The sequence below is a fragment of the Salmo trutta genome, unplaced genomic scaffold, assembly GCF_901001165.1.
Source record: "Salmo trutta unplaced genomic scaffold, fSalTru1.1, whole genome shotgun sequence".
NCBI lineage: Eukaryota > Metazoa > Chordata > Actinopteri > Salmoniformes > Salmonidae > Salmo > Salmo trutta.
In genome coordinates, this window is record NW_021823061.1 from 1 (window position 1) to 59,897 (window position 59,897).

Below are 59,897 nucleotides of genomic sequence, written 5' to 3' on the forward strand. Positions count from 1 at the left end.
GCTTTAAGTCGTTTGCTAACACAGAGTGGAAGAGAAAAGACGACGCCTGAAGAAGAGAGAAGAAGCTAGTGTCGTCATGGCGCTGTGCTGCCAAGAAGGCTGGAGAAGTCCTCAGCAGACACCGGCCTCCACCATAGAGATAGATAGAGGACTCATCTATTTATCTGTGCAATTATAGCATCTGTGACAGCTTCAATGGCGCTGCCCATGCTATCTCCATTCTAAAGTAATCCATTTTCATCTTCACAATTGGCTGATCCCTCCTGATGACCCGGTTGGACATGACTCCGACAGGGTCACCAGGAGGGATCCAGCCAATGAAGTTGGAAGTCACACCCAGTTGACGACATTAAAATGGTGGAAGCCCTCAAGGGCGCTGCCCATACTAATATGGCCTTTTGGCCACAAGAGGCCTCTATCATTCTCTATAGCCTCCACTCAGACCTCAGCTAGTGGCATCAAGGACAGCAGCAGTGGAGCCGCAACAATGACACTTGTTTTCCAGACACTTCGGATGATTTGGCCCATTCTGCTGATTTCAGACATGAACCTATGTGATAAGGGAGCGTCAGATTTTGATACGAGACTGCATTGTTGGTGAGGCTCAGGCTGAGAGGAGAGGACCCTGTGGGCCCTACATTACAGTACGTTGGTGGCTGGTGGGGTTGTGGGGCTGTGTGTCCTCAGGTCTGGTAATGCACACGGTCCCAGGTGGCTGTGAATCCAGAACCCCACACCCCACCCTAACATCACATAATTAATCACACCATAGATATAGAACACTTGATATATTGTCTATGGGAGACATTGTCCCGCATCACCCATTAACTCACTGTTACAGGCCCTGGCGCACACAGGCTAGGCCTAACATGAGCTCTGTAACTCCACACAGGCTAGGCCTAACATGAGCTCTGTAACTCCACACAGGCTAGGCCTAACATGAGCTCTGTAACTCCACACAGGCCTAACATGAGCTTTAAAACTACACAGGCTAGGCCTAACATGAGCTCTGTAACTCCACACAGGCCTAACATGAGCTCTGTAACTCCACACAGGCTAGGCCTAACATGAGCTCTGTAACTCCACACAGGCCTAACATGAGCTTTAAAACTACACAGGCTAGGCCTAACATGAGCTCTGTAACTCCACACAGGCCTAACATGAGCTTTAAAAGTACACAGGCTAGGCCTAACATGAGCTTTAAAAGTACACAGGCTAGGCCTAACATGAGCTTTAAAACTACACAGGCTAGGCCTAACATGAGCTTTAAAACTACACAGGCTAGGCCTAACATGAGCTCTGTAACTCCACACAGGCCTAACATGAGCTTTAAAAGTACACAGGCTAGGCCTAACATGAGCTTTAAAACTACACAGGCTAGGCCTAACATGAGCTTTAAAACTACACAGGCTAGGCCTAACATGAGCTCTGTAACTCCACACAGGCCTAACATGAGCTTTAAAACTACACAGGCTAGGCCTAACATGAGCAGAGTAACTCCACACAGGCTAGGCCTAACATGAGCTTTAAAACTACACAGGCTAGGCCTAACATGAGCTTTAAAACTACACAGGCTAGGCCTAACAGGAGCTTTAAAACTACACAGGCTAGGCCTAACATGAGCTGTAAAACTACACAGGCTAGGCCTAACATGAGCTTTAAAACTACACAGGCTAGGCCTAACATGAGCTTTAAAACTACACTGGCTAGGCCTAACATGAGCTTTAAAACTACACAGGCTAGGCCTAACATGAGCTTTAAAACTACACAGGCTAGGCCTAACAGGAGCTTTAAAACTACACAGGCTAGGCCTAACATGAGCTTTAAAACTACACTGGCTAGGCCTAACATGAGCTTTAAAACTACACAGGCTAGGCCTAACAGGAGCTTTAAAACTACACAGGCTAGGCCTAACATGAGCTGTAAAACTACACAGGCTAGGCCTAACATGAGCTTTAAAACTACACAGGCTAGGCCTAACATGAGCTTTAAAACTACACTGGCTAGGCCTAACATGAGCTTTAAAACTACACAGGCTAGGCCTAACATGAGCTGCGTAACTCCATACGGAGATCCATGTTAGAAGTGGACAAAACGGTTGCCTATTATCTGCCACTAAAAGCAAGATGAGACTTTAATTTAGTTGTGTTGATGTGCGGAAGTGCTGGTTCTTCTCTGTTAAGTTTTAGCCTGGAGAGCAAAGACTTCTGGAGTTCCTTAGATGGCCTTGCACACTACGGAGTATCCCCTGTTTTCAATGTTATTGTCCATCTTTATGGTTAACACGCAAGTCTCTCAACTAAATACTGTGTGCATACCGTTTATTTTTTGTTGTTGTCAGTTTGTGACCGGGTTAAATTGTCTGTCTGCTTTTTGGCACATTTGTACCAGAGCTGCCATCATCTCAGCCCATTATTTGAGGGCCAGCGCTCTTTGCGCAGTGGTCGACCAGTCTTATCCAGGATTAGTGCATTATCCACTTATTTGAGCTGGCTGGTTCAGGCCACCCCTGATAATTGTCCATAAAAACCTGAATGCTTCGTGTTTACTGTCCAGCAGACCTCGACACACACCACACGCACAAGTAGGACTCGGTTCTGTTCTCTCAGTTGGAGACTCAGAACGGATCCTTTTTCTCCACGGCAGGCTGCGAGCAGCCATCTGTTCCCCATGCTGTAGGACACACAGCTCCCTCAGGCAGTGACTTTGGTGATTTTTTCACATGGTGGCAAAACTGTAAATTGGGTAAAATAGCAGTCGTTACAGAGGTCTTGAGAGGTTTTATAGAGAGGGGTGACTTTGGAATTTTTTTGCATTTCAACATCAGGTTCAGAGTGCTCACTGCCTGGTAGCTTCACTCCAAAGAGGACGAAAGTAGAGCAAAGGTTTCATTTTTTTCCCCAGCTATTCTCCAAATTGTCCTGCCTGCGGCAGAGGAGCATGGAGCGGCTGCCAGAACCTATTCTTAAGCGAGTGACTAACTCATCCGCTTTACAACGGCTTTAGAGCCCATTCTACATGCTTATTATCCCATTAACACAGACGCTGCCTGCTAAGTTTGATACAAAAACAACCAAAGGCTACATAATTGTTAAGTAGGAAACAGCAAATTGAAATGAAAACTTCGCTCAATAAATCTTCATAAATTGATACAAGGCCGTAAAGTGTTTTACTGTCTTTCTCTAGAGGAGGAGAGGCGGGGAAACGGTTTCTTCTTTTTGTTCAGAGCGATGTGAACTTGACAGGTATTATGTGAGGAGGAAGGGAAAACGTGAGACCCTGGGAGAGAAAAACCTGTAGCTGTCTGTTTTGGTGAAACCTTGACTGTTGGACAATACGCTTCATTTAATATGGCTTCCATTTTGTAAAACTATTGAAAATAATGTGCTTCATTTCGGGAATGTCTGTCCTGCTAAGTGTGGAGATGAGGATTTGAACTGTGCCTCTGCACCTCTATCTGATGAAAACTACAGGTGGGGTAAGAGAAGAAATAACATGCCACTTTTCAGAATTACAACATTTTTATATTCCTCTAGTGCTTTAGATTACATATACATGATATCATGTTTTGTGTTTGTACATTAGTAACATTTCATCAACATTCCTAAAAATAACATTGCCTGAATTTCAACAACAACATTCATGTTGCACATCGGAAAAACACAGGTAGAAAAATAGTTTAATTGAAGGATGAAATGTAGTTGGATTACAGTTATATACACACACACACACACACACATTCTTGCACTCAACAAACAGGGAATGTGCGATCTCCCTCATTATACCATCACATTGTTATGATAGGTGTCCTGTCAGTGTGCATGGGGAATTTTAATGACAACACTGCTTCTTCCATAGCTGTCATCAAATAAAAATAGAATGTCACCCGCATCAGGTGAGGGAGTCCAACTGGGCTTGAACCGTCTCTAGCTGCAAGGAGACAGAGAATGCCTTGACAATTAGGAGAAAGGCAACATGCCTGCGGGTGTTAAGGAGTCAGTCAGAAAGCAGAACCAACGTGCAGCACTGACCTGGTTGTAGAACTGAAGTAACTCCTGGTGGCTGAACTCCACAACACTTTCTCCACCACACTCTGGAAGACAAGGAAGATTCACCATGAGTCAACCAACATCACGGCCAACAAACACTCCCTCCGCTCTCTATAAAAAAATCAACACTCTCGTTCAATTATTTGTGCACTTCTGTTGAAAGTAAGTACACATACCGTCCAGTAAGTAATTTCCATCACTGCATGTACACTGAACAAAAATATAAAACGCACACATGCAACAATGAAACATTTTACTGAGTTGAAGTTCATATCAGTCAATTTGCTATCATACACGTCAATCCAGAGCATCCTAAACATGCTCTATTGGTGACAAATCTGGTGAGTATGCAGGCCATAGAAGAACTGGGACATTTTAATCTTCCAGGAATTGTGTACAGATCCTTGCGACATGGGGCCGTGCATTATCATCTGAAACATGGGGTGAGGCTGGCGGATGAATGCACGACAATGGGCCTCAGGATCTCGTCACGGTATCTGAACATTCAAATTGCCATCAATAAAATGCAATGTGTTTGTTTTCCGTAGCTTATGCCTGCCCCATACTATAACCCTACCGCCACCATGGGGCACTCTGTTCACAACAACAAACCGCCGCCATACACGTGATCTGCGGTGGTGAGGCTGGTTGGAAGTACTAGCCAAATTCTCTAAAACAATATTGTCCCCAGCACAAGGTGCATCTGCGTAATGATCATGCTGTTTAATTCAGCTTCTTGATATGCCACACATGTCAAGTGGATGGATTGTCTTAGCAAAGGAGAAATGCTCACTAACAGGAATGTAACTTTGCGCACAAATTTGAGAGAAATACGCCTTTGTGCGCATGGATCATTTCTGGATCTTTATTTCAGCTCATGAAACATGGAACCAACACTGTATATGTTGCAACTATAAAAGATAGGAAATATATTGTGAAAAAAATAACAAATAATAAGATACCAAGGAAGTTAATCAAACCAAGACTTTGCTGTGGAGATTATCCCAGTGTTGGGTTGTACACACACACACACACACACACACACACACACACAACATGTATACACACACACACACACAAAGTAGCCGGAGCTGTGGGGCTGAAGACACAATGGGGGATGGAATGTGTCAGAAGCACATTAATGAAAACAGATATTAATTAGACCCAACATTATCATCCATAATTAAGAGAAGGGGAAATGTTGTCTCTCGCCAAAGCCCACTTGGTATGTAGCGAACATGAAAATGTAGGGCACACACACAGACCCCCACCCATCCACCCACACTTGAATTGAGGTTTGACAAGGTAACAGATTTTTGTGCAACCATATTTGCACATTATAAATAGTGACACAAGTCAAATATTATATTGTGGCAAATGAATTGTGGGAATGAACCGGAAAGCAACATCCACAAAAATCCCAAAAGATGACAATGCCAAAGCATATTGGCTTTAGAATTGCCCATTCAATCTTCACCCCTTAATACTTAGATTTGTTGGTTTCCAGAGACCTCAGGATGATGCATAGAGCTGGTTGAACTCTAAAATAGCCAACAAACCTCCTGTGATGGGGAGGTGAACCAGAGGACAGTCCTAAAGGGTGAGGACGTGATCTTCTCCACTGACATGTATCAAGGGGGATCCTAAACATCAATGTGGTCTGTCTGTCTGCCTGCCTGCCTGTCTGTCTGCCTGTCTGAGTCACAGAGGGGTTGGCTGTGTTTGGAGGTGTCAGTGTACATGTCATTGGTGGTGATGGAGAGGGAGGCACGGTTTAAAACCCAGCCCAGTGTTTCAGCACCAAGGCCTGAGTAGGATTTGACAGATCTGGGCTAACACTAAGGGTATACCTCAAGAGCACATGAAACATTGAGGTAGCTAGAACAAGAGGATCAGGAGATACACCACTGCGCTGCATCTCTCTGTTTGCATGGGCTTCCTGACAGAGAATGACAATTCAATTATGTATTGGTGAAGAAATAACCTTTGGGTACAAGGTATGGAAGAGAAACAACCCATTTTGGGAACAAGGTATTGAAGAGAAACAACCCGTTTTGGGTACAATTTATGGAAGATGACAGTTTGAAGTGCTGCCATAGAGGTTGATCTATGATTTGTAAATGAATCATTATGATTTCATGTTATGTCAACTTATCCGATGATATTCAAGCAGCAGGTAGTGTTATTTTATGATACGCCTAATCTCAGCAGGTGAGGAAAGGTTGACATAAAAATGCACTTTTCATGAATTATTTGTTATTGTGCACTAAAAAACATCTGATTTGCAACACTTGTCAAAGCTTTATGGAGCCCTAGTGCTATGGAAAGGAGAATTGCTATTAGTGATAAAAGCACAGAGCGATAATACAAGACTGCTCCTACTTGTGCCACATCACCCTAACCATCCAAACCATTAAACACTGGACCTAAATAAAAAACACCATGTCAGAGATAAAATGTTGATTTAAGCGAAGAAAGAGAAAAAAACACGAAGAATAAAAAACATGGTCAGAGAACACTCGGTAGATACCTAGAGAGAGAACGGGAATGTCAAATCCTTACAAACAGCTAAACTGTAGTTAAATTGACGTATTGATCATGTTTATTTGTCAATACAATCCCATATGTATGTACTGTATCCCGAGTGGCGCAGCGGTCTGAGGCACTGCATCTCAGTGCTAGAGGTGTCACAACAGTCCCTGGTTCGAATCCAGGCTGTATCACATCCGGCAGTGATTGGGAGTCCCATAGGACGGCGCACAGGTTGGCCGGGGTAGGCCGTCATTGTAAATAAGAATTTGTTTTTAACTGACTTGCCTTAGTTAAATAAAAAACTATGCATGTACCCTACTGAATACTTGCTGTATACTTTGGGTGAACGGGACTCATTGGGAACGTACAGACTTCCCTGGAAATCAATATGAACCCCCTAAATAAATATGCAAGACATACACGTTTTGCAGGGTTATGTGGCTTGACAGTTAAATGAGGCCATTTTGAATGCTCTTGCCTTGTAAATTGTTGATGGAAATCTTGACAGAAACAGGAGGCAGAGCTGTTGGGTTTCTGGCATCTCACCCTCAGCTCCCAAAACATTCTTAATTATGAATAAAAACATCCAACTCCTGGGTTAACCGTTGCCATGGACACAGAGCTCTTAAAAAGCCAGCTTGAAGGTGTATGGTGCTGTCTGTTTTGGCACAAAATGTCAGACATCCCTGTGTATTTGCAGAGCTGCTCGGAGGGATATGCTCTTAAACAGAAATGTCAAAAATATACTACTTCATATCATCACCTCCAGCACCATGCTGCTTCTGCAACAGCTAATGGGAATCCTAATAAAATACCAAATACACCCCAACATCAACATATGTGAAAACGCAGCTGTTTCTATGTTTTGTAGTAAAACAGATAGAGAAAGATGAGGGTTTCCAATGACATCGGTCTGCATTGTGTGATTTTAACCAATTTTGAGTAGGCATTGCTTACTAATTGTCTACTAATTGGTTGAGGATGTCATTGGAATCACTTATCTTCCTCAATCTTTTTTTTACTACAAAACATAGAAACATTTTCACATATGTCGATGTTGGGGTGGTGCTGGAGATGACTATGAAATTGTCTTTTTTAAATTTAAATTCCCTTCAAGTATAATTTCTGTCAATCATTTCTCACAGGTGACAGCAAAATGAATGTGAGGGAGAAAGCTGTAATATTTTGTTACCAACACAAGGACATGAAAACTGCTCAATTGTCAATGTAATTTGTCTTTTAATTGAAGGTGAGAAGAAAATAATTTTCATGCTTGCTGGAATGCTTATTGAATAGTCTGATGAGTCGGGAAAACACACACTTGGAGTGGAATTGGTAAAAGCCAACGTGTTGGACGTTTAGGTCATCATGAAATCTATCAAACTTCTTCACTCACGTGTCAACACAACCATTATGTTGCATGACAAACGTAAATGAAAAGTCCAAATCTGACATTCACTCAGATCAATATACAAGTCAACAGTCTTCCTGCCACGTCCCCCTGGAGGGCCTGACTCCTGGGGAAAGGTTTCTGTCTGCTGCCTGTTGGTGTGTGTGCTGCTGCCTGCCTGTCGTGTGCCTGCCTGTCTGCCTGCCTGTTGGTTGTGTGTGTCTGCCTGCCTGGTTGGTGTGTGTGTCTGCCTGCCTGTCGGTGTGTGTGTCTGCCTGCCTGTCGGTGTGCCTGCCTGTCTGCCTGCCTGTTGGTGTGTGTGTCTGCCTGCCTGTTGGTGTGTGTGTCTGCCTGCCTGTCGGTGTGCCTGCCTGCCTGCCTGTCGGTGTGCCTGCCTGTCTGCCCTGCCTGTTGGTGTGTGGTGTCTGCCTGCCTGTCGGTGTGTGTGTCTGCCTGCCTGTCGGTGTGTGTGTCTGCCTGCCTGTCGGTGTGTGTGTGTCTGCCTGTCTGTCGGTGTGTGTGTCTGCCTGCCTGTGGGTGTGTGTGTCTGCCTGCCTGTCGGTGTGTGTCTGCCTGCCTGTCGGTGTGCCTGCCTGTCTGCCTGCCTGTTGGTGTGTGTGTCTGCCTGCCTGTCGGTGTGTGTGTCTGCCTGCCTGTCGGTGTGCCTGCCTGCCTGCCTGTCGGTGTGCCTGCCTGTCTGCCTGCCTGTCTGTGTGCCTGCCTGTCTGCCTGCCTGTTGGTGTGTGTGTCTGCCTGCCTGTCGGTGTGTGTGTCTGCCTGCCTGTCGGTGTGTGTGTCTGCCTGCCTGTCGGTGTGTGTGTCTGCCTGCCTGTCGTGTGTGTGTCTGCCTGCCTGTCGGTGTGTGTGTCTGCCTGCCTGTCGGTGTGTGTGTCTGCCTGCCTGTCGTGTGTGTGTCTGCCTGCCTGTCGGTGTGTGTGTCTGCCTGCCTGTCGGTGTGTGTGTCTGCCTGCCTGTCGGTGTGTCTGCCTGTCTGCCTGCCTGTTGGTGTGTGTGTCTGCCTGTCTGTTGTGTGTGTGTCTGCCTGCCTGTCGGTGTGTGTGTCTGCCTGCCTGTCGGTGTGCCTGCCTGTCTGCCTGCCTGTTGGTGTGTGTGTCTGCCTGCCTGTTGGTGTGTGTGTCTGCCTGCCTGTCGGTGTGCCTGCCTGTCTGCCTGCCTGTCGGTGTGTGTCTGCCTGCCTGTTCTGCCCTGCCTGTACGGTGTGTGCTGCCTGCCTGTCGGTGTGTGGTCTGCCTGCTGTCGTGTGTCTGCCTGCCTGTCGGTTTGGTGTGTCTGCCTGCCTGTCAGTGTGTGTGTCTGCCTGCCTGTCTGCACCTATCTGTGTCTGTCAGTGTCTGTCTGGAGACAGTGGTCAGCCCCGGGAGAGATTACATCCCCTAAATTCCATCACACAATAAACATGCCAGGAGGACAATAGGTCGGATATTTACAACAATTCAATGGGATTTTCAACTGTCATAAATAGATGGAGGGTTTGTGCAAATTCCTGGCTGTGGTCCCCAGCACGCAGTCAGAGATGTGTAGATTACGCCCACTGAGCTGATGGGGCCCCAGGCTGGGGGCCAATGTGCCAATCTGCCACTCAGAGCTCTTCTGATTGGAGTCACCAGAGGCCCAGTCTGGATTCTAATGCCTGGTCTTGGTACAGGGAGAAGTGAGTGACTTCTAGATGTCACAGAGGGACACTGTGGTTTATGACCATTAACTGGAAACCATGGGCTTTCGCAACAATCACAACTGACAAGGTTGTTTTGATATGTCTTCACAGAACAGAAGCATGACGGGGTGAAGCGTTGCTCCTGCCGAGCCTGTGCAGAGGCAGGACTGTGATGTTACGTCTTTCACACCTTTGATCCTGCTGCTGTAGAAGCCCAGGGGCAGAGAGCTGCTTTTTCTTCTAGCTCTGCCTGCATTTCGAAAGCCCACATATAAACAGGCTACCAGAGGCCCACATATAAACAGGCTACCAGAAGCCCACATATAAACAGGCTACCAGAAGCCCACATATAACAGGTTACCAGGGAAGCATCCATCCATTGCAAGATTGGATTGACATTTGTTGAAAGCTAAGTCGAGTCAATCCCCGGATGAATACAAAGATCCAATTAGAGAATAGGAGAGCATATGTCTACATGCTCTGCCAGCCAGACTTGAGCACTGCAGAAAGATAAACAAAAAAAATGACAGAGGATCAGACAGAGGACACATCAGACAGCAGACGATCCTAATGGCAGCACTCCTGAATGGATTGTGTTATCAGACTGTTACAAATGGAAACTCGGGCTTTCTGGAGAATAAGGATGTTTAAATAAAGACCCTTTCTGATGTCAAAACCTGATGCAAGAGACAAGAGGATTTCTCTAGATTAGAATATATGTTCATGACATAGGATATCAAAGAAAACATTCTCTGTGTCTTTTAACACCAGTTTTGACTGACACACCAAGCTCGTACTCGACGATGAGCATATATTTATGAATTGCACAGATATTTGGGATACAAAGGATGTCCTCGGTGGTCAAATGAAAATAACAATGGCAGTTTTGCCTATTGGTTTGTATACTAATGATGTCAGAGGCAGACTCCCTGTTAGTGCTTGATTACAATAAACCACATCCTCTGTGGTGACTTCAATAACAATGAGGCCGTCGCTGTGCTCCAACCACGACATGCAGCGCACACATCCGACTCCTGACCAACCTAATCTGCATTGCTCAACCACAACACAAAACCCTGAATGCTTTGAGAGGTTAATGTTGGTCTGAGGTAGAAGCCTCCGGTGAAATTGTTGGGTCATTTTGTTTAGCAGTTAATGAAATAGAAGAAGTGTCCCCCCTAGCTAATTGACTGACTGTACCCTAGTCTTACTGAACCCCAGCTGACTAAATGTAGCCTAGTCTATCTGGGGCGGAGGGGATTTTCACACGCCTCTCCCACTGCCGTTCAGTACAGTACGCAGCCTGGCGCAATAAAAGAGCACAAAGGCTGGGATTGTCCCCGGCCGCCGCCTAGCCAAAGAGCTGTAATGACAGGCCTTGCCACACAGAGGCCTCTTTCAGAGCAGGCCTCATCTCTGGGCACCAGCTAGGCCTTGCCTTCCCTCCCGGTGCCCCCACCCCCTCTCAACATGGGAATGAGGTCTCCTCCTCTCTGGTTCCCTTGACCTCTGCACAACAGTAATACTCCAGGGGCAATGCAGGTACAACGTTGTGACACTCCCTGTTAATCACTTAGCCGGCTGTTCTGTCAACTCATGCACTGGTTCTTTTTTGGAGAATGGCCTTGACAAGTCATGTTGAACCAATACAACCAAGACGTTTACAAAAGGATGAAACCCAACGCAAGCAGATTTCCTGACTTCAACTCAAACAAACCACCAGATCCTACATCTCTCTCTCATCATCTTAGATCCAAAAGGGGGAGGTTGACGTATCTCCTCGGGTTTAATCTAAAACACATCTAAACATACATTCTCATCAGGCAGTAAGCTTTGCGGTGCTTCTGATGCATCTTAACTTCATGACCAATTTTCTCTCTGGGGGCTGCTGTGGCTGGGTGCTGTTGCTCTCTGTCTGAGCTCATTTCGAAAGGCTGACTTTGGTAACTGCTCTACCACATGAGAAATCAACTGGCCCTTGTAACGACCGAGAGCAGCTCTTTATTTTGTCTGGAAACAAGCATCAGTGTTTTCCTTAAAGCAACGCGGGGAGCTTCCAGTGTTTCAAAGCTGGCAGTGTTTGAGGAGACAGCGCAGATGTCAGAGGAAAGAGTGAGGCCCTCCTGTTTACTCAGACTGACAGGCTGTAATAACACTCAACACTTTGATTCAAAGCAGCGGACAGAGAGGCCTAGCGGCGGACAGAGAGGCCTAACAGAGAGGCCTAACAGAGAGGCCTAACAGAGAGGCCTAGCGGCGGACAGAGAGGCCTAGCGGCGGACAGAGAGGCCTAACAGAGAGGCCTAGCAGCGGACAGAGAGGCCTAGCCAACGAACATTTCATATTTGGTATAGAAGCTGGCATAAATACATGCAAATGAATCAAGTTGTATTTTCTTTGATAAAAGTATTGGGATAAGGCTCCATACAGCACATATATTTCTAGTTTTAATCTGGTTAAAGCATTTCCCTAAATATAACCACAGATGAGAATTATCTTCACTAGACATTATGCACGGCAGGCTCTGACATGCTCATTCGGTGGAAAATATGAATCCAAATTGATTCCTTTTTCAGCCAAGTACATCAACATACATGTTCCACTGCACTAGGCATAGAATATGACATAGAACAGTGCCTACGTACAATCTTGATTCGTTTCAGAACAACAAGTCGAAGTACATGGATCGGACTTCTTCTCTAGTCCAGCAGCTTAATAGTTTATCCACCATGGCCCATTTACCACCATCTGTTACTTTGTCTGAAACATGGACCCACTTGTGAAGTCTCCCCATGCAAGTCATTAGTGTGTTTGTTTATGTTCTGCTTGTGGCCTCAAAGGACAACATACCTTGTTAGGAAAGCTTTAAAAGTGGAAATAAGGCTACATTTCTGCTGTCCCACGACGCAAGTTATTTCCATAATGCAGCACTCACGGAGGGCACGTCGGCCTCATTAAGACACTCGCTAAGGACCAGATTAGCACTGCATTAGCATACAGGAGGGTCCTACAATATAATTACTTTACACTTCACAGTAAAGTGCAGAGACAGAGATGGTTTGGAAAAAATATACTCAGTTTCGGCTCATATAAAAATCTATATATACACACACACACAAAGTTATGTACTCGACATAATGGCACCCTGAAGCTTTGTTATGAAGCGAAACGTCTGAGAGTCCTTCGTTAGCCAAGTCAAAAGCCAAGTCAGGAGCTCTGCCCTGGATATTGTTATAATGACGCATGCTACTGCAGACAGGAAAGATAAACTTCCCCCGTTGTAATTAGTGAGAAGTGAAGGGAAACCAACTTCCAGCAGGGGGAACGGTAAAACAATGTGTCTACAGAGAGCACCACAAGGCCAGGCACCTCCAGCAGTCTCCATACTAGTCATGTGTTGCTCAGAGCTCAGGTCCCTCTGCTCTACATTGAAAATCATCTCCAATGTGAGCTCCCAGGGACAAGACATTATTTGTTTTAAAGGTTGGCCAATTCATTAAAAGCCAGTCCATAGTTTAGTTACTTACTATCAAATCGGATCTCAAAGTAAGTCTTTGAGATCATTTGTTTTGGCTGATTTGTTTGAAGTTGATTCACATTAGGTTTGAATGGTTCTACACTGAACAACATGTAAAGTGTTGGTTCCATGTTTCATGAGCGGAAATAAAATATCCCAAAAAATGTTCCATACAGACAAAAAGCTTATTTCTCTCAAGTTCTGTGCACAATTTGTTACATCCCTGTTAGTGAGCATTTCTTCTTTGCCAAGATAATTCATCCACCTGACAGGTGTGGCATATCAAGAAGCTGATTAAACAGCATGATCATTACACAATGCCACAGATGTCTCAAGTTGAGGCAGGGTGCAATTGCCATGACTGCAGGAATGTCCACCAGAGTTGATGCCAGAGAATTGTTTGTTCATTTCTCTACCATAACGTTGTTTTAGAGAATTTGGCAGTACGTCCAACCGGCCTCACAACCACAGACCATGTGTATGGCGTTGTGTGGGCAAGCAGTTTGCTGATGTCAACGCTGTGAACAGAGTGCCCCATGGCTTTGGTGGGGTTATGGTTTGGGCAGACATAAGCTACGGACAAAGAAACACAATAGCATTTAATCCATGGCAATTTGAACGCACAGCGATACTGTGACAATCCTGATGCTCTGGATCGACATGTATGACAGAGTGTTCCAGTTCCCGCCAATATCGCACAGCCATTGAAGAGGAGTGGGACAAACATTCCATAGGCCACAATCAACATCTTGATCAACTCTATGCGAAGGAGATGTGTCGCTAATGGGGATCCTAATAAATCATATCACGCTGCATGAGGCAAATGTTGGTCACACCAGATACTGACTGGTTTTCTGATCAACGCCCCTACTTTTTTTAAAAGGTATCTGTGACAAACAGATGCATATCTGTATTCCCAGTCATGTGAAATCCCTAGATTACTGCCTAATGAATTCATTTCAATTGACTGATTTACTTATTTAAACTGTAATTCAGTAAAATCTTCGGAATTCTTGCACGTTGCGTTTATATTGCTGTTCAGTATATTATTAGGCACTTCAAAAGAAATGCATTGTGTCACTGTTTTCTGTTGGAATTCACTCTCAAAACATATTTGTTCCTCTGCCATACAACATGTAATGATTAATACAATTATTCACAGATTTAAAAAAAACTAACCTCATTTTGAATTGAAGAAAAAAATTATCAGAAAATTGGGCATAAAAAACTGGAGAGTTATAGTTTTATACACCAAGGGCAAAATTCTAAGATATAATACCGGCAGAAAGTACCCACAAATTTACTTTCAGCAATGTTTCAAAACCCCTCTGGTCACCTTTGAGCCAGCTGCCCCTCTGGTCACCTTTGAGCAAGCCCTTCTTTCATACTCAAGTTGTGACAAAGAGAGAGACAAAGACGTGATAGTGGAGACCTGTGTTCTTGCCAAGATGACAGAATTGCTTGAGTTGTTTTTTTACCCCATTTCTCCATCTCAGGTCAGGCACAGTCACATCAGACTTCTGTCATGCAAACTCTGTAAATATCTCAAATGTTGAGGTCCGATAGTTTCTCTCCAAAACAAAATTATTTCAGGGCGAGAATGGTATTTCAAATTGAAATTCACAGTGCTACCTATATTAAATGGGAAACATTGACTAACTGTTTCTGAGTCTTTTATATAGTTGGACTAAAATACATATATTACACAGCAGACTGACAGATTGGCATCTGACAAACAGAGTTGTGGTGGCTAGTTTTTCACAACAGAGTTAACTTCAGTTTCTGAGCTGTAGGGATAAGGAAGCCCCAGAAGGTGCGGGTGGAATTGTCTCCTTCGGAACGCTTTTACCAGCACAGCTCTGACTAAAAGGATTCTGGGGTTTTTGACGTAATGGTGAGGAAACTGCATGGTTGAAGTAATTGCCAAAGGCAGAGGGCTTTTTTCTCCCCTTACCGTCTTACCGACTCATTCTACTCCACACCAATGTGCCTTTTAAGGGGCTGCAGAGCTGGCTGTCTTATCAACAACTGCCAGGTCCTGCTGAGTGGAAGCCACTGTCAAAACCATCCTGTATCATTCCCTCACCAGCACAATAAAGCCGACACACATTCTGATTACAGGTTTATCATGCCCAACAAAGTCTGCCGTCTACTGGAGGACATTTCTACAGAATTCCAACAGACACTGTGCTTAATTGGTACACTATAAAAAAGGGTATATGAAAGCAGTCTAAGAAGAAACGACCCAAGAAATCGTCACATCTCAATCTAGACAGGAGGCTAAATTAAATGAGATTTTAAACATCCTGGTTGTTATCATTCCGAAAAATGATTAATATAGAGGCAATTATTGGGAGAGAGAGTACATTTATGAAGGTTAATGATGTGATATGGCAGACCTGTGTCCAATATGCGTCACAAAATGTTTGAAACATTAGCTAATCATATATAATACCGCATATCGAATAATCTGAATAACACACTAGAACTCAGGGTTCAAAAAATGAATCTTACATGTATAAAGAAAAAAATGCTCCTTTTTACTGTCACAGCCTCTCATTCATCTATTTTCAATGACTTATTATTTCATACTTTAAAAAAAATGATGAACCCTATAAATCTAGTATGTGCAATGGACGGAATTCATCGGACACTGCCACTGCAAAAACACACACTGTATACAGATTTTTCTATTGTGTTATTGACTGTACGTTTGATTATCCCATGTGTAACTCTGTGTTGTTGTTTTTGTCGCACTGCTTTGCTTTATCTTGGCCAGGTCGCAGTTGTAAATGAGAACTTGTTCTCAACTGGCCTACCTGGTTAAATTTCCTTTTTTTTTTTAAAGCAGGGAAACTCCAGTTAAAGTGCTGCTATTTGATGCATGACTGCATAACAGATCAACAAGACAGGCAGGATTATTCTTTGTCCATTGTTGAAATGCTATCCAGATAAGCATGCAATCAAATACCCATATTATCTTATCACCTGAACCAAGTTGACAATCAATGTAGTAATCACGTTGCTGCCAAGAGATGCTTTTCCATTGCCAAGTAGCACCCCATCACCATGTTTTCCGATTAAAATAGCCTACCATCGTGCAAGGCTTTATATTTGCAAAGCCACAACCAAATGAGAAGGTGAGAGAGGTGTGTGTGTGTGTGGGGGGGGGGGGGGGGGGGGGGGCGGGATAGGGGCCAGAGAGTAGGCGGAACCCAACTCTTGGCCAAAGACCCAGGATAGATCACCTGCAGGATGCAGTACGCCTAGAGCATCCTGTCTGGGGCCACATCCTTGGAAATATCACACGCCTACATAAAGAGAGTGGTTTGATGGTTGTAATAAGCTATTGAATAGAACAACGAAGATGAGACGACCTACAGCATGTTTTGTCTGTAAAATGCACGTTCTGTGTGGAATACAATCGCACAGAAAAATGTACTTAAATCCAAAGAGTTTATGGAGAAGCCAAAGTCCTCATAAAAAAAATTAACAATTAAGATAGCAAATATTTGTCTTGCCTGCTTGCCAGTTGGTAGAAACAATGTTGAAATGAATTCTCAAACACATAGCCTATTTATAAAACCACATGTACAAAAAAAATAAACATTTGCAGTCAACAAATATGTAGCTAGGAGCTGCTTGGCGTGGAGTACAAGTTCTGCTTTATTAATGCAGTATTCTTAACTGTAGGCATTTGAGGATGAGTACATCATTAGTGTGAACAGAAAAAGGTCAGTGTGACTAAGAGTTCATTTTTTAATTGTATTATTTTTATTTATTTAACCTTTATTTAACCAGGTAGGCCAGTTGAGAACAAGTTCTCATTTACAACTGCGACCTGGCCAAGATAAAGCAAAGCAGTGAGACAAAAATAACAGTTACACATGGGATAAACAAAACGTACAGTCAATAACACAAAATAATGACAGAAATTTGACTTTAGAATTATGACTGTAGAGAGCTGCCAGGTAATTTTTAAAATAAATTGTATTTATTTAACTAGGCAAGTCAGTTAAGAACAAATTCTTATTTACAATGACAGCCTACCGTGGAACAGTGGGTTAACTGCCTTGTTCAGGGGCAGAACGACAGAATTTTACCTCGTCAGCTTGGGGATTCGATCGAGCAACCTTTCGGTTACTGGCCCAATGCTCTAACCTCTAGGCTACCTACCGCCCCAAATTTGCTCCTAAAGAATAACTATTTTTAAGTGGTTAAAAGTCTAGGCTGAGGAACGTAGGCATGTCTGTTAGTCTTTCAGGTCAACTGCAGTTCACTTTGCTCTCACCCGTCCACGACGCTTGGCGTTTATCTGAAACCCCAGATGATAAATCGGTTGCTGCTCTTTATGACATTCAGAATGGACCGAGAGGGACCATCAAAACAGATGAACAACATTTGGAGCGGTTTTAAACAGCTCCCTTCAAATTTGGGTTGAAAATTAAAAGAGGGCACAGCACAGCGCCTTGATGAAGCTAGCACATTCCCATGAATGGTCAAAAAAACAAAAAAAAGACAAACGTCTTCAGCTTTGAGCGTGAGCAGTCATGCTTTATCAGCACCTCTGAGCATAAGTCATCCTTTATGAGTCTAGTCCATAACCCCAACTCTAAAGGTCAGGGTCTCAGGGGGGTGCAAGCCTGTCCTGTTTGTCCTACTACAGTATGGGACCTACAATAGGATTACATCCTGTGTCTAATGAAGACAAGGGGTAGTATTCTAGCACTGTATATACCCTCGAATGAATCTTCAGGACAAACACAAACATCATTATGTAATATCATCTTGGCTAGCTAGTTGCTGTTCGGTCTGCAAAACCAGGTGTAAGAACCACTGAGGATGGCTGTTGAATTAAATGTATAGGACTAGCATTTTGAGAGAACAACTTTATTGACACTTAAAATAGGAAGGTAAGATTGTACAAATAAGAGCACAAAATGTGGTTCTGGGTTAAATGTGAGTGTACTGTTATGCCGGAACCACACAGACTTTGCGTGTGAGTAGAGAGCGCCAAGTCACATCGCACTGCGTAGCGTATGCCAACTTAACGGTCACGAGAATTGATAATAAACAGTTGTGTTTGTGATTTTCGCTATGGTGCCCTGGTGAAGTATTGTTGCGCTCCTTTTGACTCACCTTATATATGTCCTACGGGAGCCACCGTACCTGCCTCCTGTTATGTTGGCTCAGGAACATCAGGAGAGTTGTAGCTAATACACTCTAGCACTTAGAACGAGACTAGCTAAATTCTTTATTTCTACATAACATCAATCTCTCTTGAACGGAGTTCCTGGAGTTTCCCAGCCATAGCCTGCCTAGGCTATATGCCCGTGCTCAAAATCAACAAAAGGTAGGCATAAAGTTATTGTTTTCAAATAGGCGTATGTATTATTGGTACTGGCAGCTCACCTTAAACACTTAGATACTTTTTAACTATACATTTCACAATTCCAGATGTCAATGCACAAACAGTTCATTTCCTCACTTTACCAGCATTGCTTCACGTAAACGTGAGAAAAATAGACTCGATGTTCTAATTTGAAACGCATGATGGCTCGTCTTTTCCTCACATTCACCACTGTGCATTCTAATTCCAGCATGTACACGCTCTTTCACGCAAAAAAAAAAACAAAACGCTTTGTTTAATATGGGCTTTACTCGAACCTGGATCTGGAGAAGACAACGACACAGGCAGACTATGGGGCATGCAATCTAGCTCCCCAGGCCCACAACATGTTTGAATGATTCATTAGAATTCACAAAAGAAGGTATTGTTTGACTGTTTTAACTTTCAGGTTAAATCCTATACATAATTTATACCTGACAAAACTGACTGAACTTAAAGAAACGATGTATTCAAGGTATGACAGGCCCCAGCCAGCCAGCAGATAGACAAAATGAATCGAGCTAGTTCTCTTTTATGACAAAGCTAAGGCCTATTGATTCAAATCCCATCTACAGATACGTGTCTGAATCCAGTATACATTTCAGTGCTTGAACAGAGTCATTTCCAAATGCTTTTTCCCCTTAAATACAGCATAAATAGTTGATCAGTCATGTTTATTAAACACTTATTCAATTAATTTTAGAGGTTTTAGAGTTTAAATTAGAAGTGTTTGATACAAAACGCAAGATGTTAATTTGGAGTCACTCTGGATACTTGCGGAGAGATTCTCACCCTCTACTACAACATCTCCACGTCTTTAGCTAAGTAACTAGCGACGCCACAACATTAAAACAAGGTTTCCCCTCTTAACATATGACATCTTTCATAGAGCTTTGTTTCATATCTGCACTATCTAGCTCGCCCGAGATTACATTGGAATTTAGCATTGCTTTGATGAAGCCTTGATGCAATAAAGCCATCTGGTCTCATCATGTGGAGCTTGCTTGATTTCTCTAAACCCCATTTCTGCCGGGCAGATCCGAGCAGATAGACTCCGACAGGGAGTGGGTTCCAAGTTTTGTGTCCACACAGCCTTTATGATCCAACAACCGATAAGAAGTCCAGCTATTAATAGAACAATAATGGAGACATATGGCAGAGGATATGGTCAGGGAACGTAAGTAAATTGCTTACATGTTCTTTCCAACCCATCCCGTGTTTCATTGAAAATGCGCAATGCAGCAGAAAAATGATTGGTTAATGCTTTCAGAAGTTCAGTGCCACTGTAAGCCACATTACTCAGGTTTGATGATGATAAGAGTCGATACACAGGGACCAAGGACCTGGGAGCAGAGATCAGTTTATAGCTATGGATAGACAGAGTATTCCTAATAGGCATTACTACTGTACTGACGTAGGCATGCTTTCATTCATTTAATGTTATACAAAAATACACACGTTTTTAAATCGACCTGACGAGACCTGAAGAGAGACCTGAAAAGAGCTGCAACCGTACTCTTCAAAAAATTGCCAAAATTGTTTATGATATAGCCTAAGAGGATAAAAAACATTTACAGTGCATTCAGAAAGACCCCTCCACACTTTGTCACATTAGTCTTATTTAAAATTATTGATTAAATAAATGTTTTCCTCATCAATCTACCCACAGTATGTCATAATGACAAAGCAAAAACAGTTAAAATAAAAATAAAAAACAGAAATACCTTATTTACATAAGTATTCAGACGCTTGCTATGAGACTCAAAATTGAGCACAGGTGCATCTTGTTTCCATTCATCATCCTTGAGATGTTTTTACAACTTGTAGTCCACCTGTGGTAAATTCAATTGATTGGACATGATTTGGAAAGGACACACCTGTCTTTATAACGATCCCATAGTTGACAGTGCATGTCAGAGCAAAAACCAAGCTATGAGGTCGAAGGAATTGTCCGTACAGCTCCGAGACAGGGTTGTGTCGAGGCACAGATCTGGGGAAGGGTACCAAAAAAAAAATGGCTGCAGCATTAAAAGGTCTCCAAGAACACAGTGGCCTCCGTCATTCTTAAATGGAAGAAGTTAGGAACCACCAAGACTCTTCCTAGAGCTGGCCGCCCGGCCAAACTGAGCATCGGAGGAGAAGGGCCTTGGTCAGGGAGGTGACCAAGAACCCAATTGTCACTCTGACAGAGCTCCAGAAGGACAACCGTCTCTGTAGCACTCCACCAATCTGGCCTTTATGATAAAGTGGCCAGATGGAAGCCACTCCTCAGTAAAAGGAACATGACAGCCCATTTGGAGTTTGCCAAAAGGCACCTAAAGGTCTCTCAGACCATGAGAAGCAAGATTCTCTGGTCTGATGAAAGCAAGATATAAACTCTTTGGCCTGAATGCCAAGCGTCACATCTGGAGGAAACCTGGTACCATCCCTATGGTGAAGCATGGAGGTGGCAGCATCATGCTGTGGGGATGTTTTTCAGGGGCAGGGACTGGGAGACTAGTCAGGATCGAGGGAAATAAGAACGGAGCAAAGTACAGAGAGATCCTTGATGAAAACCTTCTCCAGGGTGCTCAGGACCTCAGACTGGGGCTAAGATTCACCTTCCAACAAGACAACGACCCTAAGCACACAGCCAAGAACACGCAGGAATGGCTTCTCTGAATGTCCTTGAATGGCCCAGCCAGAGCCAAGACTTGAACCCGATCGAATAGCTCTGGAGAGACCTGAAAATAGCTGTGCAGCGACGCTCACCATCCAACCTGACAGAGCTTGAGAGGATCTGCAAAGAATGGGAGAAACTCCCTAAATACAGGTGTACCAAGCTTGTAGCGTCATACCCAAGAAGACTCGAGGCTGTAATCGCTGCCAAAGGTGCTTCAACAAAGCACTGAGCAAAGGGTCTGAATACTTATCTAAATGTGATATCAGTTTATTTTTAACACATTTCCCAAAATTTCTAAAAACCTGTTTTTGCTTAGTCATTATGGGGTATTGTGTGTAGATTGATGAGGGGGGAAAAAACAGATTCATTTTGGAATGAGGCTGTAATGTAACAAAATGTGGAAAGAGTCAAGGGGTGTGAATACTTTCCCCACTGTAGCTTTACCAACCAACATACTGCAGAGCTTCATTTAACAAAGCTTTTCAAGCGCATCTTACGCCCCCAGTCTCAAATTGTTGCTTTGGTGCTGAAAAAGGCTTGTTTTGAGTTAAGGTGGGGATTGATTCAACACTGACGGCACACAGACGTGAAGCAGGAATGGTTTCTGGAGAGTCGGATGCTGTGGGCATCTCTTTTGGCCTGCTGAGCCATTTCCCATGGAGCAATCCGATGGGGAGAGCTGAGAGTGACGTACTAATGCTGCATCTATAATTAATCTGGTTGCTCTAAACAAAGTATTGAGTGTGGGGTTAAAGACCTGAGTGTGGGGTTTGACAACATATCCCATGGGGATCTGCCACAACCACACACACCACTGAATACAACTAAACAAACCCAATTTTACTCCTTTGTATGTACAGTTGAAGTCGGAAGTTTACATACACCTTAGCCAAATACATTTAAACTCAGAATTTTCACAAATACAGACACTTAATCCTAGTCAAAATTCCCTGTCTTAGGTCAGTTAGGATCACCACTTTATTTTAAGAATGTGAAATGTCAGAATAATAGTAGAGTGATTTATTTCAGCTTTTATTCTTTCATCACATTCCCAGTGGGTCAGACATTTACATACACACAATTAGTATTTGGTAGCATTGCCTTTTAAATTGTTTAACTTGGGTCAAACGTTTCTGCTAGCCTTCCACAATCTTCCCACAATAAGTTGGGTGAATTTTGGCCCATTCCTCCTGACAGAGCTGGTGTAACTGAGTCCGGTTTGTAGGCCTCCTTGCTCGCACACGCTTTTTCAGTTTTGCCCACAACTTTTCTATAGGATTGAGGTCAGGGCTTTGTGATGGCCACTCCAATACCTTGACTTTGTTGTCCTTAAGCCATTTTGCCACAACTTTGGAAGTATGCTTTGGGTCATTGTCCATTTGGAAGACCCATTTGCGACAAAGCTATAACTTCCTGAATGATGTCTTGAGATGTTGCTTCAATATATCCACATCATTTTCCTGCCATCTATTTTGTGAAGTGCACCAGTCCCTCCTGCAGCAAAGCACCCCCACAACATGATGTTTCCACCCCCGTGCTTCACGGTTGGGATGGTGTTCTTCGGCTTGCAAGCATCCCCCCTTTTCCTCCAAACATATTGATGGTCATTATGGTCAAACAGTTCTATTTTTGTTTCATCAGACCCGAGGACAGTTCTCCAAAAAGTATGATCTTTGTCCCCATGTGTAGTTGCAAACCGCAGTCTGGCTTTTTTATGGAGGTTTTGGAGCAGTGGCTTCTTCCTTGCTGAGCGGCCTTTCTGGTTATGTCGATATATGACTCGTTTTACTGTGGATATAGATACTTTGTACCTGTTTCCTCCAGCATCTTCACAAGGTCCTTTGCTGTTGTTCTGGGATTGATTTGCACTTTTCGCACCAAAGTACCTTCATCTCTAGGAGACAGAATGCGTCTCCTTCCTGAGCGGTATGACGGCTGCGTGCTATTGTTTGTACAGATGAAAGTGGGAGCTTCAGGCGTTTGGAAATTGCTCCCAAGGATGAACCAGACTTGTGGAGGTCTACCATTTTGGGGGGCGGAGGTCTTGGCGGATTTCTTTGATTTTCTCATGATGTCAAGCAAAGAGGCACTGAGTTTGAAGGTAGGTCTTGAAATACATCCACGGGTACACCTTCAATTGACTCAAATGATGTCAATTAGCCTAACAGAAGCTTCTAAAGCCATGACATAATTTTCTGGAATTTTCCAAGCTGTTTAAAGGCACAGTCAACTTAGTGTATGTAAACTTCTGACCCACTGGAAATGTGATACAGTGAATTATAAGTGAAATAATCTGTCTGTAAACAATTGTTGGAAAAATGACTTGTGTCATGCACAAAGTAGATGTCCTAACCGACCTGCCAAAACTTCAGTTTTTTAACAAGAAATTTGGGGAGAGGTTGAAAAACTAGTTAATGACTCCAACCTAAGTGTATGTAAACATCCGACTTCAACTGTGTATGTATGTATGTATGTATGTATGTATGTATGTATGTATGTATGTATGTATGTATGTATGTATGTATATATATATATACACATACATACATACACACACACACTAGTGCCAGGTAAATACTGAATTAGATCAAAGAAATGTTGGTACACCGGTGGGAATAACCGGTGGGTTATATCCTGCCTGTTTGGCCCTGTCCGGGGGTATCATCGGATGGGGCCACAGTGTCTTCTGATCCCTCCTGTCTCAGTCTCCAGTATTTATGCTGCAGTAGTTTATGTGCCGGGGGGCTAGGGTCAGTCTGTTTCATCTGGAGTATTCTCTTGTCTTATCCGGTGTCCTGTGTGAATTTAAATATGCTCTCTCTAATTCTCTCTCTTTCTTTCTTTCTCTCTCTCTCTCTCTCTCTCGGAGGACCTGAGCCCTAGGACCATGCCTCGGGACTACCTGGCATGATGACTGCTTGCTGTCCCCAGTCCACCTGGCCATGCTGCTGCTCCAGTTTCAACTGTTCTGCCTGCGGCTACGGAACCCTGACCTGTTCACCGGACGTGCTTGTTGCACCCTCGACAACTACAATGATTATTATTATTTGACCATGCTGGTCATTTATGAACATTTTAACATCTTGACCATGTTCTGTTATAATATCCACCCGGCACAGCCAGAAGAGGACTGGCCACCCCTCATAGCCTGGTTCCTCTCTAGGTTTCTTCCTAGGTTTTTGGCCTTTCTAGGGAGTTTTTCCTAGAGAGTTTTTCCTAGCCACCGTGCCTCTTTCACATGCATTGCTTGCTGTTTGGGGTTTTAGGCTGGGTTTCTGTACAGCACTTTGAGATTTCAGCTGATATACGAAGGGCTATATAAATAAATTTGATTTGATTTGATTAATGGCGCAAAACCATGACTTTCTCAGTTAAAACAGTCTTAACACCACCTCCTCTCTGTATGGAACATTCGGCTATCATTAGATCTCAAACACTTTTAGCACGAGTAAGCATCATACAGCGATTAACAAGAAGCATATCACTAATAATGCTCAGGCAAGCAAAGAAGATGCAAGTGATTGTAGAGAGAGAGACAGACAGACAGAGACACACACAGAGAAACACACAGACAGAGACGCAGACAGAGACAGAGACAGAGACGCAGACAGAGACAGAGATGCAGACAGAGGCGGTCTTCTAACCAATGCATGGATTCACATGTCATGACTCATCTTCTGAATGGCCGAAATAGCGCGGCACAAACAGTATTCAACACTTTCCACTCATTCCATTTCAGATCCCTCATTCAGCCTGTTGGGAAGCCACACTGTGGATGGAGGGCTGACTGACACAGAATCTATTGTGGCTGCAGATTGTGAGTGACACATTAATAACATAACACATGAAGCTCGTGTGCTGCAGTGTGATATTCAAAAACACTTACTTTCATCAAATCCTAATTTTCTACAATTCATTTTTTGGAAGTGCAAATTGGAGAATATTGCCACACGGTTGCCACAATGGAATAGGTTAAACCAACACTGACTTATCTTTCTCCGGGGATGTCTCCCAGCCTCGCTACAAGCGGCTCAGGTTGGAAAGCATGGTACAGACAATTTAATTCTGCCAAGATGAACACGCAACAAAACAGGACAAGTATAAGCCATAACAAAACGATTAGAGGGAGCTTTGCCTGCTACGGACTAGGCACTATGCACTTATTGCAGTGCCAAGGGCCAAACCCACAGTCTTTTCAAGAGCAACTCAAGCTTGAAACAATGTGCTCCAATTAAATGACAGAAACAGTGGCATGCCAAGGGCCGGGATACATGGACCCACCATGGCCTCCATTTTGAAATTGTATACATGTAGTAGAATGTATGCTTTGGCTCAGGGAGGAGGGAGAGGCGAGGCTGATGGCTGCTATTCACCACTGTAGGGCCTCTTCTGTGTGGCAACCCTAGTGATTGTCTAGGCAGCCAGCTTGAGCCCTCTGGTATGCAGACACTGCGGCTGTGAGAGCCTTGAGCATTTTTACAGTAGGCTTGTGAGAAACAAGCAACCACCAGGTCAAACGCCTACAGCTGCCTCCCTCTCCAAATCCACTAGGTTTATTCAACTAAATCCAACTCGATGCTGGACATAAATGGTGTGAAATGGTCAACCAACTAACTATCTTTTGTATAAAACCGCGGCATTGTCGTAGTCATCTCTCTTTAGGGGAAAATACAGGACAAAGAAAATAGGCTACATGTAACAGTTCAAGACATAATACTCTGGAAAAACAGCCTGAAAAAAGGCCTTTAATTTCCATGCAATTGTATTCATTATGCAGCCTACCTGGGACATGTGGATCTTTAAGTAGTGCGGTACACACTATGCATGGAAACCTTGTTTTCCTGCATTACATGCAGCACCTTTCAACAGAATCCTCTAAGATGTAAACATTCCAAATGACTATGCTGTAAGAGTGAGACAGTTGAAATAGAAGGAAACAACCTTGTCATTAAAGGGCTGTTGACAGTACCTACCAGTACTGGCAAGGAAAACCATACAGTAATGGCTCCCCTTTCACAACCAGTATGTGTTATTATATACAAAAAGATGTTTTTACAACATCGAATGCAGCACAAAGACAGCTAAATAACTATATACACCCAAGAGAATCCTACAGAGCAAAAAAAGTCCAAGAAAACAGGTGTGGTATATCAATATAAAAATTAGACTAGGTATTTCACCTCACTTCATAATGTCACAGGCTTCGTTGAGATGAAAAGTTCTGATTTTCCTTCCCATTCCACAATCAACAGGGCTTGTTTGAGATCTCAGAATCCACGTAAATGTGTACGAATAGAGAGTCCAGACCACCTTAAACAACACCTTGCATGTAACTGTGTACTAACAGAGAGAGAGTCCGGACCACCTTAAACAACACCTTGCACGTAACTGTGTACTAACAGAGAGAGAGTCCGGACCACCTTAAACAACACCTTGCACGTAACTGTGTACTAACAGAGAGAGAGAGTCCGGACCACCTTAAAACACCTCGAACAAAAACATTGGCTAACAACTAAAAATCACTTCACTATTGCAGAAAGAAAAACAATGTCATCTGGCAATTTACATTTAGCTGAAGAAACTGTTGTACAGGGAAAAACTAGCTCAGATTTGAGAACCAAGATCTGAGACCAAACAAGACAAACAAATGGGAATTAAATGTGTTTGGATGGATTTGCCACCTTCCCCACTCATGTCTGCATCCAACATGTATCGTGGGTGTGCTAAACAGCCACAAATCCTCAAGAAGCACAGAATTGGGGTATAGGAAAGGAGGAAAGGGGGGAATCAATGGTCCCCGCAGCAAATAAAGCTGTGACATCATTGTATGGGTACTATTATGCCACTGGGCTGTACACATCACCAGAGGAATGGATAATCACGGAACAATGGGCACCCTGAATGGGATCCCAAAGGAGAAAAAAAACTAATCACCAAGGAGAAAGGAGCCCAAAAGATGGCCGCACAAAGCATCCTGGGCCATGAAGAGGACGACAAGCCCCAGACAAGGCTTTATTGTGCCATGTGACGGGTGGGAGTTTGAAGGGATTTCAGTCTGGCTGCCACCATTTTGGTTTAAAGCTATCCGATATATTGATCGCCTGACATAAAACCTGTTATTTTACAGTTTTAACTCTAAGACTGCTTGTTAGCTCTGTGTTTTTTGGGGGAAGATTGAAAGTTTGTTTTCAACTTGTTGCGGATCGTCTGTGGCAGAGACATGCGAGGAAGAGGAGCGTGGATGTTTTGAATAGGGATAATCATAGCACCTCTTCATAAGTCAAAATGTAATGTTTAATTGCATTCTTTATCTCTCTAGCTGATAGTAAATGAGGTCACAGCATCACTGGGAGAATTCCAACAAAGAGCTTCCGCTCCTCAGTGGATAAATACATTAGAATCAGAAGTCTTTCAAGTCAGATGCTTTGATACAAAACAAGTAGGTTTGATGAAATATAATTAGTTAGGGCACTCACTGGCTGGGAATAGCATTACAAGGAAATGGCAACCAACAACAGCACACTCATGCATAAGTCAGAATGACAGAACAGGAAAATACAATTCGGCATAATCTATTTATCTATACGAAGTAGGATGCCAGAAAGTGCTAGTCTTAGTGGTAGGGTGCAGGATTAAGAGTTTCGAGGTGGAGATGAAAATGTTGAAGAAGAGAAGGCCACGTTTGGCAAGAACCGTCAATATACTAACACAATTCTAACAGTCATCCTGCTTGGATCGAAGCAACTCCGTAGTAATCATCTTAATACACATTCAACCTATTTAAGCATTAAGGCCAGAGGAGGTGTGGTATATGGCAAATATACCATGGCTAAGGGCTGTTCTTAAGCACGACGCTGTGCGGAGTGCCTGGACACAGCCCTAAGCCGTGGTATATTGGCCATATATCACAAACCCGAGGTGCCTTATTGCTATTATAAATTGGTTATCAACATAATTAGAGCAGTAAAAATACATGTTGGCATACCTGTAGTATACCATGGCTGTCAGCCAAACAGCACTCAGGGCTCGAACCACCCAGTTTATAATATATCTTAGACCTCTCAAATTCAACCTTGAAGCCAGTCACCCCCACGTTGTTCCCCTGTAACCAGGGACTGTTTTAGACGTGGGATACCAAGGTGTGTGCAATTAATTAATCAGGAAGAACAGAAAACCAGCAGGCTCCGGACCTCGTAGGGTAAGAATTGAATACCCGTCCCTGCCTTAGACCATCAGATCAAAGACCTATAAATGAATAACCATTCTATGACTCATACTGAAGGTTACATTAAATTAGCAAACTGGTAGGTTTATTTTAATTAGCTATGTCTACAAACACTATGTATAATGAGCTAATCCCCAAGCTGGCCCATTTATAGCAGTGAGCAATGGAATCCTCTAATGCTGAGGGACAGAGAGATGAGAGAGAGGCCCACAGACTGTTGAAGGATTTTACCATCTCAGACTTCAAGTAACATCTGAGAGACGTTGTTTGTGCGTTTGTGTGTGTGTGTGTTAGGGATATGTAACTCCAGCGGCTCCCTGGCTGGCTTGGATGGAGAGGAGAGGAGACAGGTTTCATACTATACACTACTGGAGGTTTGCTTGCTTCTCCTCTGGGATTGGGCTGATGAAGCAAGACACTGATCAGGTGGGAGTTCTCTAACTCCGATACTTGGCTTCCAAATCAATAATGTACAGCTGTCCTCCTCCTCCTCCCTCTCAGAGATCCAATATCACACTACCTGGAAGGTTATCTGGGTATTATCAAGTCTTCTCCCTTCAAATCAACACTATATACTGAAATGGTTTCAGAGATAGTTGTTATTTTGTTATTACGTGCATGCAGAATAACTTCTGAATTAAATATTTGTTAATGATATTGTGAAACTCTGAAGACAAACAAGATGATCTACAGAAAACACACACACACACACATATTAGAGGTCGGCCGATTAATCGGAATGGCCGATTAATTAGGGCCGATTTCAAGTTTTCATATCGGTAATCGGTATTTCTGGCCACTGATTTGCCGATGTAAAATTTGTATTTATTTTTTAAATAAAAAATAAATAAATGAATATATATATATATATATATATACACATATACACATATACACACACACACACCTTTATTTAACTAGGCAAGTCAGATTAAGAACACATTCTTATTTTCAACGACGGCCTAGGAACGGGGGTTAACTGCCTTGTTTAGGGGGGATTCGGGGATTCATTTTTGCAACCTTCCGGTTACTAGTCCAACGCTCTAACCACCTGCCTTACACTGCACTCCACGAGGAGCCTGCATGGCAGGCTGACTACCTGTTATGCGAGGGCAGCAAGAAGCCAAGGTAAGTTGCTAGCTAGCGTTAAACTTATCTTATAAAAAACTATCAATCTTAACATAATCACTAGTTAACTACACATGGTTGATGATATTACTAGTTTATCTAACGTGTCATGCGTTGCATATAATCGATGCGGTGCCTGTTAATTTCTCATCGAATCACAGCCTACTTCGCCAAACGGGTGATTTAACAAGCGCATTTGCGAAAAAAAAGCACTGTCGTTGCACCAATGTACCTAACCATAAACATCAATGCCTTTCTTTAAAATCAATACACAAGTATATCTTTTTAAACCTGCATATTTAGTTAATATTGCCTGCTAACATGAATTTATGTCACTTCTCTTGCGTTCCGTGCAAGCAGTCAGGGTATATACAGCAGTTTGGGCCGCCTGGCTCATTGCGAACTGTGTGAAGTCCATTTATTCCTAACAAAGACCGTAACTAATTAGCCAGAATTCGACATAATTATGACATAACATTGAAGGTTGTGCAATGTAACAGGAATATTTAGACTTAGGGATGCCACCCGTTAGATAAAATACGGAACGGTTGCGTTTTTCACTGAAATAATAAAACGTTTCGTTTTCGAAATGACCGTTTCCGGATTCGACCATATTAATGACCAAAGGCTCGTATTTCTGTGTGTTATGTTATAGTTAAGTCTATGATTTGATATTTGATAGAGCAGTCTGACTGAGCGATGGTAGGCAGCAGCAGGCTCATAAGCATTCATTCAAACAGCACCTTCGTGCGTTCTGCCAGCAGCTCTTCGCAATTCTTCAAGCATTGCGCTGTTTATGACTTCATGCCTATCAACCCCCGAGATTAGGCTGGTGTAACCCATGTGAAATGGCTAGCTAGTTAGCGGGTGCGCGCTAATAGCGTTTCAAACATCACTCGCTCTGAGACTTGGGAGTGGTTGTTCCCCTTGCTCTACATGGGTAACGCTGCTTCGAGGATGGCTGTTGTCGACGTGTTCCTGGTTCGAGCCCAGGTAGGAGCGAGGAGAGGGACGGAAGCTATACTGTTACACTGGCAATACTAAAGTGCCTATTAGAACATCCAATAGTCAAAGGTATATGAAATACAAATGGTAGAGAGAGAAATAGTCCTATAATAACTACAACCTAAAACGTCTTACCTGGGAATATTGAAGACTCATGTTAAAAGGAACCACCAGCTTTCATATGTTCTCATGTTCTGAGCAAGGAACTTAAACGTTAGCTTTCTTACATGGCACATATTGCACATTTACTTTCTTATCCAACACTTTGTTTTTGCATTATTTAAACCAAATTGAACATGTTTCATTATTTATTTGAGGCTAAATTGATTCTATTGATGTATTATATTAAGTTAAAATAAGTGTTCATTCAGTATTGTTGTAATTGTCATTATTACAAATACTAACTTTTTTTTAATTAAATAAGTGAAAGAAAAAAATAATAAATTGGCCGATTAATCGGTAGCGTCTTTTTTGGTCCACCAATAATCAGTATCGGCGTTGAAAATCAGAATCGGTCGACCTCTAATATACACATATACACACACACACACACACACACACACTTGAACTCCAGTTTAAAGTTGAACCAGAAAACCATTCTCTGTAGACAGCAGATCCTGGGGATGCCAGAAATTGTTGTGGAGCAACAGTGCCCCCTCTTGGGTGTTAGAGGCACAGCCTCTCAGCAGATTGTGATGAACTGTGGCTGCTCCTCCCATTAGCTTGGCTTGCCTCAGGTCTGTAGCTATCTATTCCCAACAGGCCCATGTAAGTGGATTTAAATAAATTGATTGATGTTTTTCTTGCTTGGGAGGAAATATTGAGAGAACATTTTTTTTAATCATCCCACTATAGTGTGTATGAGATAAAGAAAAGCACATATTACTGTGTGAGAGTGAGAGATTATTATTATTATTTTTAAATGTCTTCACATATACAAACAGTTTAGTAATGCCAACGTCCATAGCATACAAGCCAGTGAATTCTATGCGTTACAGCTGGATGAGTCAACAGAGCTGTGCCAGGCTCCTGGTATATGTCCGTTACGTTTATGGGGGGTCAATTAAGGAAGACACCCTTTTCTACAAACCACTGGAAACCAGGACAACATGAGAGGATATTTTTTAAGTACTGGACAGCTTTGTGACATCAAATGGACTTTGGTGGTCAAGATGTGTTGGTATCTGCAAAAGCCATGACAGGGAGACACAGCGGAGTGGTAAGGCGCGTGCAAGCAGTTGCTCCTGACGCAACTTGGGTACACTGCAGCATCCACCGAGAGGCTCTTGCTGCCAAAGGAATGCCTGACAGCTTGAAAGACATTTGGAGACGAGCTTAAAGTTTTTTTTACAGACCAGAATTTTCACTTGTCTGACCGCTTGCATGATGACGAGTTTCTCACACGACTGGCCTATCTGGGTGATGTTTTTTTCTTGCCTGAATGATCTGAATCTAGGATTACAGGGACTCTCCGCAACTATACTCAATGTGTGGGACAAAATTGAGGCTATGACTGACCCTTTCCCTCCTGGACAAAAGGAACACTTACGTGAGAATGCTATTCATTGACTACAGCTCAGCGTTCAACACCATAGTACCCTCAAAGCTCATCACTAAGCTAAGGATCCTGGGATTAAACACCTCCTTCTGCAACTGGATCCTGGACTTCCTGACGGGCCGCCCCCAGGTGGTGAGGGTAGGTAGCAACACATCTGCCACGCTGATCATCAACACTGGAGCTCCCCAAGGGTGCGTGCTCAGTCCCCTCCTGTACTCCCTGTTCACCCACGACTGCATGCCCAGGCACGACTCCAACACCATCATTAAGTTTGCAGACGACAACAGTGGTAGGCCTGATCACCGACAAGACAGCCTATAGGGAGGTCAGAGACCTGGCCGAGTGGTGCCAGAATAACAACCTATCCCTCAACGTAACCAAGACTAAGGAGATGATTGTGGACTACAGGAAAAGGAGGACCGAGCACGCCCACATTCTCATCGACGGGGCTGTAGTGGAGCAGGTTGAGAGCTTCAAGTTCCTTGGTGTCCACATCAACAACAAACTAGAATGGTCCAAACACACCAAGACAGTCGTGAAGAGGGCACGAGAAAGCCTATTCCCCCTCAGGAAACTAAAAAGATCTGGCATGGGTCCTGAGATCCTCAAAAGGTTCTACAGCTGCACCATCGAGAGCATCCTGACTGGTTCCATCACTGCCTGGTACGGCAATTGCTTGGACTCTGACCGCAAGGCACTACAGAGGGTAGTGTGTACAGCCCAGTACATCACTGGGGCTAAGCTGCCTGCCATCCAGGACCTCTACACTAGGCGGTGTCAGAGGAAGGCCCTAAAAATTGTCTGACAATTTTTAGTCATAGACTGTTAAAGACTGTTCTCTCTACTACCGCAAGGCAAGCGGTACCGGAGTGCCAAGTCTAGGACAAAAAGGCATCTCAACAGTTTTTACCCCGAAGCCATGAGACTCCTGAACAGGTAATCAAATGGCTACCCGGACTATCTGCCTTGTGTGCCCCCCCAACCCCCCCCCCCAACCCCTCTTTTTACGCTGCTGCTACTCTCTGTTTATCATATATGCATAGTCGCTTTAACTATACATTCATGTACATACCACCTCAATTGGCCCGACCAACCAGTGCTCCCGCACATTGGCTAACCGGGCTGTCTGAATTGTGTCCCGCCACCCACCAACCCCTCTATTACACTACTGCTACTTTCTGTTCATCATATATGCATAGTCACTTTAACCATATCTACATGTACATACTACCTCAATCAGCCTGACTAACCGGTGTCTGTATGTAGCCTCGCTACTTTTATAGCCTTGCTACTGTATATAGCCTGTCTTTTCACTGCTTTTTTTTTCTTTACTTACCTATTGTTCCCCTAATACCTTTTTTTTACACTATTGGTTAGAGCCTGTAAGTAAGCATTTCACTGTAAGGTCTACTACATCTGTTGTATTCGGCACACGTAACAAAAAAACTTTGATTTGATTAACAAGGAAAACAGGTCTTTTCATCATTGTATGATTTTTTTGTGTGCAAATGAACTCATGCTTACGGACAATGTCAAATGTAATAAAGCGAAGCACCTCAGTGAGTTGGGTGCGCAATTACTTTCCCAAAACGGATGACACAAACAACTGGATTCGTTATCCCTTTCATGCTCTGCCTCCAGTCCACTTACCGATATCTGAACAAGAGAGCCTCATCGAAATTGCAACAAGAAGTTCTGTGAAAATTTTATTTAAATCAGAAGCCTCAGCCAGATTTCTGGATTGGGCTGCGCTCAGAGTATCCTGCCTTGGCAAATCGTGCTGTTAAGACACTGATGCCCTTTGCAACCATGTACCTATGTGAGAGTGGATTCTCAGCCCTCACTAGCATGGAAACTAAATACAGGCACAGACTGTGTGTGGAAAATGATTTAAGACTGAAACTCACTCCAATACAACCCAACATTGCAGAGTTATGAGCGTCCTTTCAAGCACACCCTTCATTAACCTGTGGTGAGTTATTCACAATTTTCGATGAACAAATAAGGTTTTATATGTAAGATGGTTAATTAAAGAGTAAAATGATTGATTATTATTTGTGCCCTGGTCCTATAAGAGCTCTTTGTCACTTCCCACGAGCCTGGTTGTGAAAAAACACACTCATTCTTATGTTTAATAAATGTATCGTATGTGTGTGGCAGGCTTACAATGATGGAAAAAAATAACATTTGAGAGTGCGCTGACCCTGGTGCTAGAGGGGGTACGTAGCTGGAGGTTGAATGTTTGAAGGGGTATGGGACTATAAGAAGTTTGGGAACCACTGCCTAGAGAAAACAAAAAAAACAATACATACCTCGGCCTAAACATCAGCGCCACAGGTAACTTCCACAAAGCTGTGAACGATCTGAGACAAGGTAAGAAGGGCCTTCTATGCCATCAAAAGGAACATAAAATAATACATACCAATTAGGATCTGGTAAAGAAAACTTGAATCAGTTATAGAACCCATTGCACTTCATTGTTGAGGTCTGGGGTCCGCTCACTAACCAAGAATTCACAAAAATGGGACAAACACCAAATTGAGACTCTGCATGCAGAATTCTGCAAAAAAGATCTTTATGTACAACGTAAAACACCAAATAATGCATGCAGAGCAGAATTAGGGCGATACCTGCTAATTATCAAAATCCAGAAAAGAGCTGTTAAATTCTACAACCACCTAAAAGGAAGCGATTCCCAAACCTTCCATAACAAAGCCATCACCTACAGAGAGATGAACCTGGAGAAGAGTCCCTTAAGCAAGCTGGTCCTGGGACTCTGATCACAAACAAACAGACCCCACAGAGCCTCACAATCAGACCCAACCAAATCTTGAGAAAATATCATTCTTTCCAGTGTGTCAAGTAATTAACCAAAAAAATGTGCAAACTAGAATGCCATTTGCCCTAAACAGAGAGTACACAGTGGCAGAATACCTGACCATTGTGACAGACCCAAACTTAAGGAAAGCTTTGACTATGTACAGACTCAGTGAGCATAGCCTTGCTATTGAGAAAGGCCACCGTAGACAGACCTGGCTCTCAAGAAGACAGGGTATGTGCACACTGCCCACAAAATGAGGTTGAAACTGAGCTGCACTTCCTAACCTCCTGACAAATGTATGACCATATTAGAGACACATATTTCCCTCAGATTACACAGATCCACAAAGAATTCGAAAACCCAATTTTGAGAAACTCCTATATCTACTGGGTGAAATACCAGTGTGCCATCACAGTAGCAAGATGTGTGACCTGTTGCAACAAGGGCAACCAGTGAAGAACAAACACCATTGTAAATACAACCCATATTCGTTTATTTATTTTCCCTTTTGTACATCACTCTATATAGACATAATATGACATTTGAAATGTCTTTATTCTTTTGGAACTTCTGAGAGTGTAATGTTTACTTTTCATTTTTGTTTATTTCACTTTCTTTCGTTTATTATCTACTTCACTTGCTTTGGCAATGTTAATATATGTTTCCCATGCCAATAAATCCCTTATATTGATTTTAAGAGTGAGTGTGTGAGAGAGAAGAGAGAGAAGAGAGAGAAGAGAAGAGAGAAGAGAGAAGAGAGAAGAGAGAAGAGAGAAGAGAGGAGAGAGAGAGAGAGAGAGAGAGAGAGAGAGAGAGTGTGTGTGTGTGAGAGAGAGAGAGAGAGAGAGAGAGAGAGAGAGAGAGATATTGTGTGTGTGTGAGAGAGAGAGAGAGAGAGAGAGAGAGTGAGAGAGAGAGAGTGAGAGAGAGAGAGAGAGTGAGAGAGAGTGAGAGTGAGAGAGTGAGAGAACTCTGGGGACAGAATACTAAAAAAACACCAACACCTGATAAACCTGGTGTTACCATAACAACCAACATTTTCTGATGAAAATCTGCAAATGTTGTCCATTGATGGTCATAAATGGTCTACTGACACTGTACAGATACAGACCCCACAGGACTAAAAGGAAAGCTGGCCCTTGAGGCCATCGTTAACAAGCTCCCTGCTGTCTGGTTTCAGGTCTGCTTCATTGTCAAGAGGGACACATGCAGAATTAGCATCCATTTTGGAGATTGAATGGATCCCCTGAGATCTGCTAAGTAAACAGCCCCTCTGTTTTGAGTGGGTAACAAAGGTGTGTGTGTTCAACAGTGTGAAGTAGGCTATTTACCTCAGAATCCTCATTTCTGACACCGAGCTCCAGCACTGCATGTGGATCCTTCAACTTGGCTTGGGTGGACTTAGCCATCTGAAGGTTGAGCTGCCATCCGACATGTTCCAGCTATCAACCATACAGAAACCACGATAAAAACATTTTAAATGGTGTTCGTTGTTGCAGTAACTTCATTGTTGATGCAATATCCCCAGCGGACTTGGCAGTTTCACCCATTAAGGATTCTAGCTTTAAGAAATCTTAAGAAACAATTCTGGCCCGGTTTTTCCCAATAGCGCTGAAATTTAGGCTTACAAGTGTTAACGCTCTATCGTTCAAAATCTTGATTCTATGTTTAGTGGAGATCTTGTATAAAGTGATGTGGAAGGGCAAGAAAGCACCTAACGACCAACTTAGCCGAGGCAGTCGGTAAATAACAAGCCTTTAAGTGCAACTTTAGTAACAATGGTTTTGGGAAACGGCTCTGATTTAAATATGCCCCAACGAAGGTTCTAACGATGATCTTAACCTTAAGATGCTTTTGGGAAACCCGGGCCCTGATCAGTTGGATGGTACAGTGAAAGCACATTTAAAGCAGAGGCCCAATGGGACCGCTAAGTGGCAGAACGCTCCATTAATCTGCTTTAGCAGTGAAATAGATTAGGTGTGGTGAGAGGAGAGATGATGCTAAGTGTTTAATGATGCCGAGTGGCATAATAAACCTGGAGTTCTCTCTGTGTGGTCCCAGGATGTCACAGCACCAAGTGTGATGACACCCACTCCAGCCTCCCAAGGAGGACAATGCTAAAGACTACTTCCTAAATGGCACCCTAATCCCTGATGGTCCCTGTCAAAAGTAGTGCACTATAAGTAGTGTACTATATAGGGAATAAAGTGCCATTTAGGACACCCCCGAAGACTGCTGTCAATAAGATTATCATGACAACATCACAGGCAATAGTTTTTTTTAACCAGGCAAGTCAGTTAAGATCAAATTCTTATTTTCAATGACGGCCTACCAGGGAACAGTGGGTTAACTGCCTTGTTCAGGGGTAGAACATTTGTATAATGTATAATCGTTTATGTTCAAATTATCAGTTGGATCTGGCAGTTTCCTATCCATGCCAGTGTGGCTCGGGACTTTAGCTCAACTGGACTGGCTTAATGCCACAAAGAAAGTGCAAACGTTTTCTGCTTTCATTGTTTAGCCACTAGAGATAGGAAAGCCTAAACATTATGTTTGTACGCAATGCAATAATGCAATTAGCCATTCTACGTACTTGTGCAGTGACGCAATTTGTAACTGGACACAACTACTCAAGATCGCCATTTCTCGTAGCTACAGTAATGGCATTATTTCGTTGAGTACGTACGATATAAATAAAGCTTAAACGCCATAGCAGGGGCAGATTTATTGCACTGCCGTTCACACAGTTTCTCCTCACCTTTTTGGGAGCAAAAATCCTCTGCCTGACCTTCTCCACGACATCTGGGCAAACAGCGGTCCAGGCCTGGCAGAAGGCCTCCGCCTTCTCTGGGGAAAGATGGATCTTCTCCAGCTGCTGCTTCAGGGATGCAGGCTTCACATTATGATAGACAGCCTGCATAGAGATAGACGATCTGTAATAGTGATAGACAGCCTGCATAGAGATAGACAATCTGTAATAGTGATAGACAGCCTGCATAGAGATAGGGGATCTGTAATAGTGATAGACAGCCTGCATAGAGATAGGGGATCTGTAATAGTGATAGACAGCCTGCATAGAGATAGGGGATCTGTAATAGTGATAGACAGCCTGCATAGAGATAGGGGATCTGTAATGGTGATAGACAGCCTGCATAGAGATAGGGGATCTGTAATAGTGATAGACAGCCTGCATAGAGATAGGGGATCTGTAATAGTGATAGACAGCCTGCATAGAGATAGGGGATCTGTAATAGTGATAGACAGCCTGCATAGAGATAGGGATCTGTAATAGTGATAGACAGCCTGCATAGAGATAGGGGATCTGTAATAGTGATAGACAGCCTGCATAGAGATAGGGGATCTGTAATAGTGATAGACAGCCTGCATAGAGATAGGGGATCTGTAATAGTGATAGACAGCCTGCATAGAGATAGGGGATCTGTAATAGTGATAGACAGCCTGCATAGAGATAGGGGATCTGTAATAGTGATAGACAGCCTGCATAGAGATAGGGGATCTGTAATAGTGATAGACAGCCTGCATAGAGATAGGGGATCTGTAATAGTGATAGACAGCCTGCATAGAGATAGGGGATCTGTAATAGTGATAGACAGCCTGCATAGAGATAGGGGATCTGTAATAGTGATAGACAGCCTGCATAGAGATAGGGGATCTGTAATAGTGATAGACAGCCTGCATAGAGATAGGGGATCTGTAATAGTGATAGACAGCCTGCATAGAGATAGGGGATCTGTAATAGGACTCGAGGCACTTTTCTTTTTATTCACCGTCGCTTAATACATGTTTAGACGCTAAATCTTGGTCTACATTTTTTATTTATTTATTTTATTTCATCTTTATTTAACCAGGTAGGCTAGTTGAGAACAAGTTCTCATTTGCAACTGCGACCTGGCCAAGATAAAGCAAAGCAGTTCGACACATACAACAACACAGAGTTACACATGGGATAAACAAAACATACAGTCAATAATACAGTAGAAAAAAGAAAACTCAAAGTCTATATACAGTGTGTGCAAATGAGGTAAGATAAGGGAGTTAAGGAAATAAATAGGCCATGGTGGAAATTACAATAAAGCAATTAAACACTGGAATGATAGAAGATGGACTATCTCTACTGAGCATCCAACCCAGCTTTAATGAGGGAAAAAGGTACATGTACAGTATGTGGCCATACCATTGAGATGTTATACCAATTCTACACATGACACCTCAACTCATATTACTCAGTGGAGAAACCTACCGCCAGGTGAAGTTTCCTGTAGAATTCTGGGTGAATTGCAATGATGAAAGTCAATGCTTCTGTAGTTTGTTAGTAGTCAGCTATTTGGCTGGCAGCTGGCGTTTGTGTGACCACACTGTTATGGAGCGGCAGGTAGCCTAGTGGTTAGAGGTTTGGGCCAGTAACCGAAAGGTTGCTGGATCGAATCCCCGAGCTGACAAGATACAAATCTGTTGTTCTGCCCTGAACAAGGCAGTTAACCCACTGTTCCTAGGCCGTCATTGTAAATAAGAATTTGTTCTTAACTGACTTGCCTAGTTAAATAAAGGTTAAATAAGAAATATAACAAAGCATGTTCTCTTTCAAGCTTAATTATTTTATATTGTGACAATCATCATCACCAATAGCAGCATAGAAAGGTTACAGTGTGCATACTTCGGATACTTGAACACGTCATACATCCTTTTTAAAATTGCTCTGTATGTGACACCTAAAAATTCTCAAATCAGCTTCAAACTGGGCAACAGTACACTACATTCTAGACTGGAAACGGTAAGTTAACTGTGCAACAATGAATTTAATATATTTTATTCTACACTATACAGTGCATTCGGAAAGTATTCAGACCCCTTAACTTTATCCACATTTTGTTACGTTACAGCCTAATTCTATATTAATTAAATCATTTAAATTGACGAGGAAAAAAACAATTTAAATAATCTACACACAATACCCCAAAATGACAGAACTATGATTTTTTTGCAAATGTATTAAACATAAAAAACAGAAATACCTTATTTAAATAAGTATTCAGACCCTTTGCTATAAGACTTGAAATTGAGCTCAGGTGCATCCTGTTTCCATTGATCATCCTTGAGATGTTTCTACAACTTGATGGGAGTCCACCTGTGGTAAATTCAATTGATTTGGAAAGGCACACAAACAGTTAAATAGTATCCGCAAAACACCAGTCTCAACGTCAACAGTGAAGAGGCGACTTCGGGATGCTGGCCTTCTAGGCAGGGTTCCTCTGTCCAGTGTCTGTTCTTTTGCCCATCTTAATCTATTCTTTTTATTGGCCAGTATGGCATTTTCTTTGCAACTCTCCCTAGAAGGCCAGCATCCCAAAGAAAATGCCATATCTCAGACTGGCCAATAAAAAGAAAAGATTAAGATGGGCAAAAGAACACAGACACTGGACAGAGGAACTCTGCCTAGAAGGCCAGCATCCGTAATCGCCTCTTCACTGTTGACGTTGAGACTGGTGTTTTGCGAATACTATTTAATGAAGCTGCCAGTTGAGGACTTGTGAGGCGTCTGTTTCTCAAACTAGACACTCTAATGTACTTGTCCTCTTGCTCAGTTGTGCACCGGGGCCTCCCACTCTTTCTATTCTGGTTAGAACCAGTTTGAGCTGTTCTGTGAAGGGAGTAGTACACTGCGTATGAGATCTTCAGTTTCTTGGCAATTTCTCACATGGAATAGACTACATTTCTCAGAACAAGAATAGACTGACGTGTTTCAGAAGAAAGTTATTTGTTTCTGGCCATTTTGAGCCTGTAATCGAACCCACAAATACTGATGCTCCAGATACTCAACTAGTCTAAATGCCAGTTTTATTGCTTCTTTAATCAGAACAACAGTTTTTAGCTGTGCTAACATAATTAACTTAAAAAAAGGGTTTTCTAATGATCAATTAGCCTTTTAAAATGATAAACTTGGACTAGCTAACAACGTGCCATTGGAACACAGGAGTGATGGTTGTTGATAATGGGCCTCTGTACGCCTATGTAGATATTCCATTAAAAAAAAACCCTGCCGTTTCCAGCTACAATAGTCATTTACAACATTAACAATGTCTAAACTGTATTTCTGATCAATTTCATGTTATGTCAATGGACAAAAAATAAGCTTTTCTTTCAAAAACAAGGACATTTCTAAGTGACCCCAAGCTTGAGTGGCAGTGTAGAGTGCAGCGACGCTCTCCATCCAACGTGACAGAGCTTGAGAGGATCTGCAGAGAAGAATGGGAGAAACTCCCTAAATACAGGTGTGCCAAGCTTGTAGCGTCATACCCAAGAAGACACTAGGCTGTAATCGCTGCCAAAGGTGCTTCAACAAAGTATTGAGTAAAGGGTACTGAATACTTATATAAATGTAATTTCAGTTATTATTTTTAATACATTTGCAAAAACTTCTAAAAAAATGATTTTTGTTTTTGTCATTATGGGGTATTGTGTGTAGATTGATGTGGGAAAAAATGATTTCATCAATTTTAGAATAAGGCTGTAATGTAACAAAATGTGGAAAAAGTGAAGGGGTCTGAATAATTTCTGAATGCACTGTATATACAAAAGTCTATGGACACACCTTCAAATTAGTGGATTGGTTATTTCAGACACACCCATTGCTGACAGGTGTGTAATAAATTAGCATAGGGAGTAGAATGGCACGTACTGAAGAGCTCAGAGACTTTCAACATGGCATCGTCATAGGATGCCACCTTTCCAACAAGTCAGTTTGTCAAATGTCTGCCCTGCTAGAGCTGCCCCGGTCAACTGTAAGTGCTGTTATTGTGAAGTGGAAACTTCTAGTAGCAACAAAGGCTCAGCTGCAAAGTGGTAGTCCACATAAGCTCACAGAACGGGACCACCGAGACGATTCTGTGCTTTCAACTTTGTGGCAACAGGCTGGGGACAGCCTAATCGGCCACGCCGATTAATTGGTCGAATCTCTAATCAGTGCCCGACCTCACTAACGCTCGTGGCTGAATGGAAGCAAGTCCCTGCAGCAATGTTCCAACATCTAGTGGAAAGCCTTCCCAGAAGAGTGGAGGTTGTTATAGCAGCAAGGGGGGGGGGACCAACTCCATTTTAATGCCCATTATTTTGGAATGAGATGTTTGACAAGCAGGTGTGCACATACTTAAGGTAATTTAGTGTAGCTAGAGTTGAGGCGAACATCAAGGCCTACTTACCTGTTCTAGAATGAAGGCAGTTGTATCCAGCACCAGACTGAGATCCTGCTTGTCCAATGACAGCGCACTCTGCAGTTTCTGTTCTTCCTCCTCACTGAACGTGCGCTCTTCCTGAGGGACACAATTAACTTTATCATTCTTTGTAAACACATGTACTGGAAAAATGGATTCAAGCGGGCTGCAGCAATAGCATGACTAAAGCCAGATGTTTGACGGCACTAGAAACACCAGTGCCACTTGCACTATTCTATAAAACCCAAGTGAGGCTTATCATGCATCACAGAGTTTGTGTAGCCTGGGAGCCAGTCGGTTTCTTCTTTCTCACCAACTAAACCGTAATGAATTGTCAGGCTGGACAATGACAGCAATGGATTTAGCAAGAGACGCCACCTGACTTGCTCTCTCGAGACACCTACCTTCAGGTGAAGTTTCTGCAGAATTCGTGAAAGTAGTCTGGAGAATTTATTCAGTTCAATTGTGTTGATGGAAGTTACTGCTTCTTTTATGCTGTGGATTGAATAACAACGTCAGATTGTGTGGAGCACAATTAGCTAACAGGCATGGATGAAACTGCTCTCATGAATGGATGAGTAGGACTAGCCTAAAAATTCCGACCTTAAGAAATTAACGAAAGTCGGATTCTTATGGCTGTAACATGACCTCTATTTCTCATGTAAATATTGCTATAGAGTGAGACCCTTGGGCAATTTCATAAAGATTGACTAGCAAGATGACTTTTCGACTATGTTATTAGCTTGCTAGCTAGCAGGGCTAGCTTAACGTTTCATTTAGAAAACATGTTACCTTGAAGTAGAAAACGGAAACTAAATGCCCACCTTTGTGTTTCTGTGATTATGGCAGCCATCACGGTCTTCTGTATGTTGAACAAATATATTATTCGTTTAAATCTGTCACTACAAAATGCAACAGCAGGAATCCTTATTTTCTCTTCCTGTTATGAAACGCTGCATTCGCGACCATCTATATTGCGCGCTCAGCTCGTTCATTCACTAAACCACTTCATTACACACCAGTACCAAATCAATTTAATATAACATTGTAATCTATGCTGTTATAATTAACAATAAGGTATATATATTGCTGGTTTGCTACGAACTGACAATTACATTAAAAAAAAAAAAAAAATCTGCATAAAAGCTGCGCAAGACTTGGTCGAAAGCAGTCACGTGCTGTCATACTGTCGTATATTTGTGCATGACTTTGTTCTATATCGCAGTAAATTGTGAATCAATTATCTATCAATGGCATTGTAGTTTAGTCAAGTACTGGCCACTAATATACTTTATGATGGCGTATTGCTTTATCTAGTAGCATGGCGCACCAATCACTTCAAAATGTAATCATGGGATCAAATAAAATTATGTCACATGCGCCGAATACAACAGGTGTTGTCGGTAGCCCTTTCTTGAACTGCATTGCTGGTTAAGAAAATATTTACTAAATAAACTAAAGTAAAACATTTCATAAAAAGTTACACAAAATAAACAATAACGAGGCTATATAAAAGGGGGTGCCGGTACCGATAGCAAAGAGAATAGTCTATGACTTGGGTGACCGGAGTCTTTGACAATGTCCATAAGATGTTACCTACTTAGATCAAACTGTGGTCCAACTTTCTCCTCTTTCAGACAAACATACTTAACTGCGCTATTATATTATTGATTACAATGAAACCTAACTGCCAACACAAATTCCAAATAGGCAAAAAATGATTCAATACTTTATTAAGTTGCAAAAAAACAAAAAACACATGCACTGATTAAATCAAGAGGAACATTTTTGATAAGACAAAATCATTGTTTAAACCATTGTGTATACAGGTAAGACAAAGAAATACAATTTCAGCATATATCGTCATATCAGTGGAGGCTGGTGAGGGGAGGACAGCTGATGATTGCTGGAACACCATTCCACATATTCCGCTACAGCCATTACCACATGCCCGTCCTTCCCAATTAAGATGCCTCCAACCTCCTGTGCATCATATATTGTATATAACAATATTCTGTTAAGTTTGTTTTACAAACCACTAAAGTATGAATTTCCAATACTGTAGCAGCCACGACAGTGAGGGTCGAGGAATGGAATAAATAAATACTTCATTTTCTCAACAGAACAAAGCCACATCAATGTCATTTAAAACCAGGGAGAGAAGAAAAAAAAGTTAACGCCCAAAAAATTCACACAGTACCTTCATGCTCTTTGAGAAAAGTTGGTATTTGTTCGGATTTTGGTTAAACAAATTGCATGGTAAACATTGGTCGACTTCTGCATGGTGGGTCTTGCCGGCTATTTAAAGGAGGGTAAGTTTGGCACTTTTATGCTGATGTCTCCAATGTTGATGTTTCTGGGCATTTCGGGGAGGTTCATGTTCTTTACGGCTGACACTGCGCGAGCAGGGGCTCCTGCAATACCAGCCTAGACACAAAACATAAATATAAAAGAGTTAAGAGTCCCTAGAAACACTTACACCACTCGACCCTCACAATGGACAGGGACACACAACCGCACAGGACGAAACATACAGCACCACAGACACCAGACAAAATGCAAAGCATCAACTTTTAAAAACAGACATATGTGCAAATGTACATCCAAATGCCTAGCTTCATATGCACATGCAATATTTGGTTCATTTATGATTTACATCACAACCAGGGCCAAATATGAATCAACTATGAGAACATAGTGCTACATTCATTGATCTTAAAATATTAAATTTACTTTTAAAAAGACAGAGGCAGCATTGCTTGAAAAGTGAACCAACCAAATTCTTAAGGACTGATAAGGATACAAATGCAAGGAGAGAATTGGGTAAAGCAGAAAAAATGGATTTTGATATGAGGAGGAAATGAAGCTATAGTTATGTATAGAATGTTTATAGAATTTAGAAAACATAAATTGGGCATGTGACTGAAGTGAAATGTCTTATATAGGCTATGTGTCTTGGGAAACTAACTAGAGCAATATCAGATGGCCTAATGTAAATCACTCTACACTAAGATTTACTGCTTACTCACATCTGTATGTGAGGGGGACCGAGTGGCGCAGCGGTCTGAGGCGTCACTACAGACCCGGGTTCGATCCAAGGCTGTATCACAACTGGCTGTGATCGGGAGTCCCATATGGCGGCGCAAAATTGGCCCAGCGCTGTCCGAGTTAAGGGATGGTTTGGCCGGGGTAGGCCGTCATTGTAAATAAGAATTTGCTCTTAACTGACTTGCCTAGTTAATTAAAGGTTGAATAAATAAAAACAATCTGTATGTGAACATTTCTTACAGCTTAAATATTTCTGTGAAATATAACACCATTATTAGAATTCATAATAGTTTCAGACCTTTTTATGACCATTCCTGAAGTACAATAAACAGACTGTTTTTACCAGTTAGAACATTTAGGAACTTTTAAGGATATACTGTAATATATTACAATTTTAACAACTCAGAAGGGAACTCTTCACAGGGTAAGGTAAGGACTTAATAGTTGGTAACGTGGGTGACTATGTTCAATCTAGGCTAATGTTTGATTATTATAAAAGTACATAAAAGATACAAGCGACAGCTATTCAATGTTGAGAGTTATTTCCACGGCATTACCCAATGACATGGACCATGTGGGGAATTGTTGTAATACTGTGACACAGCAGGGTGTCTACTCTATGGTAAACTGAAGGAGAGGGAGGAAACACACTAAAGCAGTGAATTTCAAAGCATTGTTCAATAGAAAATGATACAAAAAGGTTATGTAATTTGAGATACAAAACAAAATTGGTTGAAATGTCAATAGCAAAATAAGTAATGGACATTTGCTATGAATAACATTTCTTGATCCCTAGATTGAGGGATTGCTTTTGAAAATCACAGCTGTTCTTCTACAGAATCTTCAACAGTCAGACCCAAAAATTTAAATTCTAATCAGCTTCTAGGCTACACTTTCTAGTTGTGAAAATGAGTAGAACTAGGCATCTTTTCAACTACCATAGGACCAGTTACAAATATTAAATCAGTGACATTCACTAAATGTTTAAACCAGTTGTTTAGCCATTTCTACAATTATTTTCCAATGGTTTTGTTCTGAGCAGAACCCTTCGTTCTGTTCCAATGTTCCCGACCAACAAAATAAAGAATTATACCTACAGAGAAGCAGCTTCTACGGAGGAATTTTGAATGTCTTTGAACTTCAGAGTTGGCTTAACGTTGGACCAGAGATGCTAGATCACTAACAAGCTTCTGTGTGCAGAGCGGCACCAAAATTAAAACATCTTACCTTTTTGTGGTTAATAAATCTAATGTGAAATGTGATAACTATAGTATCCCAAACTAGCAATGAAAAAGTAAATTCATTCTTCTCTAATAAGAAATGTCTCTCTCCATCTTCTGAATCACACTTGTAACGTCAGTAGGCTTATTGCTATGCTTCGGAGGGGGAGGGGCAGGTAGCCTACACACGCACACACACTGGCAAAGATGTTCAGCTGGCAGGCAGACGCTGGAAGAAGTTTCAGATTGACAGAGGGAGGTCTTTGCATAGGCGCTTTGTTGGGGTTTTTTGTGGGAGATTTTTTTGTTGTTGCCCGGAACTTAAAATAGTATTAACCGGTTCCAATGCTTTTAAAATAACAGTTCGGTTCCGGAACAGTATAGATCACTTTCATTCCAGGTTCCGGTTCGGTTCCCTGAACCGGTTATAACCCTTGACGTACACAGAATTCTAATTTCATCCTCTGTAATTAAAAACACGAGGTCAGTTTAAGTGTCCTTCATAAATTTTGCTGCCCTCAAGTTGAGTGACAATACAGAGTAGCTACTGTCCTCAATGAGAACAACCCTGGGTTTTTACTGACCTTGGCAGCCAGTCAACTAAATGATACTGTATAGCCTACACTATATGTAACAACTCAAGGGAGACAAAAATAGACTTGCTCCTTGCCAGTTGCCCAAAGGCCTAGGTTTCTGGTCTAGTACTCAGTCACGCATAGCTATGTTAAGAATCACACCATACTTAAAAACTATGTTCCATTGGTTTCCCCAAACAGGCAGTGTCAGGCAGTGTCAGCAGGCAGTGTCAGCACTGAGCTGTGACTGCCTGGGAAACCAAATGACTGGCTTGGGATATGGTCTGTTGATTAATAAACACTAATGTCACACACCGGGGGGGGGGGGGGGGGGGGGTGTGAGACACATTTCATGTATGTAAACAGTGGTTTACACGTGTCATAAAATCAGTCTGATGAGAGTTATAGGGCAGCAAAGCAGAGCGTGGTGACAAGGACCAGTAGAGATAAAGCAACAGCATGCGGTGTTGTACTTGGCTAGCTATGAGCCTAGCGAGATGTGGCTCGAAATTTTCAGCACCTGCGAAATTGAGACGAGACCTCTGTTACAGACACAAACACCGAGCCAGACCAGACAGGTGAACAGTATAATTGCACCTCTTAGAGCCTCACCACAGGAGGTCGGTGCACCTTAATTGGGGAGGACGGGCTCGTGGTAATGGCTGGAGCGGAAGGAGTGTAATGGTATCAAATACATCAAAACACATGGTTTCCAGGTGTTTGATGCCATTCCATTTGCTCTATTACAGACATTATTAGGAGCCGTCCTCCCCTCAGCAGCTCTTCTTACTTACTATACTTTTGGTAAACAGTACCGTCGGCTACAAGTATTACTCAAATGTAAACTTGCATACTTGCCACATCTCTCGTGCTACATCTGGAGGTGACAGTTGCCCCCCTTGAAGCAGGGCAGTGTAAACAGAATGGTCTCATTGAGCCAACACTCCCACAGTATAAATGGTAATACCGGAGCAATGTTTCTGAAACAGCTGAAATGTATTATTCCTAATATTTGAGACTTGTTTTATCGAGTTACCTGAAATTGCAGTAACAGCCTGTAACATTCAGATTTTTTGTTGCAGTAGCTGCTGGCTGCACTGAGCCACGTAAAACTATGGAAGCCCATCCCCACCACCAAAAACAAAATGTAGATCATACGAATAGGAGATGTTTTTTCACTTGTAACATTGTGTGGTGATTACAGAGGTGGCACCACATGTCCCAGAGTGGGGGGGAAATTGTTTTCCTGGGGCATAGAGTTTTTCCTGATCTGGTAGTAGGCTAACTAAACAACTCCAGACCCTAGTTGTAGTGTATGACATAGTAATAAATCACCTGTAAAAACATGTTTTATTTAGGCTATGGGACCAGTTTATTTTTGGATTCAGGAAAAAAATAATAATAATAAAACTATGGCAGGTATAGCCAAACAGTTCTGTATGGCTAAGCCTAGTCCTGCCCAATATCAAGTACCTGTTATCCTAAAAACTATTTACTGTCACCATACATGGAAGTTTCAAATGATAATTGAAACATGTTAACCAATTCCTTAATAGTAGCTAAGGCAATATAGGGTTTCATTCTTTTTAAGTAACAGTAATAAATTGTTGGGTCTGCTGTAAGATTTTGATGTTAGTGACGTCGTTTTGCTATTAAGTGGTCGGCCCATGGAGAACTAGGTATAGTGTGAATTTGGGAGGTTAAAGTACTCGGTTGGAAATTTAGCAGTACCTGTGTCTACCTGTCCTGTCTGGGAGACTGAAAGATAAACGTCTGTAAAGAGAGAGAATGGAAAGAACTAGAAGCGTCAGGGAAAAAGAGGAATGAGGAATGTTGTTAAAGCAGATCAAAGTAATTACAGTTTATATATACACTGAACAACAATATAAACAACATGTAAGTCTTGGTGCCATGTTCATGAGCAGAAACTTTTCAAACGCACAAAAAAGCTTATTGCGCTCAGATTTTGTGCACAAATTTGTTTATATCCCTGTTGGTGAGTATTTGTCCTTTGCCAAGTAATCCATCCACCTGACAGGTGTGGCATATCAAGAAGCTGATTGAACAGCATGACCATTACACAGGTGCACCTTGTGCTGGAGACAATAAAAGGCCACTCTAAAATGTGAAGTTTTGTCACACAACACATGCCACAGATGTCTTGAGGGAGTGTGATATTCACATGCTGACTGCAGGAATGTCCACCAGAGCTGTTGCCACAGAATAGAATGTTCATTTCTCTACCACAAACCGGCTACAACGTCGTTTTAGAGAATTTGGCAGTACGTCCAAATGGCCTCACAACCGCAGACCATGTGTAACCATGCCAGCCCAGGACCTCCACATCCGGCTACTTCACCTGCAGGATCATCGGAGACCAGCCACCCAGCAGCTGGTTAAACCGAGTAGTATTTCTGTCTGTAATAAAACCCTTGTGTGGGGAAAAACTCATTCGGATTGCTGGGCTTGGCTCCCAAGTGGGTGGGCCTATACCCTCCCAGGCCCACCCATACCCTCCCAGGCCCAGTTTATCAGCTGCTCCCCTGCCCAGTCATGTGAAATCCACAGATTAGGGCCCAATTGACTGATTTCCTATATGAACTGTAACTCCGTAAAATCTTTGAAATTGTTGCATGTTGCGTTTATATTTTTGTTCAGTATAAATAGAAAGTATTAAGACCTATCGTAGACCACATTCATAGACACTGAACTGAGAGGCCTCAACTTCTCCAAAGTCAAAGAAACAGTTAATTGAGTTTTACATTGAGCTGGTTGAGCATGTGAAAGTGAACTAAATCCAGCCTATCATTCTTCACCAATTTGTATTAACAATCTTTTCCTACATACTACTTGAAATGTATTTTGTTTACATCACTCTTATGACTCAGAATTAGCTTGGTGTTGAAGTTTGAATGAGTATGACTATGAGGAACACTGCGGTCTAGGGTAGGTCCAAGAAGGAAGAGACGGAGCACATCTGTTTGTTGAACAGTCAAAGACTCGGCTTACTATACACATGTCAATAATGATTCCATTTGATCAACCACAAAATGCGGCCTAAAGTTGTTACCAAAGCATTGTTTCCATTGTTAGACACAGCCACATTGCTACAGTGAGGTAAAAATATCTGTAGATGTTTGAAACAAAGATAACAGCAAGTTACACATCCATGGGGACTTCAGTTTCACCACGTAACCTTATATTGTGTAGTAGCACTACATTGCAATAACAGCGAGCAAACGTAACCTGACAAAATATCTCCTTCAAAGAACTTACTGATAAACATTTGTGGCTTTTAAATATTTCGCTTCATATTCATTTATTAACTAACTAGAGAACTTTGTGTGTGTGTCAATTTAAAATACATCTTGTCTAAGTCATAATGGCATTGTTCTGCCATTGGCAAATGGCAATGATTCCATGAAATTGTCTCTGGCTATAATCGGTTTTCATGAATGGTGAAATGTAAAGACTATATTCAAAGAGATTCTGCAAATTAATTAGGAAAAAAGTGACAGTTGCATGAGAACAAGCATATCTAGGCTTTAACATCATGGACAACTCACCTACAAGATATCAGCTCCCAGAAGTTAACAAGCTCAGCTCAGGACAACTTTAACATCAGAATGACCACAACTAACCATTCAACAGTCATCCAAACGCTACCATCCCCTCCACATTTAAGCAAAATACACTAACAGGGACATTTCCAGTCTATAGAGTGGGATGAGAAATGTATCTCATGGGGGTGTGTGATTATTGAGGATCAAGATTACGCAGATGCATTGGAAAATGTGTACATTTACATTCGGTAGAAGAGACAGTGTTTTATGATGATGATTATATCTTTAGGTTGGAAGAGAATGGCATTCTATGTGGTTGCAGCAGTGGAGCGCCAGAGAGCACAAACACTTATCAGGAGCATCACAAGAAGGACATGCGGGGTCCAGCATTCACGCATGCCTGCACGTACCCAGAGTATAGGAAGTCCTAGAGAAGTACTCTTACCTCCGATTTCTCCATTTTGTTTTGGGCGTCCACCTGTATGATGATCTCATTCATGTTGGTCTCCAGCACCATCCCCCCATCACCATCTCAGCCAGTATATTGTGGACCTACAGGTTAAATAGATGATCTATTAACAGGTTCTTCTCTGACTGAAAAAACATTCAATTGCTGTGACCCAAATATGTTGGTTTTAGGGGGGGGGGGGCTTTGACACATTTGGAACCTACAGGATCTATTTCAAAGAGGGATTTTTTTTTCTTAGGCAATAAAAAGACATTTATTATTGTTTGATATTGCAGAGGCTAAACAAATGTGAACAGGAGACGTGCAACCCTTGAAAACGGATGGCCTGATGAGAGATATACACATACAACCTTATCTCATGTAAAAACATTCGATATGCAAACATAAAATCACACCAAGTCACATTTATCATTTGTTTGTTCTATGTAGATTGCTTCGTTTCCCCAAGGCAGATAGGTTGCTTTGGTCATTAACAATGTTCCTGCATACACCAATGGCGTAGTCCTAGGTCTGGGTTTACCCAGACTAGGTTATTGATTACTGCTGTCACAATTATCTTGCTTTCTCTTTGCTCATATTACCCTGTGTACACATGAATATCAAATGGCATCTTTCTGCGTGAAATGAGGCAACCTGTGCAGCAAGTAACACAATATCCTGCTTCGCTGCAACAGACTTGGCTAGATATGACGAGCCAGCAGGACCGAGCGTTATCACAGGGAGATAAATTCACCTAGACAGTCTTAAAGTAAATGAATTACACAATGGCACAGTCAGTGTCTATGGGGAGTCACACATTCACTGTGAACATTTAACTGTCTCTGATATAGGACATATTACAATGAACAGCGTAATGCTAGGATATAGTTGATAGAATACTTTGTACCTTGTCCACGTGGAAAATTAAGTCAAGTTCACAGACATTCTCGAAGCATTTGTCCAGTGTTTCCACAAACACCTGTGGAAAGACAAATCACATTCACTGAACAGTAATAATCTACCGAGTTTAGGTTGGCCATTGTTTTACTCCATCGTTTTACTCCATCAATGACACGTCCACCAACAACAAGCCAGTCTAAGATGGTGGTACCAAATGTTCATAGTTCGACAACAAAAAACAATCCCTAAGACTTGAGAAACATTACCTGGATTAGGTCTAGGATGCCCAAGCTCGCTCTCAGAGGAATCCACGCAGAATACAAAGTAGAGCGTGGCATAGTGTCTGTAGATGAGCCTGTTCTCAGATCCACCGATCACCTGACACAAAAACAAAACGAGGGGACAATCGAAAAGTTCTCTGAACTGGGTGTATTCATTAGTGCAAACCGTAGCAACATTCTTGCAACGGAAAACATTAAGGAAAACTAGTATTTCTTATTGGAAAATTCAAGTAGGTCCCTCTCCATTTGCCGTCTAGTAAATACACCCCCAGTTGGTGCGTGTTTGCCTACGATCTGTGAACACTGGCATGCATGTGGAAGTGAAGCAAGGTTGGTTATAGATAGCTTGTACAATCGGAACAGTCAACACCACATGGGAAATACAGTCACACATGGCACCAATAAATACATGGGATAGTTGTCAGCAGAATGATCCTTAATGAAACACCAGTCAGTGTGCTGTTTATTACGCAATACTAGAGTTGCAAAGGGTCGGAAACTTTCCGGTAAATTTCTGACATTTTCCCGGAAACTTTCCATTGGAAGTTATGCCCTGGAATTTGGGGAATTTGCTTAAATTCATCAAAAAAAGTTAAGTTAAACAGTGAATCTTTTTTGTGGGATACACATAAGGAAATTCTAGGTCTTGTGGCATATTTGGTTAAACTATCCCCAATTCAATGGAATTGCAGCCCTCTGCATGCACAGTGCATTCTTCCATCACATGTGCAGCTGACTCTCAAGATCTTGCACACTAAATGAGAGCTATTGAGCCCACACCATTTACCCACTAGGCTATTAAGACCACAGGTAGCCTAGTGGTTAGAGCGTTGGGCCAGTAACCAAAAGGTTGACTAGATCGGATCCCCAGGCTGACAAGATAAAATCTCTGTCGTTCTGCCCCTGAACAAGGCAGTTAACCCACTGTTCCTAAGCCGTCATTGTAAATAAGAATTTGTTCTTAACTGACTTGCCTAGTTAAGTAAAGGTAAAAAAAAAATTTTTTTGACAGTCTCAAACTAGGCGGGGGGAAGGAGTCTCTCCAAGAAATGGCCATATCACAGTCTGCCGATATGGACAGCCCCGTCAAGAGGATCCTCCTGGATGATGTATTTTGGGAGAGAGTGGTAAGCAGCCTGAAACCGGTAGCAGTAGCCATTGCACGGATTGAGGGAGACAATGCCATCCTGTCTGAGTTCAGACTCTGCTTGCAGATGTAAGAGAAGAAGTCCGTACTGCCCTGCCCACTCACTGTTGCTCCAAGCAGAGGAAACCGCAGTTCTGAAATGCATCAACAAGCATGAAGACTTCTGCCTGAAGCCTATACACAGTGCAGCGTACATGTTGGATCCCAAGTACGCTGGCAAGAGCATCTGTCTGGTGCAGAGTTAAACAAATCTATGGTGTCATCACTCCTTGTCTCGCCACCTGGCCTGGATGAGTGTTCTTGGCAGTCTGGCGAAGTACACTTCCAAGTAAGGGCTTGGGATGGAGATGCAATATGGCAGTTGTGCCAACATATCTCATCAGCCAAATGGTGGAAGAGACTGTGGATCTGAGGCTCTTTCCCCTGTTGCTCTCATCATCCTCCAAATCCCACCAACATCAGCCGCCTCAGAGCGCAACTGGTCCTTGTTTGGGAACACACACCCAAAACACGCAACAGGCTGACGAATACCACAGGTTGAAAAATTGGTGGCCATCCGGGCAAATTGAGGCTTTTTGAGCCTGACAACGAGCCATCCTCAACAAGGTTGGAAAGTGACAGTGAAGATGAGGCCTCAGAGTCTGATGTTCAAGAGGTGGACATTGAGGAAGTCCAGGGAGAAGACATGGAAGCCTGAGAGGAAGACACCCAAAGCTTTAGTTTCTAGACTATCAGCCCCCCTTGGGCTGTGCCGTGGCGGAGATCTTTGTGGGCTATACGCGGCCTTGTCCCGGGATGGTATGTTGGTGGTTGGAGATATCCCTCCAGTGGTGTGGAGGCTGTGCTTTGGCAAAGTGGGTGGGGTTATTCCTACCTGTTTGGCCCTGTCCGGGGGTTTCATCGGATGGGGCCACAGTGTCTCCTGACCCCTCCTGTCTCAACCTCCAGTATTTAGCTGCAGTAGTTTATGTGTCGGGGGGCTAGGGTCAGTCTGTCACATCTGGAGTATTTCTCTTGTCTTTTCTGGGTCCTGTGTGAATTTAAATATGCTCTCTCCAAATTCTCTCTTTCTCTTTCTTTCTCTCTCGGAGGACCTGAGCCCTAGGACCATGCCTCAGGACTACCAGGCTTGATGACTCCTTGCTGTCCCCAGTTCACCTGGCCGTGCTGCTGCTCCAGTTCCAACTGTTCTGCCTGCAGCTATGGAACCCTGACCTGTTCACCGGACGTGCTACCTGTCCCAGACCTGCAGTTCTCAACTCTATAGAGACAGCAGGAGCGGTAGAGATACTCTCAAAGATCGGCTATGAAAAAGCCAACTGACACTTACTCTTGTGTTACTGACTTGTTGCACAATCGACAACTACTATGATTATTATTATTTGACAATGCTGGTCATTTATGAACATCTAGGCCATGTGCTGTTATAATCTCCACCCGGCACAGCCAGAAGAGGACTGGCCACCCCTCATAGCCTGGTTCCTCTCTAGGTTTCTTCCTAGGTTTTGGCCTTTCTAGGGAGTTTTTCCTAGCCACCGTGCTTCTACACCTGCATTGCTTGCCATTTGGGGTTTTAGGCTGGGTTTCTGTATAGCACTTTGAGATATCAGCTGATGTAAGAATGGCTATATAAATAAATTTGATTTTACAGATGCATGTTAAATGTTTTTGGGAGATGCGATGGATCATTCAATATTCCCTTTTGTTGTTCAGTGGAATCATCCCATGTGAAGAATCAACTCATTTAATTAAAGTTCAATTCGTAACTAAATCGTTTTTTAAAATTTCTATTGGAAGGATTTACTCATTTGCAATTATGTCTACTTATGATAAGGTAAAAGGTTTATGTTTCTGTCTCCATATGATATGGTAAATATATCCAATGCAAAAAACATCTACATTTAAATGTTATTAATATTCATTTGCATATGTTCCCACAGAAAGTTTCCACCTCTAAATATTACTCAAAATGTGCAACCCTACTCAATACACACATTCAATGACATGAAACACAGCCAAACATGTTGGTTTTATGAACAAGAAACCGGGTCAGGAGCAGCACTCACAATACACCATTTGAATATCCAGACGTCCAACAGATTGACAGGGCCCAGTGGCTAGCGCAGGTGAAGGAATATGCCAACAAGAAACGATCTTTTGATATTTATTTCATTAGTACATTATTGATATAGTCCCAAAATGTTTTACATGTCAGCAATCAAGGTTTTAAGATATGTAACTTTCAAAATACAGAAATATGGCCCGTATGATGATGTATTTTGCGGATTTCTGTATTTTGAACATTACATATCTTGAAAACTTGATTGCTGACAGGCAAAACATTTTGGGACTATATCAATAATGGACTAATGAAACATAGCAATGAATAGTTTTTGGGTGGCATTTTCCTTTAACCTGCACTAGCCACTTGGCCCTGTCAATCTGTTGGACAAAAACAATCTGGCCCGTTTGATGCATTTAGCAGCATATGATGCAACATTCATTATTATATCAGCAATGGACTAATGAAACAAATATCAAAAGGATAGTTTTGGGGTGGAGTTTTCCTTTAAGTCCAGGACAAGGACAGAAGCCTTGACCAATCTTTGTAAGGCCTGATGAAAGCATGTTGACCTGAGTCTGTATAGAAGGTCAAGCTGCTTGAGGAACATCGTATTTGTTGATGAGACTAAACTGTAGCAACAGTCATATACCAGGGATCCCAGGGGTGTATTCACTAGGAACCAAACAGAAGTAAATGGGCAGATCTCTAGGGAGACTAACCTGAACTTGTCTAATAAGTTTGTTGCAAAATATTTTACTACTGGTGTGCACTAATGAATACACCCCAGTTCTATTAGTCTCTGTTGAATGAGAGGAGGTTCCACAATGCAATAGCCTAACACCTGGGACTGCTTCATGAATGACAAATGAATATTCAACTAATCATAATGATCCAATTGATCTCTCCCCTGCTGGTCACCATCTATAGGTCCCTCCTTCTCCCTTAGCTCTCCCATGCAGTGCAATTTGTCATGAGCTGTTGCCTCATGGAAAGCTGATTCTACTGATGGAACATTGATGTAGAGTAGCCCACATCATCAGCTCAAATGGTTGTATTTGTTCTACATGGAATGAAAGAATATGCATTTCATTGTGACATCATCAGAAGTGTTAAGGACAATGGCTTCATCTTAACACTTATGGATTTCAGTACTCCAGTGCAGTTTGACGTCTTAAAAGAAATGTCTTACATTCCACCTTCTAGAAAATTGCAGACGTTCTCATCTCTTTTGGACACCAGATGAAATGTTTCTCTGATGATTTGTTGTTCTGTGTCTTCGTTCTGTGGAACATAAATTAAACATAGTCAGTGTGCATTGGAAAACCAAAATGTAAAGCTTTTGGTACAGGTCTTCACAACATTTATGCTTAAAACTATCCAGATGGCCATTTTCCCACTCATAACCTAAAAGAAGTGGCAGGACATTCACTGCATACTCTCTCCAGTGTCCACATATTCTTGCAAATGTTCTCTCTGAAATATGTGTAAGTCCGGTCATTGCAGTGAAATGGAATGCCTTCAAGTGATCATGTGAAATGAGTCAAGTGATATGAAGCATGAGACTAGGGGGAGAGGCCATAGCAGAGAGCTCTCCATGTCAATGCAAGCACAGAGACTCTGGTCTAGCCTAATAACTCATAAACCTACTCTTCACTCCACTAAACATCTAGACACCCACTCTCCTCGCTCTAGAAATGGAAAATCAAAAAGGGCAATATTGTACAGTAGCATATACATGCTGTCAATATTCCTTTTTTTTTTTTAGCAACTCTCCTGTTGGAATATGTGAGAAAAAAATACTTTCCTGAAATTACATTTTTTTTTAAATGTAGGTAATTTCAATGTGAAAGGACCCATGAGCACCAACATGTGTGGTTCATAGGAGCATGTCAAATTGGGTGTCAAATGAAAGCGAAGAGTCTAAATTTTGGAGAAATTAAGATATACATGTTTGTGCTTTTCTAATAACTCATTTCTGTGTTCCATTCATGTGCTTTTTAATAGCCGTTTCCTGTGTTCATGCAAGTGGCTGACTGAATCCTCACTATCAGTAGCTGCAATTTGCTGCCCTATGTACATAGACATGGAACACTGGTCACTTTAATAATGTTTACATACCGTTTTACGCATTTCATATGAGCAGTGCATTCGGAAAGTATTCAGACACCTTGACTTCTTCCACATTGTTACATTACAGCCTTATTCTAAAATTGATTAAATAAATGTTCCTCATAAATCTACACACAATACCCCAACATGACAAAGCGAACAGGTTTAGACATTTTCGCAAATGTATTAAAAATGTAAACATAAATACCTTATTTACATAGAGTACCAGTCAATAGAATACATTAAACTATGAAATAACACATGTAATCATGTAGTAACCAAACAAAATAAATAAGAGTCAAACGAATCAAAATAGATTTTAGATTCTTCAAAGTAGCCACCCTTTGCCTTGATGACAGCTTTGCACACTCTTGGCATTCTCTCAACCAGCTTCATGAGGAATGCTATTCCACTAGTCTTGAAGGAGTTCCACATATGCTGAGCACGTGTTGGATGCTTTTCCTTCACTCTGCAGTCCAACTCATCCCAAAACCACCTCAATTGGTTGAGGTTGGGTTATTGTGGAGGGCCAGGTCATCTGATGCAGCACCATCACTCTCCTTCTGGGGTCAAATAGCCCTTACACAGCCTGGAGGTGTGTTTTGGTCATTGTCCTGATGAAAAACAAATGATAGTTCCACTAAGCGCAAACCAGATGGGATGGCGTATCACTGCAGAATGGTGTGGTAGCCAGACTGGTTAACTGTGCCTTGAATTCTAAATAAAATCACTGACAGTGTCACAAGCAAAGCAACCCCACACCTCTCCACCATAGTGGGAACCACACATGCGGAGATCATCCGTTCACCTACTCTGCGTCTCACAAAGACACGGCGGCTGGAACCAAAAATCTCACATTTGGACTCATCAGACCAAAGGACAGATTTCTATCGGTCTAATGTCCATTGCTCGTGTTTCTTGGCCCAAGCAAGTCTCTTCTTCTTATTGGTGTCCTTTATTAGTGGTTTCTTTGCAGCCATTCGACCATGAAGGCCTGACTCACGCAACTGATGCTGAGAGGTGTCTTACTTGAACTCTGTAAAGCATTTATTTGGGCTGCAATCTGAGGATGGTAACTCTAATGAATTATCCTCTGCAGCAGAGGTAATTCTGGGTCTTCCTTCCCTGTGGCGGTCCTCATGAGAGCCAATTTCATCATAGTGCTTTATGGTTTTTGGTGAATGCATTTGAAGAAACTTTCAAAGTTCTTGAAATGTTCCATATTGACTGACCTTCATGTCTGAAAGTAACGATGGACTGTCGTTTCTCTTTGATATTTGAGCTGTTCTTGCCATAATATGGACTTGGTCTTTTACCAAATAGGGCTATCTTCTGTATACCACCCCTACCTTGTCACAACTGATTGGCTCAAATGCATTAAGGAGGAAAGAAGATCCACAAATTAACTTTTAACAAGGCACACCTGTTATTGAAATGCATTCCAGGTGACTACTCATGAAGCTGGTTGAGAGAATGCCAAGAGTTGACAAAGCTGTCATCAAGGCAAAGGGTGGCTACTTTGAAGAATCTCAAATAAACCCACACATATATATAAATAAAATAACACTTTTTTGCTTACTACATGATTCCACATGTTATTTCAAAGTGACACTAAAGCCAAGCTTATAGTGTCATACTCGAGTCTAATTGCTGCCAAACAGTACTCGACTGTGCTGTACTTTGATATCCAAACTTGTGAAAAATAAATGTTTATGATTGCTTCAGATTTGTAAAGTCAATTGATTGGACATGATTTGCAAATGCACACATTTGTCTATATAAGGTCCCACAGTTGACAGTGCATGTCAGAGCAAAAACCAAGCCAAGAGGTCGAAGGAATTGTCCGTAGAGCTCCGAGACAGGATTGTGTCGAGAAACAGATCTGGGGAAGGGTACCAAAACTTTCTGCCGCATTGAAGGTCCCCGGGAACACAGGGGCCTCGATCATTCTTAAATGGAAGAAGTTTGGAACCACCAAGACAGCAGGTGGAGAAGGGCCTTGGTCAGGGAGGTGACCAAGAACCCGATGGTCACTCTGACAGAGCTCCAGAGTTCCTCTGTGGAGATAGGAGAACCTTCCAGAAGGCCAACCATCTCTGCAGCACTCCACCATTCAGGTCTTTATGGTAGAGTGGCCAGACAGAAGCCACTCCTCAGTAAAAGGCATAACAGCCTGCTTGGAGTTTGCCAAAATGCACCTTAAGACTCTCAGGCCATGAGAAACAAGTTTCTCTGGTCTGATGAAACCAAGATTGAACTCTTTAGCCTGAATGCCAAGCGTCACGTCTGGAGGAAACCTGGTACCATCCCTTCAGTGAAGTATGGTGGTGGCAGCATCATGCTGTGGGGATGTTTTTCAGC

The 59,897-nt window shown here is 42.4% G+C and overlaps 1 protein-coding gene and 1 pseudogene across 2 annotated transcripts; both read right to left on the reverse strand.

The window, feature by feature from the left end:
• Window positions 1-3,767: 3,767 nt before the first annotated feature.
• On the reverse strand, window positions 3,768-43,253 carry LOC115188646 (COMM domain-containing protein 10-like). Of its 2 annotated transcripts, XM_029747382.1 has the most exons (7): window positions 43,005-43,249; window positions 42,585-42,675; window positions 42,169-42,279; window positions 37,710-37,865; window positions 36,283-36,393; window positions 4,032-4,093; window positions 3,768-3,930 (listed from the first exon to the last, which is right to left on the reverse strand). In XM_029747382.1, exons 1-7 carry the CDS (start codon window positions 43,031-43,033, stop codon window positions 3,927-3,929), a joined length of 564 nt encoding a protein of 187 aa, XP_029603242.1. In that variant the 5' UTR covers window positions 43,034-43,249; the 3' UTR covers window positions 3,768-3,926. The 2 variants fall into 2 exon arrangements, with proteins under 2 accessions (XP_029603242.1, XP_029603241.1); XM_029747381.1 differs by lacking the exons at window positions 3,768-3,930; window positions 4,032-4,093 and adding an exon at window positions 10,040-10,146 and having other exon boundaries at window positions 43,005-43,253.
• A 1,051-nt stretch (window positions 43,254-44,304) lies between these two features.
• LOC115188647 (AP-3 complex subunit sigma-1-like) lies at window positions 44,305-52,312 on the reverse strand (annotated as a pseudogene).
• Between the last annotated feature and the right edge of the window lie 7,585 nt (window positions 52,313-59,897).

Bases quoted from the DNA above. Each gene is read 5' to 3' on its own strand.
- LOC115188646 (XM_029747381.1), bottom strand. From the start codon at position 43,033: ATGGCTGCCATAATCACAGAAACACAAAG. The intron at 36,394-37,709 runs GTGAGGAGAAAC...TATGGTTGATAG, and splicing joins GGATTTTTGCTCCCAAAAAG to CTGGAACATGTCGGATGGCA. The intron at 10,147-36,282 runs GTAAATAGCCTA...ATCTTTCTGCAG, and splicing joins TCAGAAATGAGGATTCTGAG to TGCTCAAGTCTGGCTGGCAG.